The sequence below is a fragment of the Mobula birostris genome, chromosome 5 (assembly GCF_030028105.1).
Source record: "Mobula birostris isolate sMobBir1 chromosome 5, sMobBir1.hap1, whole genome shotgun sequence".
NCBI classification, from domain to species: Eukaryota; Metazoa; Chordata; class Chondrichthyes; order Myliobatiformes; family Myliobatidae; genus Mobula; species Mobula birostris.
In genome coordinates this window covers 191,197,022-191,258,066 of record NC_092374.1, presented here as the reverse complement: position 1 = coordinate 191,258,066, position 61,045 = coordinate 191,197,022, and the positions used below count along the sequence as shown (strand labels likewise).

At 47.6% G+C, this 61,045-nt stretch overlaps 2 protein-coding genes across 2 annotated transcripts in view; one reads left to right on the top strand and one right to left on the bottom strand.

Moving 5' to 3' along the window:
• Nucleotides 1-10,782: 10,782 nt before the first annotated feature.
• rps5 (ribosomal protein S5) lies at nt 10,783-24,604 on the top strand. The gene is made up of 6 exons (XM_072259145.1): nt 10,783-10,881; nt 12,781-12,886; nt 16,708-16,917; nt 19,746-19,874; nt 23,000-23,098; nt 24,487-24,604. Exons 2-6 carry the CDS (start codon nt 12,782-12,784, stop codon nt 24,553-24,555), a joined length of 612 nt encoding a protein of 203 aa, XP_072115246.1. The 5' UTR covers nt 10,783-10,881; nt 12,781; the 3' UTR covers nt 24,556-24,604.
• A 34,027-nt stretch (nt 24,605-58,631) lies between these two features.
• The window catches only part of LOC140198447 (RING finger protein 225-like), a 7,639-nt gene continuing 5,225 nt past the window's right edge, over nt 58,632-61,045 (bottom strand). The window contains exon 2 of the mRNA XM_072259533.1: nt 58,632-59,821. Coding sequence (XP_072115634.1) covers nt 59,172-59,821 — 650 coding nt within the window. The 3' untranslated portion in view covers nt 58,632-59,171. The remainder of the gene's footprint in view (nt 59,822-61,045) is intronic.

The following is a 61,045-nucleotide window of genomic DNA, read 5'->3' as shown; positions in this document are numbered from 1 at the left end:
GCGAGGAAGGACTGCTTGACCCCACGGATAACCAAGGAGCTCTCTGAGGTCAGGGATGTCAACGTGATGCCCCCTCCGACACCGGCAGGCCCCTACACGTATGGTAAGGAGAGGTGGGGATGTCGGGAGAGTGGGGGGGGGACTTGAGTCACAAAGGTGGCGGGGGGGTCAGGCCAATTGAATCATAGATTGGGGGTCAGTCCGTCATGACACCTCAATCATATACAATAACCCAGGGGTAGGTCTGTGGGATTAGAGTCATAGAGCACTAGCACAGAAAGAGGCCTTTCGGTCCATCTAGTACATGCTGAGCTGTGATGCAGGCCTGTGAGATGAGGCACACGTGGACTGTCGGCAAGGGTCAGCTGAGTCAGGGGTCAGGGGTCAGGGGTCAGTCAGTGGGGAGGCCTGAGTCATTGGTAAGGAGACTTGGAACTGGTTTATTGTTCTCTCAGGTGCCTCTGTCTTGCAAACCATCCACACAGATCATTTTGAACAACATCAGTGCAAGGGGAAAAGCAGTAAGAGGATGCAGGATATGGTGTCAGATTTACTGAGTGTGCAGAGCTGCAGGCAGGCAACAGGTGCCATAATAAGGTACATTGTGACGACAGGAGTTCATCTTTAACGTGCAAGAGCCTGAAAGCAGTGTGGTAGAAGCTGCCCTTCAGCCCGGCAGCACCCGCTTTAGGACTTCCGTGTCTTCCGCCCAACAGAAGGAGGGAGAGGAGAGAATGTCTGGGGTGGGAGGCCTTGTTGATTCTGCTGACTGCCTGCCTTGCCAGGGCAGTGGAAAGTGCAGACAGAGAGGAGGTTGGCTTCCACAATGGACTGAGCTGTGCCCACGACTCTCTCTGTTATCCATCATGACGCCTGAATCGCACTTCAGGGAAGAGAGAGACCTGGTGCATTCAGAGTTGTCTCAAAAGCCCACTTCAGTCCCCATGTAACAAGCAGAACACAGAACACAGATCGGTACTGGGCAGTACAGACCCTTCACCCCACTATGTCGTGCCGAGCTTTTAACCTGCTCCAAGATCAATCTAATGCTTCCCTCCCGCATAGCCCTCCATTTTTCTATCATCTACGTGCCTATCTGTATATCCCTAATGTATCCGTCTCCACCACCACCCCTGGCATCGCATCCACACACACACAGACACACACACACACACACACTCACTCACACTCACACACACACTCTCTCACACACACACACTCACACTCACACACACACTCTCTCACACACACACACACACACACACACACAGACACACACAGACACTCACACAGACACACACACACTCACACACACACACACACACACACACACACACACACACACACACACACACACACACACACACACACACACGGATCTCTGTGTGTGGAAGAACCCCTACCTCTGACCGAGACGTTCCTCTAGTCACTTTAAAATTATGCTCCCCTCCCTTGCATTAGGCATTTCTGCCCTGGGACATAGGTGCTGGATTTCCGCCCTATCAAAGCCTCTTATCACCTTGTACATTGCTATCAAGTCACCTCTCATCCTCCTTCGCTCCGTGAGCTCACTCATGCTCTCTAATCCGGACAGCACCTTGATAAGTCTCCTCTGCACCCTCTCTAAAGCTCCCACATCCTTCCTGTGATGAGGTGGCCAGAAGTGAACATGATACTCTAAGTGTGGTCTAACCAGAGTCCTACAGAGCTGCAACGTACTTTGGCAAGGAGATCACGGGTGTACCCCATGGAGCGTTTGCGGTCTCACCAAGGCTCTGTATAGAGACAAGCTGGCGTTATAACCAGTCAGTTCACTGAGGTAGTTGGACGAATGGTGACCCATACAATTTGAGGCTGCTTGGTTGCATATTGGGAAGACTGTACAGTGGGCAGCGTTCATCGCAAACCCCACTGACCACATTGGGGTTGCAGCCACAGACACATTGTGTAAAGGGATATAGGGGCTTGTTTATTACAATCCTCACTCACAGTCAAACTCCCACTTCCCCCACCCTCCTGTCTCGCGGCTGGCTCGCTCTCTCTCCCGCACCGCTGGGGACCTCTGCCAAATCTTGCCTTGTTCTCAGCCTGCGAAGCGGCCATTGACGATGCAAGTACTGTCATCAGGAACTCCAGGGCACTGCGGGTGCAGAGCGACAAGATGATCGAGGACGCGGTGGCTCTGACCAAAGCGGCCCAGAAATCGGTCAACGATGGACTGACTCAGAAAATGGCCGAGTGCGTGTCTATGATGGTAAGGGCCAGGGTGACGAAGTCTGGGTGACGTCTCTCTCTGCCCTTTTCCCTGCGGATACTTTCTCTCCTCCCTGCTCTCTGTAAAGGGCTGTGTGTCCTTAGCGGATTTATTCCCTCCTGGTAGCCGTGAGCAAACACCCCCCTGCACAGATACGCACACCCTCCCCTGCACACACCTCTTGTACGTACACACACGCACACCTTCCCTCATCCTCATTAAAATTAAAGAGAGGGTACTTCTAGGAAATGGGAGTTGTGGCTGCTCCTTGTACGGTGGATGGGTGGGGGGGGCGGGGAGGGGAGGGGGGGGTCCCGACTGATCAAACTCCTTCTGTCTGTAACCTTCCTTCCCCAGCAACACATGGAGGTTAGTTCTGGGCAGACGCGAACCAGCATCAACCGCGCAAAGCGTTGGTACAACGAGATGGAACTGGCCAAAGGGATGATTCTGGTAGGTAGATGGTTGGTGGGGGCGAGGGGAATATAGTTTTCCTTTGAAGGATTGTCATTCTATCCTCTTCTGCCATTTACCGTTCATGTGGAAAAGTTGCCCCTCTAATCCCTTGTAAATCTTCCACACTCACCTTAAACCTTTACCCCCCAGTTTAAGCTGTCCTACTCTGGGAAAAGGTCTACGACTAGTCAATTTATCTATGGCTCCCATGATTTTGTGAACTTTTAAAGGGTCACCTCTCAGCCTCCTTTGCACCAGGGACACAGTCCTAGCCGATTCAGTCTCTCCGTATAACTCAACCCCGTGGACCCAGCAGCATCCCGGCCAATCTTTCCGGCAGCAAGAAGTGCAGACCGAGTCCGGTGGAGGGGAGGCTGGTTTCCGTGACGTGCTGAGCTGTGTCCACGACTCCTTGCGGTTTCCTGCGGTCACGTGTCGAGCAGTTGCCACCCCAAGCTGTGAGGCATCCAGGCAGAAAGCTTTGTAAGCTTGAATCAAGTAAAGTTCGCAAGAAGATCCAAAGGCTTCAATACCTCAGTGTTTGAAGTGTCCCAGACTGATAGAACATAGAAACAGGCCCTTCGGCCCATCACACACACACCTACCATTCTATTCCCATTCCTATTACACAGCAAGTAGGCCCGAAGCCCTCCATACCTTGGTGTATTAAGTGTCATGGAACAATAAAACTGTACTGCACAAGAGGGCATTCAGCCCATCACAACCATGCAGACTAGTCTATTCCTTCCACCAGCACTGTGTCTGAGCTTTCTATGTCTTGGTCATTCAAGTGTTCTGGAAGTGGAGCACAGAGCACAGGACAGATCAGTTCTGCACAATGTCTGCAAGACGTCTTCAGCCCACGACGTCTGCTCTGAGTTAAAGTAAATCTCTTCCGCCTGCACCTGATCCATATCCCTCCATCCCCTGTTCGTTCACGGGCCTGTCTGACAAACTTTTAAACACTCGTATTGTTTCCACGTCTCTACCAAAGGAGATGTAAGGCACTAGCCTGCAGGTCACCCTTGGGTAAGTTGTAGCACCTGCTTAGCCCCCCCCCTCCCAATCAGGGTCACGTGAAGACACGGGTGGTGGATGGTCTTAGGAGCGGCTGGTGCATATCAAGTCCTGGCTATGCGACCACTGACGCCAGGCAGACAATCTCTGAAGAGTATTGATAAGGGCTGGGGTCACCCGTCTTGTAAAGGCACTGAACGGAAGAGGGCAATGGCAAACTGCTTCTGTAGAAAAATTTGCCAATGACCAGGTTCGCCCACATCACATCATATATAAAAAAATTGTTTCCACTCCTACCCTGGGGGGTGGGGGGCAGCCCGTTCCATGCACCCAGTGTCCAACAAAATAAAATTCCCCACTTTGACTCTTTTAAACGTGCTGGGAGTATCTGCCTGCACTGCACCCAGGAACCTGCGCCCCTGTGGTTGCTGGGGCGGGGACTGGCTGCAGGAACGTTACTGACCGTAACCCCACCGCAAGGACGGGCTCTACAGGGTATAAATCCTTATCGCCCACCTGCAGTTAATCCAGGCGCCTCTCGTTTTGACGTCAGGGCCCAGAGACTACGCTGCACCTAACGACGCGGGAACGCCTAGACAGGCCGCTGGTGAAGGTTTACCAGCGCCATCCGGGAACCCAGCTCACGGAAGCAGCCACTCTGGTCAAGGTACATGGCCGAGTGGGAGACAGAAACACTCTCTGTTGGGGGGGGTGGGAGGGGGCAGGCGAAGGAGGGAGAGAGGGAGGGGGAAAAAGAGGGCGAGGGAACAGCAAATTTGTTTGAGTTGGTATTGGGTCAAGCTAGGTGGACCTCGTGGACTGAATTTGGCCACAAATAAGGACTTCCTGAAGCTAAAGAAGCCAAATGGGGTAGGGCGATGGGTTTGCGGCCTACCTGCGTTTAGATCATAGATTGCTCCCCCAAGCTTCCTGCCCTTTCAGTCCCTGTCACACACCACATTCTGAGCAATTGTAGGGCAGACTTGATGGGCCCAATGGCCTAATTCTGTTCCTACGCCTTACAGTCAAATGATCTGTGGGTTCCTGTTCATTTACAGTGAGGCCCGACGCAGGCTTAGTGATCAGCACCTCCTCTTCTGCCTGGGCACGTCACAGCGTTCTTTCTGGACTCCACAGAATTCCACAACTTCAGATAACTGATTTCCTCTGGCACTCACCAGTGAAATTAGCTCAGCTTCTTTGCTTTCCTTCCCCTTGAGGAGGGGGTGATGTGCTGGCAGACATCCCACCCTGCAAAAACTCATTTCAGGGAGGTACTGTAGCACCATCAATTTGCAGGAGACTCCCGGAACTTCCGGGAGAGGTGGGATATCTGTGCTGGGCATGTCTTCATGCTCTGCGTTTTGCATCTCCCGTATTCCTTTGCCCACGTTCTATGCTCTGCCCCTCCACACTCTCCCATGCACTCGTTGACCAGGTAACCTGGTTCACAGTTTGTGTTGACATTCTGTCGTACAGAACTAAAAACAGGTCTTTCGGCCCACTGTGTTCGTGCAGACTATCTCACCTATCTATTTTTGGCGCACTACCTTGCATTCATGCAAAATTCAAAATATATTTATTATCAAAGTACACATATGCCACCATGTACAACCCTGAGATACATTTTATTGCAGGAGGTAATCACATTAAGTACAAGAAACACAACAGAATCAATGAAGGACTGTACCAACGGGGCAGACAACCACCAATGTGCAAAATAAAAACAATAAACTGTGCAAATACAAAAATAAATAATAGTAATAATAAAAAATAAATAAGCAATAAATATCGAGAACATGAGATGAAGGGTCCTTGAAAGTTCAATGATGGGGTGAGTGGGCTGTTTTGTTTACGCTCTGTCTGCCAGAGAAAGCAGGATCTCCCAGTGGCCACACATTTTAATTCCACATCCCATTCCCATTCTGACATATCTATCCACGGCCTCCTCTACTGTAAAGGTGAAGCCACACTCAGGTTGGAGGAACTTCCAACTTCCGTTTGGGTAGCCTCCAGCCTGATGGCATGAACATTGACCTCTCTAACTTCCGTTAATGCCCCACCATCCCCTTCACACCCAACCCTTATTTAATTATTATTTTTTTTAATATATTTTTTATTTCCCCCCCTTTTTTTTCTCTCTCTCTTTTTTCTCCCTCTGTCTCTCTCACTATAACTCCTTGCCTGCTCTCCACCCTCCGGGCTCCACTCCCCCCTTCTCTTTCTCCCCAGGCTTCCTGTCCCATGATCTTCTCCCTTCTCCAGCCTGGTAACCCCTTTGCCAATCACCTGTCCAGCTCTTGGCTCCATCCCTCCCCCTCCTGTCTTCTCCTATCATTTTGGATCTCCCCCTCCCCTTCCCACTTTCAAATCTCTTACTAGCTCTTCTTTCAGTTAGTCCTGATGAAGGGTCCCGGCCCGAAACGTCGACTGTACCTCTTGCTAGAGATGCTGCCTGGCCTGCTGCGTTCACCAGTAACTTTGATGTGTGTTGCTTGAATTTCCAGCATCTGCAGATTTCCTCGTGTCTGGGCTAACCAACATTTGTTGCTTTGTCAGACTGGTATTACCCTGTCAGAGGTATCATCCCTCCTCAATGTTCTCTGCAGCTCTTGGTTCCATTGCTGATGAAAGGACTCCGGCCTGAAATGGTTTCTTTTCCCACAGATGCAACCTGACCTGCTGTGTGGAACAGGACAGCACAGCGACAGCCTCCTCAGCCTGTCACGTCAGGGCCCAGCCGAACTGATCTGCCTGCTCACCGTCCATTCCCCGCATATTCAGGTGTCTGCCCGACTGCTTCCTAAGGTCAACACTCACCCACCAGGTTCAGGGACAGTTATGACCCATCAGCCATCCAGCTCTTGAACCAGAGGAGATAACGTCACTTAACTTCACTTGCCCCAATACCAAGCACTTCCCACAACCTACGGACACACTTTCAAGGGCTCTTCATCTGACGTTCTTGATGTTTATTGCTGATTTATTTATTATTATTACTATTTCTCTCTTTTTTGTATTTGGACAGTTTGTCATTTTTTGCACACTAGTTAAACACCCAAGTTGGTGCGGTCTTTCATTGATTCTATTATAGCTACTATTCTATAGATTTAATGAGTAGGCCCGGAACGGTTGTATGTAGTGCTATACATGTACTTTGATAATACATTTACTTTGAACTTTGAAATATATTTGCTTCCACCACCACCGTTTTGTTTTTAAATTTTAGAACAGCCGGCGATGTTGTGCTGACATATTAACCTACTCCAAGGTCAATCTAATCCTTCCGCCTACGTAGCGCTCTGTTTTTCCACCACCGACGTGCCTGTCTAACAGACGGTTAAATACAGGACCCAGAATTCTAGATTTCTGGCAATGGCTGTTTTTAAGGAGTTGATTTCTGGGATAAGCTGGGGAGGTCACCGCTCCTGGTGGGAGGGGTTTGCTGCGGCTCACTGCGCCCCTTCTTTGAGCAGGGTGTCGGGGAGCTGGACGATGCAATGGCGGGGACCAAACGCAACATCAACATGCTGCAGTACGCGAAGAAGCAACTGGACGACAACATCCAGGACAAGAAGGCCGGCTTCCGGGTGGACTCGGAGATAGTCCGGTTCCGGAAACTGAAGGCGCCGTCTCGGATACACATAGACGAGTCAAATGTGCTGCGTGGCCACTGAAAAGAAGCCGTGTCCCGCATGATTTCTGGTGTTTATCGGCATCAATTAAAACAGTTTAATTCCTCAGTCTGTCTTCCTGGGAATGCATTTCACAATATACGGGGTGGGGTGCTCCAGTCAAGCTCTGGGTAACACACGAAGTGCTGGAGGTACTCAGCTCTTTCGGCAACATCTAGTTTGTTGTTGTTTAGTGGAGTCCGACTCTTCGTGACCTCACGGACCTCAGGGCCCACAGGGTTTTCACGGCAAGATACGGAAGTAGAACGCCCGGCCTTTCTCCCGCACAGATAATGCTGCTGCCCGGTTCGGGACCTGGCTGGGTTTGAACTCAGGATCATCTGCCTTGATGTCCAGGGCTGATGCCATTACACCACCAGCCAGTACATAGATCAAAGAACAGTACAGGCCATTCAGCCCATCTAGTACACAGAACACTGAACACTACAGCACACTACAGGCCACTCAGCCCATCTAGTATATAGATCAAGGAGCAGTACAGCACAGGCCCTTTGACCCACTGTCCATCAGGTTGCATTGTGGGCAGCCCTCCACCACCTCCACCTGTTAACTCCCTCTCCCTAAATTTTGCAGACACCACCCTGAAAGTCAGGCTGGCAAGTGATGGAGGGCCGCTGGGGGAGGAGTGTGCTGGGAGAGGGAAGTGGAGCACTGGGGGAGGTGGGAACACTCAGGGAGGGGATGGCCCACGTTGTGCCAATCTGTTAAACCTTCTCCAAGTTCAATCTGACCCTTCCCTCCCTTGTAGCCCTCCATTTTCCATCATTCATGTGCCTATCCAAGAGTCTCTTAAATGTCCCTTTTGTATCTGCCCCCAACAGCACCCCTGGTCAGGGCATTACCACTCTCTGTATAAAAAAAAAACTTGCCCCTTAACATCTCCCCTATTCTTCCTTCTTAACATCTCCCCGATTCTTCCCTCTAATCACCTTAATATTACATCCCAATGCCACTCTGGGAAGAAGGAGCTGTCTCTCCACTCTCCCCCTGGAGCAGGGGCTCCTGACCGGTTTATTGGCCATGCACCATTAAGCAAGGGGTCCTTGGACCCAGGTTGTCAACTCCTGACCTCAGCACAGCTGTGGAGGCAAATGGAGAGTCAGTGTTTCAGGTCAAGAACCTTCACCTGTCTTGCAGTCTCTTCTGTTTCCAAATGAGCCTGAATGCCAGGTAAACACAAGTTAAATCGGTTTATTATTGCCACATGTGTCGCTATTCAGGAGAAAAACTTTGTTTTGCAGGCATCCATACAGATCATGTTGTGACATCTGCGTACTGAGGTAGTAGCAGGGAAGACAATTACAGAATACAGGATAACATGTTACAGAGAGTGTGTTGTAGGCTGTGGACAAGGACGAGAGGCCTGGAGGTAGCCGCTCCTTGGATCCCGTGAATTGAAGGGTTAACATATCGGCAACACACACAAAATGCTGGAGGAACTCAGCAGGCCAGGCAGCAGCTATGGACAACAGTACAGTCGACGTTTTGGACCAAGACTTGAAATGTCGACTACTTTTTTCCATAGATGCTGCCTGGCCTGCTGGGCTTCTCCAGCATTTTGTGGTGTTGCTTGGATTTTATCTTGTTTGTGATTGGTTAACGTATAAGGAGCATTTGATGGCTCTGGGCCTGTACTCACTGATGTTTAAAAGAATAGGGGCAGGGGGAATCTCATTGAAACCTGTTGAATAATGGAAGGTCCAGATAGAGTGACGTGGAGAAGATGTTTCCAATAGTGGGAGAATCTATAACCCAAGGGAATAGAAGGATGTCCCTTTAGAACAGAGAGCCAGAGGGTGAACAATCTGTGGAATTCATTGCTGCAGACTCTGTGGGGACCAAGTCAATGGGTAAATTTAAAGTGGAAGTTGGTTGCTTCTTGATTAGTCTGGGTGTCAAAGGTTACAGAGAGAAGGCAGGAGAATGTGATTGAATGTGGTATGTCACTTTACAGACATACAATCAACGTGCTATCTTATGTGTTTATACTTATTGTGCTGCATAGGACCCACTGTAACAATTATCTCGTTCTCCTTTACATGGGCGTGCTGGAAATTACACTACACAATCTTGAGCCTTGAAAGCGAAAATAAATCAGCCACGATGGAAGGGCGGGGCGGACTCAATGGGCCGAGTGGCTGAATTCTGCTCCTGATTCTTATGGAAACAGGCCCTTTGACCCAGCTCGTCCGTGCCATGCCATGCCAACCAGGCTGCTTACCCGTGCTTTACCCATATTCCCCCACAGTGTTCCAATGCAATGTTTTAAACGTTACTGCACAAGCATCTACCACTGCACTGTCAGCTCATTCTACAAACTTCGCTGTTAAAAAATTCACCCCTCAGGCTTCCTTTAAATCTTTCCCCTCTCACCTTAAGCCTATGTCCTGAGGCTTTAAATTTAGACCCATCCACTCTGGAAAAAGACCGATCAGTCCCCTTATCTATGTTCTCCCATAATCTCTGTAAGGTCCTTTGTTCAATGGAAAGAAGCCCTAGACTAACCAGTCTCTCCTTGTAACCCAGCCCTGCAGTCTTTGTAACACTCCTGTGACTATTTTCTGCATCTTTCTCGGTTTAATGATATCTTTTCAATAGCTGGATGACCAAAATGCACACAATATCAGTTGGTGGGAATTAATTGGACAATTGGAATTGTACCGAGAGACAGTATTGACTTGATGGGTCTCCTATGGTTTATGAAAATAGGAATAAAATATGAAACCAAATCTCAAATTGAAATGTTCCCGCTGTAAAGTGGTATGGGAGACTGTTGAAAGCAACATTAAACTCACTAAATAAATGCAAATCTTTTTTGCCTCACAGGTAGACATGAAAGGTTCAAAGAGAGGAAGGGAAGGGTATTCCTCACAACTAAGAAATCAGATTCCCTGGTCCCCATCCTCACATTTCTCTATTGAACGGGTCTTGCACCTGAAACATAAACTGTGTTTCTCCATAGATGCTGACTGACCTGCTGAGTGTTACAACATTTTTTTCGCATTCACTTATTCCAAATCAGATCTTGTGCCCATTCCAGCTGCTACACTTGTTACATGAAACGTGTCTGTACCCATTCTGCAAACCATTTTAAAAGTCTGCTGAAGGGTGAAGTAAATTTCCATCTTTGCATCTTCCTGACTACACCCACGTGGCCGGTGTCTGGACCAAAGATGGCTCCGAGACGCATGCGCAGCATTCACAACGCCCCCTAAGAAAGATGGCCAACACCCGCGCACAATGCTCTCCACGACTCCTCGTGTCTACCGCTTCTGGCTGCCTGTAGTAAAGATGGTGATGCGGAGAGTCTTCCTCAGCACTGCGCATGCTCTGTGACCGTACCCTGGCCTGTGGCCCGGATGTGAACGTGCTCCGCGGAGCGGCAACGGGAGCCCCTGCTTTTTGATCGCGGTGCAACCCGGAGGAGGTCTTTTCGCCGGCGGATCCCGAGCGGAGCAGGTGGGTGAAGTGGCGGCTCCAGGGCCCAGGAGCCTGGGAATCGGCGCTCTTTAAGGGCCTGGCGGGAGAAGGCTGGCTGGGTGAAGTGGGGGCTGGGTCCGGCAGCAGCGGATGAGGTTCAGCTGAAGGAGGGAGAGCGAGGACCCACGCCTAGAGGAGGCTAGGCCGCTATGAGGTCCTCAGGCGAGCCCCAGGCTTCTGCGGCCTGCTCACCGTCAGGCAGCATTTTGCTCCGTCTCCCTCGCCCCGGATTCCAGCTCATCCACTGAAGCCATTCCCAGGTTGTGAAACAGATCAATCGGTTTAATTATTGTCACGTACCGAAGTAGAGTGGAAAAACTTGTAAGGCATCCTACAGATCGTTTTGTCCCACGTGATTTAATCTGTACGAACAGTATAGTAAAACAAACTTTTTGTACGAATGACAAGCCAATATCAGTACTAATCACATCAATATGCCGAGGTAGTACAAAGGAAATAAACAATAATCGCAGAATATAGTGTTACATTTACAGAGAGAGTGCAAGCAGGCAGTAAAATGCAGGGTCCATGATGAGGTATATTGTCAAGAGTTCATCTATATCTTACCAGAAATTTGTACGACAGTTTGTCTTGGGGGTAAAAACTGTCCCTGAGCCCGGAGGTACATCTGCCCATGGAAGGGGGGAGAGGAGAGAGTGGGGGTGGGAGGGGTCTGACCCATATTGTTGCCTTAACCAGTGTGAGTGTCTTCTGTCTGCACAGTTTACCCAATGATGGGGGCCTAGCCCTGGTGAGCAGCATTTAGCAAGGAGGAATTAACACCATTTATTTTTGATGTCCACATTTTTCCCTTCTCCACGCCCGTCTCTGGTCCCTTAACTCTTATCGCATCTCCAAGTCCTCCCATTTCTTCTAGTGCCCACTCTCCTGTCCTATCAGATGCCTCCCTTTTCAGCCCTTTACCTTTCCTACCCACCTGACTTCACCTATCACCTTCCATCTTGTCCTCCTTCCCCTTCTCCACCTTTTTATTCTGTTGTCTCCCCCTCCCTTTCCAAGCCTGATGAAGGGACTTGGCCCAAAACATCGACAGTTTATTCATTTCCAGGTGCTTCCTAACCTGCTGACTTCCTCCAGCATTTTGTGTGTTTTGCTGTGGATTTCCAGCAGTTGCAGACTTCCTAGCCTTTGTGATTTGCAAATTCTGCTTTTGGGTTAATAGTTAAGTGAAGGGGGTGGTGGAAGGATTTCCATCCTTCCCTTCTCTAGTGGTGGTGCTGTCCATGCCAGGATTCGACTGCTGGGTAAGGCAAGGTGAGGTTTTCTGTCAGCCCCCTTGATGGTGACATCTCCTGTTCTGCTTGGGTAGCAAACACCTGAGGGAATAATCAATGAATTTCATATTTCAGACAACCTCTGTCCTTTTCTGTCTCCTCCTGATCTGCTCTGTTCCCCATACTTACATCCATCCCAAAAAAGATCCTGTCAACTCCTCCATTTGCCCATCGCCCACACGCTCCTGAGGACCCTCACCCCACCCCATCCCAATCAGTTGAAACGAAGAATCTCAGTCAGAAATGTCCACTATCCCATTTTGCTCCATAAACCGCCATTTGACGGGAGACGTCTTGGCCAAGACAGTAAGATTGAAAAACGGCTTCTTCCGGAGGGTTGTTGTGCCGCTGAATAATGCTACACCCCGGCCTTTGAGTGTTAGGGATTATCAGACACTTATTGCATGTCAGCACGGAAATTCTTTTCCTTCGGCCGTGGCCCATGCATTGTAAATATCTGTTTTGCGCAGTCTGCAGTAGCACTACAATCTCATTGTCTTGAGCAATGACAATAAAGTTGTCTTCTGTTGGGTTGGACAGAGAGAGGTTCAGACCAGGTTTTGATGTCTGACTTTTTTCACAGAATGACTGAGTGGGAGAGTGTGCCCGCGGTCGCCGAGACCCCAGAGATCAAGCTGTTTGGCAAATGGAGCACTGACGATGTTCAAATCAATGACATTTCCTTGCAGGTCTGTATTCTGTCTTTTCCTCTGAACGTTTGGGTCTCCCTTCATGGAAGGCAGTACGCTGAAAGATCCTGCTCCATGTGAGGGCATCGATTGGATCTGGGGTTACCTCGGGTCTCCTGGATAACTTCTCTCAGAAGCACCCTGGGCTCTCTTCCTGACTCCAGTTGAAAAAGGGTTGTTTTCTGTTTTGTGGAGTGCTGGAAGAACTCAGCAGATTGGGCAGCATCTGCAGGGAAAATGAACAGCCAACTTTTCAATCAAGACCCCTCTTTTGGAATGCAGAGAAAGGGTCTCAACCAAAAACGGCGGCTATCCATTTTCCTCCACGGATGCTACCCGACCTGTTGAGTTCCTCCATTGCTTTGTGCATTGCTTCAGATTCCTGCATCTGCAGTCTTTTGTGTCTCTAGTTTTCTTTTTGACGGTTGTGAATGTTAACAGGGAGAAAATTCAAAAAGCTAAGGTCAATTTACAGGTTTGAGTGGGTGGTGTGGAAGGTAAATGTGTGTTAGCATTCATTTCGAGAGGGCTAACACATAGAAGCAAGGATGTAACGCTGAGACTTTATAAAGCACTGGTAAGACTTCATTTGAACTATTGTGAATGGTTTTGGGCACTTTGTTTAAGTAAGGATGCGTTGATGTTGGAGAGGGTTCAGAGGAAGTTTACAAAAATGATGTCAGGAATGAAAGGCTTATTGTATGAGGAGCAATTGGCCCTGGGCCTTGACTTGCTGGAATTTAGTATGGGGGGGGGGTCTTACTGAAACCCATCAGGCCAGTGGATGTGGAGAGGATGTTTCCTATGGTGGGGAATCTAGGACCAGAGGGCACAGACTCAGAATGGAGGGAGGTTCATTTAGAATGGATGAGGAGGAAATTAGCCAGAGAATGGTGAATCTGGAATTTGTTGCCACAGGTGGCTGTGGAGGCCAGGTAATTGGGTATATGTAAGACAGAGGTTGACATGTTCTTGATTAGTCAGGCATGGAGGGTTAAGGGGAGAATGCAGGAGAATGGATTGAGAGGGAAATAGTCATAGTCATACTTTATTGATCCCGAGGGAAATTGGTTTTCATTACAGTTGCACCATAAATAATTAAATAGTAATAAAACCATAAATAGTTAAATAGTAATATGTAAATTATGCCAGGAAATAATTCCAGGACCAGCCTATCAGCTCAGGGTGTCTGACCCTCCAAGGGAGGAGTTGTAAAGTTTGATGGCCACAGGCAGGAATGACTTCCTATGACACTCTGTGCTGCATCTCAGGTGGGATGAGTCTCTGGCTGAATGTACTCCTGTGCCCAACCAGTACATTATGTAGTGGATGGGAGACATTGACCAAGATGGCATGCAACTTGGACAGCATCCTCTTCTCAGACAACACCGTCAGAGAGTCCAGTTCCATCCCCACAACATCACTGGCCTTACGAATGAGTTTGTTGATTCTTTTGGTGTCTGCTACCCTCAGCCTGTTTCCCCAGCACACAACAGCAAACATGATTGCACTGGCCACCACAGACTCGTAGAACATCCTCAGCATCGTCCAACAGATGTTAAAGGACCTCAGTCTCCTCAGGAAATAGAGACGGCTCTGACCCTTCTTGTAGACAGCCTCAGTGTTCTTTGACCAGTCCAGTTTATTGTCAATTTGTATCCCCAGGTATTTGTAATCCTCCACCATGTCCACACTGATCCCCTGGATGGAAACAGGGGTCACCGGTACCTTAGGTCTACCACCAGCTCCTTAGTCTTTTTCACATTAAGCTGCAGATAATTCTGCTCACACCATGTGACAAGGTTTCCTACCGTAGCCCTGTACTCAGCCTCATCTCCCTTGCTGATGCATCCAACTATGGCAGAGTCATCAGAAAACTTTTGAAGATGACAGGACTCTGTGCAGTAGTTGAAGTCTGAGCCATGACAAAATATTGGAGTAGACTTGATGGGCCGAATGGCTGCATTCTGCTCCTATGTCTTGTGGTCTTTACCTTTTGTCATTGAACTTGCCAGCTGAACAGCATCTAAGAGGAGAGAAGCGGATATTTCATGTCGATGACCTTTTACGCGAATCTGCACTTTGACTGCCGACTCTGTAATTGCTATTTTCCTGTAGTGGTGCACTGAGCTGATCCTTGTGAAGGGTTGTTACGTGAGGAAGTCTGGGATTTAGGACTAAAGGAACCCATTGTCCTATACCTAGTGGAAATCTTCATCTCTTTTCCCCAATATCTGGCACTTGCTCCTGGTGCTTATTTTAAATGTGGTCCTTGCCTCTTCAATGTGGCTGCATTGTATCCAGAGTTAACCTGCTTCCTAATGTCCTGGAGCCGCCTTGCAACCTACAGGGCATGTCTGGGTCATCTAGTGAATCCTGGTGTGACCTCCTGTAGCTCGGTGAGACCCAATGCTGATTGGGGAGTCACTTTGTTTAGTACCTTTGCTCTGTCTGGATCATCCCAGGGTTACCCAGTCTAATTGGACATCCCATTCCCATTCTGATGTGTCTGTCCATGGCCTCTTCTACTGACATAATTTTTCCCAATTCTGGTTACACCCTCACCCCTTCTCTCCTGACCCTCACCTGGTTGGTTCCCTGCTCCTTCCCTTTCTTCCATGGTCCACTGTCCTCTACAATTACGTAGATTCCTTGTCTGGCCCTTTACCTCTTCCACTGATGCCCTCCCTGTTCCTCAACTCAGAATCAGGCTTAATTTTCCCAGCATATGCCATGAAATGTTTTTCTGTGGCAACAATGAAAAGTAACAAAAAGTAACAGTTACAATGAGAAGTATATATTAAAAAAGTAAGTAGTGCAAAAAGAGAGGGAAAAGAATACAGTCGGCCCTCCGTATCCGCGGGTTCTGCGTCCACGGATTCATCCAACTGCAGATCGGGATTGGAAAAAAACCGGAAGTTCTCTCTCCAACACTCACCGTTTCAGCATGTACGCTTTTTGTTTTCTTGTCATTATTCCCTAAGCAGTACAGTATAGCAACTATTTACATAGGATTTACATTGTATTAGGTATTAGAAGTAAACTAGAGAGGATTTAAAGTCCTGGACACCCCCCCCCCCCCCCGCAGATAAGGAGGGCCGACTGTACTGAGGAAGTAGTCATGGGTTCATTGCCCATTCCGATGGCAAAGGGTAAGAAGCTGTTCTGACACATTGAGTGTGTGTCTTCAGGCTAGTCTACCTCCTTGGTGGTAGCAATGAGGAGAGGGCATGTCCTGGGTGATGGGGTCCTTAATGATGGATGCCACCTTTTTGAGTCATTGCCTTTTAAAGATGTCTTGTATGCAAGGGAGGTTGTGCTCATGATTCAGCTGGATGACTTTACATCTGTTCGCAGCTTTTTTTGATTCTGTTTGTGCCATCCAGCCAGATCACTGTACGTCGAGATCAAGTAAAAAAAAAAGCAGAGCACAGAATATAGTACAGTGACAGAGAATGTGAATGGTTGCTGGGTCCCAGAGTATTATTTCCTAAAAGTCTGGTATCTCAGTAACCGTAGGATGTAGGTACAGAATTAGGCAACTTGGCTCGTCAAGTCTGTTTCGCCATTCAATCATGTCTGATTTATTTTCTCTTTTATTCTCCTGCCTTCTCCCTGTAACTTTAAACGCCTTAACTAATCAAGAACCTATCAACCTCCGCTTTAAATATACCCAATGATTTGACCTCCACAGCCATCTGGCAATAAATTCCACAGATTCCCTCTGGCTGAAGAAGTTCTTCCTCGTCTCTGTATGACAAGTAATCTGGGAAGGTAATGGTTCTACTGGTGTTTGATAACTGTCTGTAACTCTGCCTCAGGACTACATCGCCGTCAAGGAGAAGTATGCCAAGTACCTGCCCCACAGCTCGGGCCGCTACGCAGCCAAGCGCTTTCGCAAGGCACAGTGCCCCATCGTGGAGCGCCTCACCAACTCTATGATGATGCACGGCCGCAACAACGGCAAGAAGCTAATGACCGTGCGCATTGTGAAGCATGCTTTCGAGATCATCCACCTGCTAACCGGTGAGGTGAGTGACACCCCCGGCTCTGTGTGCAGGGGTCAGCCGCCTGCCCGGCTCTGTGTGCAGGGGTCAGCCGCCTGCCCGGCTCTGTGTGCAGGGGTCAGCCGCCTGCCCGGCTCTGTGTGCAGGGGTCAGCCTCGGGTTGCTGTACTCCTGATTCCCGTACCACTGTCACACAGGTGTGCAGCTATTCCCACAGTGAATCACTGTCGTAGTGGGACCCGTGTCACTTTAGCAGTTAGTGCAGTCACCTTATATCGCAAATGATCATTGATCAGGTTTGATTTCTGCTGATCTGTAAACGTGTGGGTTTCCTCCGAGCGCTATGTTTTCTCTCCACATTCCAAAGATGTAAAAGTTAGGGTTAGTAAGTTGTAAGCACGAGGAAATCTGCAGATGATGGAATTTCAAGCAACACACATAGAAGTTGCTGCAGCATCTCTAGGAAGAGGTACAGTCGACATTTCGGGCCAAGACCCTTCATCCTGCAGATACTTTCACTATCCGCAGTGTTTGCATGTTCTTCCTGTGACGTCCCTAGTTTGTTGGTGCGAGATTTAATCCGTGGTGACGTTGGGAGTAGCTTGGATATCTGTAAAACAATATGGGATTGGGAGTGCTGCTGTCAGCATGCACTCGGGGGGTCAAGTAGCATCTCTCTTCAGTGTGACTGGTTTTCTTGTGTTTGTGGAAACTTGTTTGTGCAGTGTGCTTCCCACAGTTCAATAGTGGCTCACTTCAAAAGTTCATCATTGGTCATTAAGTGTCTTGAGCTGCCCTGAGATTGGAATTGTGCTGTGCAGACACAAAATTCCCTCCTCTGGCTGGAGAAGGCAAACCTCCCAAGTAAAATAGTGGTGATTTATCAAGGTTAATTAGCCGGTATTCTATTGATTGCCTCTTGATGCACTTTGGAATCAAAGCATTGGGAATTTACCCTTTAGTTCCAATTCCTTTCAGCGTAGCTGCACATCTAACTTTGTGTTCACTGCCTTAGCAGTGTGCACTGACACTCATCAGAGCAAGCAATCTCAGACAGAGTGTTCTGACTGTTATGGCCAGCAGGTGGCAGCAAGTCCAACAGGATGAATCTACTTGAACCACATAGATCTGGCTAGGTTGCCTAGGAGTTTTGCAGAGTGAGACTGAGGCCTCTGTTGGTCAGAGTTCACCATGGATATTGCATCCTAGCTGTCTAGGTACGCAAGCCTGGGCAGTACGATATGGAGAGCAAGCTCCCCCTCTCCACGAATCTGATGAACCCAAAGGAATGGCAGAGCCTGATATAGTTTCATACCAGCAGCGTCGCAGGAGTTGTCAGTCAACATTGAACTTGATGTAGGACTGCCTTAGGGACTTCAGCTCCGGATTTTTCCCTCGGGGGGTGTACTCCCGAAGCCTTTCCTATGAGTGGGTATAGCTGTAAGGCAGTGGAGGTTTGAGATCAGTTTTTTCTTCTCCAACCACTGCTGACGAGCCCCAACTGATTGAAGTGACTAGTTTTATGGTACCAGTAACCCATCTTTGCCCCTTCTCCTGTCAGTAGAAAAGATCCATTTGGGCTTAGTAACTAAGCCATACATGAAAGCCAGGAGCTAGACTTGGTTGTCAGAGGCTATTTGAGAGACACCATTGGGAGCATTTAATATGTAGTGGGAGCTTGTCCCCATTGCCATCCCCGCTTATAACAACCTTCAGGAATCTGCTTGATACATGTCAGCGCTGAGTCTGATATGGGACCCTATTGTGGACAGAGTGGAATGGGGTAGGGAGAGGGGGACCATGATTGAGAAAAGGGGGGGGGAGCAGTGAGCACCGAGGAGACATTGTAATGATCACCTTGCCTGGTATCTCAGGACTGGGTGTGTCTGCAGCCACATCACCCCCTGCCCTGGCACTCATTTTCTGCCACCTGTCCGACAGCCCTTGCGCAGTGCTCCACCCTCGCCATTCCCAGCATCTTTAGCTATACAAGACTCTTGCACAGAACTGCACCCGGGGTATAAATGTCGTGAAAGGGAACTTTTTGCGGCAGCAGCATTGTGTACGGTGACGACAATGATAAGTTTAACATAAAATTAAATCAACATAAATGACACCCAACTTGTGGATGTACTAAATAAGTAACAAAATAAGCATGGTTTTGCATTGATGTCATTGAGAAGGGCCGTGAAATTGTAATCATTATAGTGGTCAGATTTTCAGGTCAGTTCAAGAACCTGTTCAGCTGTTGCTGAACCTCGAGGTGTGGGTCTTCAGTACTCCGTGTCTTACCTGAGGCACTCAAAGGCTTGTCAGGTTGGGCTGTGATATGGATGGAAGGGATGGATAGACCTGTTGCTGTATGACACTCTTCCTCATTCACTGTGATTGGTGCTGCTACTGTCTGCCTTCATTGCGCTGAGAAATCAGGGTGGCCAATTGGCCTTGAACACAGAACGGTACTGTACAGCGCAGGAGCAGGCCTGTGAGCCCACACTGTGTACGCCACATGACACCCGCTCCATCTGCCCACACTTGTTCCACAACCCTGCGTCGCTCGGCCTCTGGGTTAGTTCTCAACTCGATCCAACTTGAAAGCTGCTTTAAGTGGCATCCAATAACAGCCCTTCCTTGGGGCCATTGAGTTTGGGTGTTTGTGGTCAAGCAGACCACGTTTTGTTTCACAGCTCTAATCCGATCAGTTTCGGTTAAATAAGACTACCAAACCCATTAAAATTCAGCGGAGTGGGTGTGAGATGTGCTTCACACTGGCCTGCAGCTGCCTGGCTACACTGCAGGCTGAGGTGTTGGAGCCTGCGACTAACTTGAGCTGTGTCCTTGATGTTTTTCAGAACCCCCTGCAGGTACTGGTGAATGCCATCATCAATAGCGGACCCCGGGAAGACTCCACACGAATTGGGCGAGCTGGCACTGTGAGGAGGCAGGCTGTCGACGTGTCCCCTCTGCGGCGTGTCAACCAGGTACAGTGGGGGTGGGGGGGTGCGGGGAGCCAGTCACTGCTTGTGATGGAATCTCTGTGGTGGGAGGTTGGTACTGAGTGGGCTGACGTCTCCCAAGTGCAGGAAGCAATCATCAAATCAAGCAACTGTGGGAAGAGAAACAGTTCATGTTTCAGATCTGGGATCTTTTCTCAGAGAAAACAGGGTTGTGATGAAGTATTGAGAGATCTTGAGCAACACAATCAATCACTCTGGTGGAGTTCAACAGCATCCATGGAGAGGAATAACTGGTTGATGTTTTGGACTGGGGGGCCTTCATCGGGACTGGAAAGGGAGGGGCAGAAGCCAGAATAAGGTAGGGGGAGGGAGGGGAATGAGTGCAAGGTGGCAGGTGAGTCCGGTTGAAGGGGGGGGGGTGGGAATGAAATGAAGCTGGATGCTGATTGGTGGAAGAGGTAAAGGGCTGGAGAAGGAATCTATTTAATAGAGGACGGTGGGCCATGGAAGGAAGGGGGTTGTAATGGGTAGGTAAGAGGAGAAGATGTAAGAGGGTAACCAGAATGGGGAACGGATCAGGAGGAGATGTGTTTGTTCTAAGTTTGGATCCTGCCAGGTATTGCTTTATCCTCCTTTGGTGGCTCTCCACATTACTGCAGGTGTCCTGTTTGGCAGAGAGAGTTCATTGTTCACTTGAGAGCGCCATTGACACATATTTGGGTTCCTAATAAGCAAAATTGATCACTTAATCTGCACATCGTTCCCAGTTATGGTATTAATTACCCACAGAACATTTTCCTGTGCAGAACAGTGTCTGTCTGTTTTGGCTGGTGGATATCTCAACATTTACCAATTTTCAATCTGTATTGTCCTGCATTCTTGCCTGGTGAAAGCATTGGGCCCAGTGCTTCATGCTGAGAGTTTCAGCTGGTTGTACGGGTTGGAAGTTTAAGATCATTTGGGCAAAAATGTTACAGCTATTCCCAGGGCAGTTGAAAATTAAAAACTGCCAATATTGATAATCAGAAATAAAATCAAAAAATGACAGGTGCATTGAGCAGCAGGTCAGACAGGATCAACAGTGAGTGATAGAATTAATAATTCTGGTCAAATGGATTGTCAGAACTAAGAAAGAGGGGGAAACAAAGTTAGTTTGAAGTTGCAGAGGGGGTGGATTGGAGATGGATAGTACAAGAAGAATGTCTCTGGGGTGAGGCCAAAAACGCTGTAATCAACTGTACCATCTAATCAACAGGCGGTGAAAGTTCAAACACCTGCAGATTATGTTAAACTTTAATAGTCATAGTCATACTTTATTGATCCCGGGGGAAATTGGTTTTCGTCACAGTTGCATCATAAATAATTAAATAGTAATAAAACCATAAATAATTAAAAAGTAATATGTAAATTATGCCAGGAAATAAGTCCAGGGCCATCCTATTGGCTCAGGGTGTTTGACCCTCCAAGGGAGGAGTTGTAAAGTTTGATGGCCACAGGCAGGAATGACTTTCTATGACGCTCTGTGTCGTATCTCGGTGGAATGAGTCTCTGGCTGAATGTACTCCTGTGCCCAACCAGTACATTATGTAGTGGATGGGAGACATTGACCAAGATGGCATGCAACTTAGACAGCATCCTCTTTTCAGACACCACAGTCAGAGAGTCCAGTTCCACCCCCACAACATCACTGGCTTTGCGAATGAGTTTGTTGATTCTGTTGGTGTCTGCACCCTCAGCCTGCTGCCCCAGCACACAACAGCAAACATGATTGCACTGGCCACCACAGACTCGTAGAGCATCCTCAGCATCGTCCGACAGATGTTAAAGGACCTCAGTCTCCTCAGGAAATAGAGACGGCCCTGACCCTTCTTGTAGACAGCCTCAGTGTTCTTTGACCAGTCCAGTTTATTGTCAATTCGTATCCCCAGGTATTTGTAATCCTCCACCATGTCCACACTGACCCCCTGGATGGAAACAGGGGTCACCGGTACCTTAGCTCTCCTCAGGTCTACCACCAGCTCCTTAGTCTTTTTCACATTAAGCTGCAGATAATTCTGCTCACACCATGTGACAAAGTTTCCCACCGTAGCCCTGTACTCAGCCTCATCTCCCTTGCTGATGCATCCAACTATGGCAGAGTCATCAGAAAACTTCTGAAGATGACAGGACTCTGTGTAGTAGTTGAAATAAAATCAGTCTGACAATCTCCTGGCCTGCTGCGTTTACCAGCAACTTTGATGTTTGTTGACAATCTCAGCAGGTTCGATAGCATTTGTGGAATGAGAAAGTGTATCAAGTCCAGGATCCTCCTTTTAGAACTGGTTGATAGGCAGATAATGTTAAAATTAGATATTTGTTTTTGCATTTACTTTCACACCTTGCTGTCACGATCTCTCACAGAGATCTCTCTCATTTCTGACTATGACCTGAAACATTTTGCTCTGATTCTCCTATTGTTACTTGACCTGAGGAGCAGTTCCAGCACTACTTGTAATTTCTAATCTCAGATGGCTCACAAAGTTAACCAATTCTTTTGTCTTATGGTTCCGACTTAAGAAATGCATAGTAACTTCCGACACATGCAGCATAAAAGCACATCTATTTCTGTTTTGGCTTTGTCCGCCTCTGCAATATATAGCTGTTGAGGTGTGGAAATATGCCCTTGCAGAATCTGCAACTAGCAAAACAAAAAAAAAGAGATTGAGAATAAAATTCTCTGCTTTGGAATTGGTGTGGGAAAGGAGGCAGGAGTAAACAAATGCATATGTTTTGTGTGCATTGTATTTGGACTTGATGCAGGATTTCAACCTGAAACACCAACAGTTCCTTTCCTCTCACAGGTACTGCTCAGCTCTTGAGTTCCTCCAGCAGATTGTTGCTCCAGATTACTGCACCTGCAGCCTCTTGTAGCTACAAAATTATTTGGCATTTCTCCATGCAACCATTAAACCCCATAACTTGGGGTTTAGCTGCTTAGAAGACCAAGCACAACTTGTTAATAAAATGTATATTCTGGTGATATTGTGGGCTGCTGTGTTGAAATGTTGGTATTGGCTCTGATAGTAAAGGACAAGATTGCAGCAACCGTGGAATGGAACAGAAACAATGCCCTCTGTGATTAACCTGTGTTTTTCTGGCTGTGTTTGCAGGCTATCTGGCTGCTCTGCACCGGGGCCAGAGAGGCTGCGTTCAGGAACATTAAAACCATTGCAGAATGCTTGGCAGATGAACTCATCAATGCTGCTAAGGTGCGTTATTTTGGCTGGGTGGTGTTCACTAAGCTTAAAACAAATTTTTTCCTTGTGAGCCCCACAGGCCTGGGTTGGTCCAGTTTCTGTAGTTTAGGGAAGAAATGGGGAGAACTCTATTGTAAACAAGGGAGTGCCAACCACAGTGAAAGGCCTTGTTGACCCAGTAGAAGATCTTGCCTAAATCATCAGTGTTTCTTGAATGAGTTGCTGTGTCATTCTGAGTTTGTCGGGTTGAGGTTGTTTCCTGCCATAGTATTGAAAACTGCAATTCATTAGGCTTGGTGCATTTCTTCCTGTAACACAATGTGCGAAAGATACCGTAACAGTCAGTAAAAGGAGCCAGCTTGTTTGTTCAGGGAGGTAAGGAGGCTGGAAATAAATTATCCCTGGAGCCCTTCTAGCTTTTAAATCTGGACTTTTGAACTTGAAGAACTTGAAGGTTGCTAGTGTGGGTTGAGGAAGGTTGGAGCAGAGTGGGACCAGTTTGCCACTGAGTGTGTCAATGTCTAAAGCCCAATTCCTTTGTGGGCTCAAGACTTCAGAGTATGCCAGTGCAGAGCAAACTCGTTAATGTAAGATACACCAGGGTCCTTTGTATAATGCCTTCCAGGGTGGTCTGGATTCCTTCCCCTAGAAATCTGACTGGGCGGTAGCACAGATCTTTTGTTAGGTTGTCATGTGTCCGGGCCTTGAGTATTTGATCTCTGCTCAAGTCCTTTCTGCAGCCCTAGTGGTATGTTTTGCCATGGCTGTTTGAGCAGGTGAGCTCTGCAGCCCTGAGGGGTTACTGCTTTGTCACGACTGGTAGGTAAACTAAACTAACTACAGGTGTTAAAAGATCCCCTGCTGCTCTTCAAGAGGAGCAGCCAGTTTATTTGTACCCTGTATAGCACCCCTCCTGTTTTATCTTGGAAAAACAGATCACCTACGCTTGTTTGCTTGTTGCAGTTTGTAACTGATGAGCTGCTTAATTTTGCATTTATGTAAGTGGGAAGTTGAGTGAGAGAAGGCCGCTCTGAAGTCCTGCCCTGATCTTTCCTGGTGGCAGGAGCTAGAGCTGATTAAAAACAGGAAATTTAAGGCTGTTTGGTTTCGGGCAAGTGTGTTGCAATTGGAAATGGTGACATCCTCGTTTCAACTCCACGAGTACTTGGTTTCCTTGCTGCCTTTAGCCTCCCACTGCTCAATCCTCCCCTTTCCTAGTTCCTTCCCTCACCCTATAAAATGTGAGTCCTCCCTGGTCCCCAGGCAGTGCAGATGTCCTGAGAGTGCGGCCGCAGCTCCTTAAGGAAGGGATGTTAGTAGAGTTGTGCAGAGATGGCATTACCAGGGTGCGTGGGCTGGGTCCGGGCGTGTGCTGATGTCATTTCTCTCGCCTTCCACAGGGCTCTTCGAACTCGTATGCCATTAAGAAGAAGGATGAGCTGGAACGTGTGGCGAAGTCCAACCGTTAATTTCGTCATGTCAGTTTTCATTGTCTAATAAAAGCACCCGAATGATAAATTTGTCTTCATCTCTGATAACATTGTGATGCAGCTTTTGAGTAATGTGCTAAAACATGAACTTGGTTGTCTTTCAATGTGTAATGCCACCACAGCTAAACTGGTCTTTTACTGGGGGGGGGGGAATCGGCAGGTCACGATGCGCATTGGTGCTCGCGCAAGGCTTCATGGTCATTGTAGTCTTTTGGGTAAACAACGCATTTGACTGCTACTCTTGTTCGTTGGCAACCCTACCCCCCACCCCCGGTCGGCCGGTCCGCAAGAATATTGTCAATATTAAGCCGGTCCGCAGTGCAAAAAAGGTTGGGGACCCCTGCTTTAAATGTCTCAACCCTGGGTGGGTGGGGGGGGCTGCTTCTATGCACCTTATCTATTTTATAAACCTCTGATGCTCTGGACAAAGCAATCTATTCTTGTAGTTAATACTCTCTGATTCAGGCAACGTCCTGGTGATCCACTTATGCACCCTGACCACATCCTTCCTATCATGGAAAATCAGAGCTGCACAGAATACTCCCAGGTGAAATTTTATACAGCTACAATATGGCGACTCTTCAATGCCAGACTGATGAAGGTAGTGATTTAGTGTAATACTTTACGGTGCAGAGGTTGGGAGATTGAGATTCAATTTCTGCCACTGCAAGGTGTTTTACCTTCTCCTGGTGCTCTGGTTTCCACATCCCAAAGGCTATAAATTCGGGCATGCTGTGTTGGCACCTGAAGCGTGGTGACCTCAGCACATCCTCCGACTGCTCGTTGTTCTTGCAAATGATGCATTTTGTTGTATGTTTCAATGTACATGTGACAAAGCTAATCTTTACCATCCTACTTTTGTGGATACTTACAGGGAGCTCCTGGCTTGGACCCCCAGGTCCTCCTCTATATTGCTGCTGTTAACTGTATACTTGCTGTGGTTTGGTCGCCCAAAGTTCACGACCCACACTTGACCTGTAACTGATCTATATATAGGAAATGTGAAGTTAATTTTGACAACAGCAGGAGACCATAAACCATACGATGATTTTTGAATGGTTATAGAATAAATATTGGCTGGGATACAAATGGAGGTACGTCTGCCTGCGCCACTCCCTCACTGAGTTTCAGCCTGGACTTTTGACCTAACGACTACAGAGATTTGAACCTACCCCTTTGTTTCAGTAATCTTTATGTAGAACTCTGTACTCAGCCCTTCCCCACAGATCCTTTGCAGTCCTTAGACTGGAAGACCAAGTTTCAGACCAAATTTTGACTTTCACAAACTTGGAGCTTCCAGCAGTTTGTCCTTGGAGACAGCCCGTAGATCTCTCTGACCCACACCTTCCCCCTGAGCTGAAGCCTCTAAAGTCATGGCAACCTGAAAGGGGGGTGTTGTTCAATTGAATGCTGCCTTCACTGGATACAGCAGTTGTGTCCTGTGCAATGGTTTAATGAGTATCTAATACCCTTAAGTGGGAAGCTATGCAGATGGGGTCGAGCAATTGAGTGGGACTAATCTAGGTTAGTCACTGGTGAGAGTTGATGCAATGGTCTAATGATCACAGTACATTATAGTACCAGAGCACAAATTCTTCCACTTGCATATAGGCCAGTTTTTGAATCCATTCCCTCTGTTCATTCACAATTGGTCAGCAGGGATGTGAACTGGGTGTAATTCTCGAGTTGCACTCAAACCAGGGATTTATGATAAATGAAGTAACCTGTGCTTCTACCGACTGAATACTGAACAGCCTAGATAGTGCAGACATGGAGTGGATGTTTCTAATAGAATTACAATAAGAAATATAAAATATAAATAAATAGTCCAAAGAGAGCGAAATAGGGGGGTAGTATTCAAGGACCATTCAGAAATTTGATGGCAGAGGGGAAGAAGCTGTTCCTAAAATGTTGACTCTGTCTTCAGACTCCTGATGCAATCAATGACAGGGGTGCATGTCCTGGATAGGAAATGATTAGAGGGAGAGGGTAGACACATGTTTCTATGCCTATAAATGATGATAATGGGGGGATTTCAGTAGAGGTGGTGCTGCTCGGGTTCAATGTTGAATACGCTCTTAAAGGAAAGAATGTGTGGGAATAGCTGCAAAAACTCCGGTCAATTGTTTACAAATCACTGATAGTTGCTTCTAGTGCTGAGTTATTCTATAAAATGCAGTTTATCCAGTATTCAAAAAGCAAAGCATTAAGGTGCTTCCTGAAGTCTCTACAGGGCACACCCAGTTTGATCTATCAGGTTTTGTTTATAGTTTACCATGTGATCTTGAAGTTTTGGCCTCTGAGATTGACTGACCTTTCCATTGGCACACATTCCTCGATAGTGTTGCTCCATAGTGCAGTGCTGACGTCCTGCCAGATCAGTGTTGCTCATTCCAAAGTGTAGCAAAGAAGTGTGAAACAATGCGAGGAGGTTCTTGTTTTTACTGGTGAGATTTCTTTTTCCATGAGTGACCTGTGAAAGGGCAGTGGAAACGTGGTAACTTGTGGAAGACTGGATGACTGCTTGGGTCTGAACTGGGACCTGATAGAGGAGGACAAAATAATAGAGACACGGATAGAGTGGGCAGTGAGAAATCTTCCCACCAAGAGAACAGAGAAGCAAGAAGGTTAGAGGATCTCTGCCTGAGTTCCCAACCCACCGTCAAGCAACCCAATTTGTACATGCCTATTGCACCCCTGTCACTTAAGGTCCTCCAGCTGTGGCAGTGTATTGGGTCAGTAGCTCCCTCTCGGTTTTCTCTACTGTCAGTCGTGCCAGTCCCTTGTGGAGACTCAGGAATACTGCCACACTCTCAGGTAGAAGGATTCTTCATTGCTGTTTCCGTAACAATTTTGCTTTACCAATCAGGGTTGAACCCCCAAAACCTGAGGGACTGGTGGACCACTCTGGCTTCTACCTGCTGACCTGTTTGACATGGGTGACTCCACCAAGAGCCAAAGTATAAAGGCCTTACTCCAACCAACATAGTTCTCTGTGTCATCGAGGCACACAAGCCTCCCAACCCCATGACAAGGTTGTGGTCTTGGAGGACATGCTAAGCTTGACCCATTGGCAGGTCGGCCCATCCTGCGTGAGGAAAGAGCACGTGGAATATAGAATAGTTCAGGACATGGACAGGTCCTTCAGTCCATATCACTCCATCTGTTGTATCTGCCCCCATCGCCACACCTGTCACCCACCACTCTGCAAAAAAAAGACGTCCTCACACATCTTTGAACTCACTCTTTCTTATCTTAAATGCTTGCCTCCAGGGAAGAAGATGTCGACGGTCTACTCCCCCTATACCTCTCATTATCAGGTCCCCCCTCAGCCTCCTCTGAGTATGGGACAAGGGGCTCTTACTGTCTGATTCCAACGTCAAACAGGAACTGTGACATTGAGATCAGGCACAGTGAAGAAAATTGCCTCAAGGACTGTGTCTTGGGGACAAGTTCCACAGAAAGAATTGCACTTCCTCTTAAAAAATTAGTGATCATCTGACCGAGACAATTAAGGTGGAGTGGAAAACAAAAAACAATTTCATAAAGTAGATTTTTGAACTACTTCCTCTGTGGTGAAGTTGGGAAATATCCAGGAAAAAAAGGATATACTCTTACGTCAGAGCAGGGCTGCATATGTTCCAGAGTGTTTACAAGTAGTGGAAATTTCCCTTCTCATTAGCAGAAAATTATTGCAACTGAAAATTATCTGAGTGATACACATTTTGAAACAATACAAAAGGAAGCCATTTGGCCCATCAATCTATGCTGGCTGTCAGAGCTTTCCCCATTGGTCCTATTCCCTCATTTGCTTCCCTGACACTTGTCCTCTCACATGTCCACCAATTCCTGGCTTTCCTGCCTTACCCCCCCACCCCACCTCACTCAGGGATGGCCAGGTCGCCCATCAGCCAGCACATCTTTGCAAGAGAAACCACACGGACTCTCTCCGGCACTTGAGGCCAGAATTGAACTGGGGTCTCTGGTGCTTCCACCTCATCAACTCTCAGACTCTTAGGCAGTGGCAGGGGTCCATGTTAGAATCATGGACTCACACATCGCAGTAACAGCCCCTTCGGCCCACTTGCTTTATGCTGACTACGATGCTAATCTAAACTATTCCCATTGGCCTAGGTTTTGTCCAGATCCCTCTAAAGTTCCAAGAACCCCTTGTTTACTGGTATTGGTGCATGGCATAAAAAGGTTGGGAACCCCCGCTCTAAGCTTTTTCCGTTATGTACCTGTCCAAGTGTCTTTTGAATGTTGTCCGTATGCCTGCCTCGACCACCACCTCTAGAAATTCATTCCAGATATGGGCCATCCTCATTTGCCCAAAAATTACCCCTTATTTCCTACCATTTCTATTCCTATTCTCTCTAGCTCTGGGTCTGCACTGTGCTTACTGTGCTATCTTTTCTGTTTTATATTCTAACCATGGGGGGAAAATGACTGCTTGCATTCATTCTGTCTATGCCCCTCATGATTTTATACCCCTCTGTAAGATCACCCCCTCAGTCTCCCACTCTCAAATGAATAAAGTCCCAGCCTGCCCAACCTATCTCTATAACTTATTTCCTCAAGACCTGGCAACATCCTTATAAGTCTGTTCTGCACTCTTTCCAACTTTAATGGCATCTTTCCTACAGCAAGGTTTATTTTGGTAGGTTCAATTTGAAGACAAAACATAATATAAGTGGTAAGACTCTTGGCAGTGTGGAGGATCAGAGAGATCTTGGGGTCCTTGTCCATCACCATCATCATCAGGTGCCGTGCCCAGTTTGAGCTTTGACTGCTATGGCCCACACACTCTTGTTTCGGGTCAAGTGGATCGATTCATTGGTATTCATTTCCAGTTCTCTGGCTGCTGTCTCCATCATCATTTGTCTTTGTCTTCCTCTTGCTTTCTTCCCTTCAATCTTTCCCTCAATTACCGTGCATTCTAACTCTTTCCTAATCACATGTCCAATGAAGTTACATTGCCTTTTCATGATCTCATACATTATTTCTCTTTCTGTGTTTGCTCTGTTCATGACATCCCTGTTAGATATTCGTTCCATCCATGATATTCTTTGCATCCTCCTCAAAAACCGAATCTCTGCTGCTACAATTCGTTTCCTCATGTTACTAGATATTGTCCAACATTCTGAGCCATATAACATAACTGGATAAGTGTAAAGTTTCAGTGCTCTGAGGCGGGTCGTCATGCCTAGTTTAGTATTGGTCAGTATACTCTTCATTCTTGTAAAGGTGTCTTTTGCCATCCCTATTCTTTTGATGTCCAAGTCGCACCTGCCACCTGATGTCACCCAGCTTCCTAAGTAGCAGAAGTTCTGTACTTGTTTTATGTCTTCCCCGTTTATTCTCAGCCTGCAGATAGGATTCTCCTTTTTGGATATCACCATACATTCTGTCTTTCTGCAATTGATAGGTAGACCCAGTTTTGTAGTTCTTCCTCCGTACTTGCAATTAACACGATGTCATCTGCATATCTGAAATTATTGATGTTTTCACCGCCAACTTTGATTCCATAGGACACTCAAAGCTGCTGTGCAGGTTGATAGTGTTATTAAGAATGTGTATGGTGTGTTGGCATCCATCAACTGTGGGGTTGAGTTCAAGAGCCGTGAAGTAATGTTACAGCAATATAAGACTTTAATTAGACCCCACTTGGAGCACTGTGTTCCGTTCTGGTCACCTCACTACAGGAAGGATGTAGATACAATAGAGAGAGTGCAAAGGAGATTTCCAAGGATGTTACCTGGATTGGAGGGCGTATCTTATGAGAATAAGTTGAGTGAACTTGGCCTCTTCTTGGAGTGACGGAGGATGAGAGGTGACCTGATCGAGGTGCATAAGATGAGGGGCATTGATTGTGTGGGTAGCCAGAGGCTTTTTCCTAGGCTGAAATGGCTAACACAAGGGGGCATAGTTTTAAGGTGCTTGGAAATAGGTACCGAGGGGATGCCAGAGGTAAGTTTTTCACACAGAGAGTGGTGAGTGTGTGGAATGCACTGCTGGTGGCTGTAGTGGATCCAGATACGATAGGTCTTTTAAGAGCCTCTTAGGTAGGTACGTAGAGCTTAGGAAAATAGAGGGCTATGCACTAGGGAAATTCTAGGCAGTCTCTACAGTAGGTTACACGGTCGGCACAACATTGTGGGCCGAAGGACCTGTAATGTGCTGTAAATTTCTATGTTGTATGTTCTCTGTTCAAAACTGAACATAATATTCCAAATGCAGCCTCATTAACATCTTGTACAATTGCAACATATTATCCCAGCTTGCCTTGACCGATGAAGGCCAGCATGCCAAAAGTCTTCTTCACCACCCTCTCTACCTGTGGTGCCACTTTCAAGGAACCATGTATGGTTACTCCTAGATCCCCCTCTAGATACAGTATGTGGAGATGCACTGCAGATGAGTTGTGCTGAATGCATTGCCGAATGGGATGAATGCCTTTTCAAACCTATAACAACATACAATCACCCATCAGGTCTCTCTGTAAAAGATGCTGGTCAGGCCGCATTTGGAACTCTTCCTGCAGTTCTGGTCGCTCTGATTTAATATCAGCCTCAGATTTAATATCACCGGCATAGGTTGTGAGATTTGTTAACTTTACGGAAGCAGTACAATGATAAATAGAGAGGAAAAAAACTGAGTTAGATTAAGTATATTAAGTCTATTTAATAGTTAAGTTAAAGTAAATAGTGTAAAATAACAGAAATAAAAAAGAAGTGAGGTAGTGTTCATGGGTTCAATGTCCTTGAATTATCATTAAATTGGAGAAGGTGCAAACAGATTTATGAGGATGTTACTAGGACTGGAAAACTTGGATCATAAGGAGAAACTGAGTGGGCTGGGATTCTTTTTTTCTTGGAGCATAGGAGGCTGACGGTTGACCTTATAAAGGTGCATAAAATCATGAGGGCCGTAAGTAAGGTGAATGGCCACACTTTTGCCCCCCCCCCCCCCGGGTAAGTAAGTCCCAAAACTAGAGGCATAGGTTTAAGGTGAGAAGGGAAAGAGCTGAGGGGCAACTTTTTCACACAGAGTTGAAGCTGAAGTTTAATTGTCTTTTCACAATACATGAATACGGCCAAACACAACAGTGTTACTCTGGGCCAAGGTACTAAACATAATTCCAACAGTCATACACAGCACAAGGCACATATAGCAGATATAAGATAGCAAGCTGTTGTAAGGGATCAGAAAAATACAGTTACTCAAGTCCAAGACTCTGAGTTCATGAAAGCTGCAGAGATCTGTGGTTGACCACAATACAGTTTGCCTTCTGCCAAGAGGGTGGTGGGTGCATGGAACGAGCTGCCAGAGGCAGGTACAATTATGCCAACTGAAGGGCACTTGAGCAAGGTTTTGAAAGGAAAAGTTTAGAGAGGGATGTGGGCCAAACACAGGCAAATGGGATGAGCTTAGATGGACAACCTGGCTGGCAGGGACAGTTGGGCAGAAGGGCCTGTTTAATGTGGTACGGCTCCCTGGACACTGATCCCATTAACTCCTCCCCCCCACCCACACATTTCTCTGTCTCCACACAATTTATTCTCTCTCATGCATGCCCATCAGCTTTTTAAAAACATTCCTTCTGCTAAAATTAATCTACCAACCAACATGTTTTTTTTTGGAGGGACCTGGGATCCTGGGGAAATCTCCACACCAGCAGTGGCAGAGCCCGGGATTGAACCTGGGTCTCCTGGAGCAGCAAGGCAGCAGAACCAACCTCCTGCGCCACCTGTTCCCGCGTAGCCAGGTGATCTTCCCTCTCACTGGCTGAGGTCATCGGCCCACTGGGTCTCAGACCCTCGAAGCAAAGCTCTTGCTGTGAAGGAGAAGGAATTGCATTCACATAGTGCCCTCCACATCCCTTTCAGATGCCCCAAAGTGGGCAATCACTCTGGGAAACTGTGCAATGTAATAAAGATGAGATAATCTGCTTTAGTAGTGTAGAATGGCAGGTAAAGGCTGTCTGAGGAATCATTGTGGGCTCCACAGTGTCCCTGAAGTAGTGGCCATCGGAAATTCTACATTCATCTGAGAGACCCAGTTTAATGTCACACCCAGAAACTTTTCTTCTGACCGTGCGAGTTTGCTGTGGTTCAACGCTGAGCTTTGTCTCTGCCCAAGGCTTGAAACTTGGAGGCTATTCACTCAAACTGAAAAGGTGACAGACTGATGTTCTAAACCAGAACCTCTTTGAGAGCATGTGCACAACTTTTAATTACTTATTTTATTTCATTTAGAGCTTCTGGTCCAACAAGCTGTGCCGCCCAACAACCCACCTATTTAACCCCAGCCTAACCAGGGGACAACTCACAATGACCAATTAACCTACTAAGCAGTACATCTTTGGAAACTGGAGCATTCAGAAGAAATGCACGCGGTCACTGGGAGAACATGCATACTCCTTACAGAGGACACCATAACACCATAAGACACAGGAGCAGAATTTGGCCATTTGGCCCATCGAGTCTGCTCTGCCATTTAATCATGGCTGATCCCTTTTTCCCCTCCTCAGCCCAACTCCTTGGCCTTCTCCCCATAACCTTTGATGTCGTGTCCGATGAAGAACCTATCAAGCTCTGCCTTAAATACACCCAACGACCTGGCCTCCACAGCTGCCTGTGCTAATAAATTCCACAAATTCACCGTCCTCTGGCTAAAGAAATTTCTCCGCATCTCTGTTTTAAATGGATGCCCCTCTATCTTGAGGCTGTGCCCTCTTGTCCTAGACTCTCTCACCATGGGAAACATCCTTTCCACACCTACTCTGTCTAGGCCTTTCAATATTCAATGAGATCCACACCCTCCATCCTTCTAAATTCCAGCAAGGACAGACCCAGAGCCATGCAATGTTTCTCGTTTGATTCCCAGAATCATCCTTGTGAACCTCATCTGCACCCTCTTCAATGCCAGCACATCTTTTCATGGATGAGGAGCCCCAAACTGTTCACAATACTCAAGATGAGGCCTCACCATTGCCTTATAAAGCCTCAGCATCACATCCCATCCCTGCTCTTATATTCTTGACCTTTTGAAATGAATGCTAACATTGCATTTGGCTTCCTCCACCAACTCACCCTGCAAGTTAACCATTAGGGTGTTCTGCACAAGGATTCCCAATTCCCTTTGCATCTCAGATTTTTGGATTTTCTTCCCGTTTAGAAAATAGTCCGCACATTTATTTCTACTACCAAAGTGCATGACCATACGTTTTCCAACACTGTATTCCATTTGCCACTTTCTTGCCCATTCTCCTCATCTGTCTAATTCCTTCCGCAGCCTACCTGTTTCCCCAACACTACCTGCCCCTCCACCAATCTTTGTATTATTTTCAAACTTAGCAACAAAGCCATCTATTCCATCATCAAAATTATTTGCATACAGCATACTAGTCACTGGCAGCCAAGCAGAAAAGGATCCGGAATTCCAGAATTGAACACTGAACTCCGATGCCCTGAGCTGTAATAGTGTCACGTTAATCGTGACACTACCACGGCACCCTATGTTCTAAAAAAATTCTCTGACATGCCAAGGTAATCTTGAGAAGAGATGGTCATTAATTATGAACTAGTGACAGTAAATATGCAGTTGATCAAGGAAAAAGGGTGAGTTCTGTTGCTTATTTAGATGCAACCGTTGGTTTACTACTGATGGAAGCACGACAGTGACAGATTGAAACAAATCATGGTGGGGGGGGCAGATTTTGTTCAAATAGAAAAAACTGTTTCAGATCAGTGGTACATAGAACACTAGAGCAAGTACAGACCCCTCGGCCCACAGTGTCGTGCCAACCTCTTAATCTACTCCAAGATCAATCTACTCCTTCCCTGCTACGTACCCCTCCAAGTCCTTTTCTTAAAAGCTCCTAGTGCATCTGCCTGTACCACCACCTCTGGCAGAATGTTCCATGCAGCCACCAGTCTGTGTAAAGAATGTCCCTCTGACATCCCCCCTATACTTTCCTCCTTAACTTTATATCCCCTGGTAATATTCATCTTTTAACATGGAGAAGTATCATCAATTCTGAATAGTATTGTTATTTTGCCTTAAAAATAACATATATGAATAATTTGTCAGTTAAAATAATTATGAATCTTTTTATTATGGGTTTTGTTTAAAATATTGAGGCCGGTGCTACCTACCGTGTGCCATACGTGTCATGGTCCGGTCCATGAAGTCTGCATTCCGGTTCACGGTCTGGTCCATTGACCCCTGTTCCAGGTTTTCCTGTTTGCCCCATTTCTGCTGAGCGCTCTAATTGAGCCACATGATTCTAGTTTAGGCAGACTCATAAATACCTCCAGAGACCGGGGCTTGGTTGTGGGATTGTTCCTGTCTGAATCCCTTCCCTTCCTTCTGTTGCCTCGCCCTGCCCTGCCCTGCCCTGCCCTGCCCTGCCCTGCCCTGCCCTGCCCTGCCCTGCCCTGCCCTGCCTGAAGCCTTGCCTTGCCTGTGACCCTTGCTTGCGCCCTGTCAGTCCCCCTTGGAGCAACCTGCTGATGAAAGGTTAGTGAAGCCATTTGTGATAGGCCTGGTTGGAGGACCACTGCTTCATGGAGCCTTGTTGCCAATTGTTGGAGCAATCTTTGCGGTATGGATTCGGCTGTTTCCTGGACCAGATGAGTGGCTGCCAGCCACTCCAAGCTAGGTAGGGATCCGGCTGTTTCCGTAGCCAGCTGAGGTTGTTGGCTGTAACTGTGACTCAGAGCTTCCCCGGAGCAGAGATGGAACTGTCTGTTGTTCTTTGGTGTTTGTCTCTTCTTGTCCCCGCCTCTGTGGGGTAAGTCAGGCCATTCTGCCATTGCCCTGCAGGTGGATCTGTCTTGTCTTGTCCTCGCCTCCGTGGGGTAAGTCAGGCCATTCTGCTGTTGCCCTGCGGAGGGTCCTGTCTTGTCTTGTCCTCGCCTCTGTTGGGTAAGTCCGGCCGTTCTGCCGTTACCTGACGGAAGGACCTGTCCCACCTTGGTGTGGAGATGAAGTTGAGTCCCAGCTTGTCAAGGGATAAGTCCCGACTCTATGTTGATGTTCGGTTCCCAGTCTGTCTCTGAGCTCCAAGAACCCAAGCCTCGAAGATCCTGCAGCCAAGCTCCGAGAACCCAAGCCTCGAGGATCCCAAGCCAAACTCCCAGAACCCAAACCTCGAGGATCCCAAGCCAAGCTCGAAAACCCGAAAACCCAAGACCCCAGCCTGCAGCCAGGCTCAAGACCCCAAGACCCCAGCCTGCAGCCAGGCTCAAGACCCCAAGACCCCAGCCTGCAGCCAGGCTCAAGACCCCAAGACCCCAGCCTGCAGCCAGGCTCAAGACCCCAAGACCCCAGCCTGCAGCCAGGCTCAAGACCCCAAGACCCCAGCCTGCAGCCAGGCTCAAGACCCCAAGACCCCAGCCTGCAGCCAGGCTCAAGACCCCAGCCTGCAGCCAGGCTCAAGACCCCAGCCTGCAGCCAGGCTCAAGACCCCAGCCTGCAGCCAGGCTCAAGACCCCAGCCTGCAGCCAGGCTCAAGACCCCAGCCTGCAGCCAGGCTCAAGAACCCAAGACCCCAGCCTGCAGCCAGGCTCAAGACCCAAGATCCCATCCCTCAGCCAAGCTCAAGACCCAAGACCCCAGCCTCAAGCCCCAAGAGCAAAGACCGCAGCCTGTCTCCAAGCTCAGGCCTCTAGACCCCAGCGTCCTGTCCTGAAGCCATGTCATGTCCTTGCCTGTTTCTGGGTCCTTGTCCAGTCTCGGGCTCGGAGTCCAAGCCTTGTCTCCTAGTCCTGGTCCCGCTTTCCCTAGCCCAAGTCTGCGTTCTTGTCCCCGCTACTGGTCTGAATCCTGTCACGTCCCTATTCCAGTTAAATCCTGTTCCTTGTACTTCAGTGTTGGTGTCTTGCATTTGGGTCCGTTCCCAGCACCCCTTTGTGACAATAAGTTTGCCACCTCTGGCCCTCATGCTGGGCACTTCCCGCTGCCCGTACCTGTCCAGCTAGGTGGAAGGCCTCATAACCAAAACTTGCCAAAAAACATCAAGATCTCTCTTGGCTGACAGTGAGAAGGCCCCCCCCCCCCCCCATCCTCCTCTTGCTCCCAAAGCACCCTGGCCTCTGTGGATAATGTGTATACCAAGATGGTCTGGATGAGGATGCAAAGATCCTTTGTCAAGATTAATCCCCAGCACCTGCCGACTACTCCAAGGCGTGCGCGCACACAGACACACACACTCTTAGATCACCTGGACGATACAAACTCCTATCTCAGGATGCTGTTTGTTAAATACAGCTCAGTGTTTAACACCATCTGTCCCACAATCCTGATTGATAAGTTACAGAACCTGGGCCTCTGTACCTCCCTCTGCAATTGGATCCTCAACTTCTAACCGGAAGACCACAATATGTGCGGACTGGTGACAACATCTCCTCCTCGCTGACGATCAACACTGGTGCGCCTCAGGAGTGTCTGTTAGCCCTGCTCTACTCTATACCCATGACTGTGTGGCTAGGCATAGCTCAAACACCATCCATAAATTTGCTGATGATACAACCATTGTTGGTAGAATCTCAGGTGGTGACGAGAGGGTGTACAGGAGTGAGGTATACCAACTAGTGGAGTGGTGTCACAGCAATAGCCTGGCACTCAATGTCAGTAAGACGAAAGAGCTGATTGTGGACTTCAGGAAGGGTAAGACGAAAGAACACATACCAATCCTCATAGAGGGATCAGAAATGGAGAGAGTGAGCAGTTTCAAGTTCCTGATGTCAAGATCTCTGAGGACCTAACCTGGTCCCAACATATTGATGCAGCTATAAAGAAGACAGCTATATCTTATCAGTACTTTGAAGAGATTTGGTTTGTCAAAAACTTCTGTCGATGTACTATGGAGAGCATTCTGACAGGCTACATCACTGTCTGGTATGGGGGGTGGGGGGCTACTGCATAGGACCGAAAGAAGCTACAGAAAATTGTCAGGCTCTATCTTGGGTATCAGCTTCTGCAGTACCCAAGACATCTTCAAGGAGCGGTGCCTTACGAAGGCGGCATTAATTATTGAGGACCCCCATCACCCAGGGCATACCCTCTTCTCATTGTTACCGTACAGAAGCATGAAGGCACACACTCAGTGATTCAGGAACAGCCTTTTCTCCTCTGCTATCCAATTCCTAAATGGATATTGAACCCATGAAGACTGCCTCACTATTTTTTTATATATATCTTATTTCTGTTTTTGCATATATTGATTTGAATTGCTGCTGTAAGTTAACAAATTTCATGATGCATGCTGGTGATAATGAACCTGATTCTGATGCACTGCCTCTTTCCAGACTAACGACTCACTGATATTAACTATCCTCTTCCCCGTAGCTTCTGTCGCTCTACTTGGCTGAGAAGGAATGTGGCTCGTTCGGTTTAGGGTAGAGTAGAGGTGAATGGCAATCGTGGTTTGAAACGGGTCTTGTTGCATACCAGTGCAACTGGAGCATGATTGGATCTGCCATTGTGCTGGTCCAGCCCTGCCCTACATCAGCCTGGTCTGTAGGTGTTCACAGGAAATGGAAAGCTACTGGCTCCTGAGCCAGCAGGATCCAGCCCGCATACAGAGCCCTCGCCGCAAAATGCTGGGGGAGCTCAGCAGGTCAGGCAGCGTCGATGGAAATGAATAAACAGTCACCAGGACTTCCTGATGAAGGGTCTTGGCCCGAGGCGGCAATTGTTTATTCCTTTCCACAGGTGCCCTCTGAACCCTTAAGCTCCTCCAGCATTTTGTCTGGATTTCCTGCATCTGTTTATGTGGAGGTTCAAGTCAGGAGATACTGTTCCTAGTCGCGTCTTGTAGTTGTGGGCAGAGAAGTGGCGGATGGAGTTTAAAGTGAGATGTTACATTAAATTTAAGGGGTCAGTATACAGTTAATGACAGGAAACATAGGACCTGAGTCATAGGGAAAGGTCAAGTACGTTAGGACTTCATTCTCCAGAGTGTAGAGGGGAGATTTGATGGAGGTAGACGTAATTGTGAGGGGTATAGACAGGGTAAGTGCAAGCAGGCTTTTTGCTCTGAGGTTAGATGGGACTAGAACTCGAAGTCCCAAGTGTAGGGTGAAAGGTGACATACTTAAGGGAAACCTGAGGGAGATCTTCTTCATTTGGAGTGTGCTGCAGGTGTGGAATGAGCTGCCAGCAGAAGTGGTGGTGTGGGTCTGATTGTGATAGTTTGGATAAGTGCATGGATGGGAGGGCCGTGGTTCAGGTGCGGGTCAGTGGGACTAGGCAGAACGACAGTTTGGCACAGAGAGATGGGCCGAAGGGCCTCTTTCTGTGCTGTAGTTCTCTATGAGTCTGTCACCCTTAGGAGCACTGATGTACAGAGGGGCCCTGGGGTCCAAGTCCACCCCCCCCCCCATGAAAGTGGCCATGCAGGTGGATACAGACTGTGTGGCTTGCTGGCCTTCATTACCCATGGCGTAAAGTACAAGAGTCAGCAAGCAATATTGCTGCTGTGTTGGACTTTGATTAGGTTGCACTTGGAGAATGTGTTACCCCGCTACAGGAAGGATGTTAAGACTTTGGAGAACGTGAAGGGGAGGTTCACCAACATTCTGGTGGCTTTGAGGGTACAAACTTGAAGGAGAGGTTAGACCATCCTGGATTGTTTTCTCTGGAGTGTTGGAGGTGCAGGGGAGATGTGAGGACATTTAGAAAGCTTCTTTACAAGAGAGGATAAACAGCCAGAATCTTTTCCGAGGGAAAATGTTGAAAACTGGAGGGCCCTGAAGGTGGGAGGGATGTTCAAAGGAGATGAGCGGGCCATTTTTCATACATAGAAACATAGAAAATAGGTGCAGGAGTAGGCCATTCGGCCCTTCGAGCCTGGACCGCCATTTATTATGATCATGGCTGATCATCCAACTCAGAACACCGCCCCAGCCTTCCCTCCATACCCCCTGACCCCTGTAGCCACAAGGGCCATATCTAACTCCCTCTTAAATATAGCCAATGAACTGGCCTCAACTGTTTCCTGTGGCAGAGAATTCCACAGATTCACCACTCTCTGTGTGAAGAAGTTTTTCCTAATCTCGGTTCTAAAAGGCTTCCCCTCTATCCTCAAACTGTGACCCCTCGTTCTGGACTTCCCCAACATCGGGAACAATCTTCCTGCATCTAGCCTGTCCAATCCCTTTAGGATCTTATACGTTTCAATCAGATCCCCCCTCAATCTTCTAAATTCCAACGAGTACAAGCCCAGTTCATCCAGTCTTTCTTCATATGAAAGTCCTGCCATCCCAGGAATCAATCTAGTGAACCTTCTTTGTACTCCCTCTATGGCAAGGATGTCTTTCCTCAGATTAGGGGACCAAAACTGCACACAATACTCCAGGTGTGGTCTCACCAAGGCCTTGTACAACTGCAGTAGTACCTCCCTGCTCCTGTACTCGAATCCTCTCGCTATAAATGCCAGCATACCATTCGCCTTTTTCACCGCCTGCTGTACCTGCATGCCCACTTTCAATGACTGGTGTATAATGACACCCAGGTCTCGTTGCACCTCCCCTTTTCCTAATCGGCCACCATTCAGATAATAATCTGTTTTCCTATTTTTGCCACCAAAGTGGATAACTTCACATTTATCCACATTAAGTTGCATCTGCCATGAATTTGCCCACTCACCCAACCTATCCAAGTCACCCTGCATCCTCTTAGCATCCTCCTCACAGCTAACACTGCCACCCAGCTTCGTGTCATCCGCAAACTTGGAGATGCTGCATTTAATTCCCTCATCCAAGTCATTAATATATATTGTAAACAACTGGGGTCCCAGCACTGAGCCTTGCGGTACGCCACTAGTCACCGCCTGCCATTCTGAAAAGGTCCTGTTTATTCCCACTCTTTGCTTCCTGTCTGCTAACCAACTCTCCACCCACACCAATACCTTACCCCCAATACCGTGTGCTTTAAGTTTGCACACTAATCTCCTGTGTGGGACCTTGTCAAAAGCCTTCTGAAAATCCAAATATACCACATCCACTGGTTCTCCCCTATCCACTCTACTAGTTACATCCTCAAAAAATTCTATGAGATTTGTCAGACATGATTTTCCTTTCACAAATCCATGCTGACTTTGTCCGATCATTTCACCGCTTTCCAGATGTGCTGTTATCACATCCTTGATAACTGACTCCAGCAGTTTCCCCACCACCGACGTTAGGCTAACCGGTCTATAATTCCCCAGTTTGTCTCTACCTCCTTTTTTAAAAAGTGGAGTTACATTAGCCACCCTCCAATCCTCAGGAACTAGTCCAGAATCTAACGAGTTTTGAAAAATTAACACTAATGCATCCACTATTTCTTGGGCTACTTCCTTAAGCACCCTGGGTTGCAGACCATCTGGCCCTGGAGATTTATCTGCCTTCAATCCCTTCAATTTACCTAACACCACTTCCCTACTAACATGTATTTCGCTCAGTTCCTCCATCTCACTGGACCCTCTGTCCCCTACTATTTCTGGAAGATTATTTATGTCCTCCTTAGTGAAGACAGAACCAAAGTAATTATTCAATTGGTCTGCCATGTCCTTGCTCCCCATAATCAATTCACCTGTTTCTGTCTGCAGGGGACCTACATTTGTCTTTACCAGTCTTTTCCTTTTTACATATCTATAAAAGCTTTTACAGTCCGTTTTTATGTTCCCTGCCAGTTTTCTCTCATAATCTTTTTTCCCCTTCCTAATTAAGCCCTTTGTCCTCCTCTGCTGAACTCTGAATTTCTCCCAGTCCTCAGGTGAGCCACTTTTTCTGGCTAATTTGTATGCTTCTTCTTTGGAATTGATACTATCCCTAATTTCTCTTGTCAGCCATGGGTGCACTACCTTCCTTGATTTATTCTTTTAGTGATGGGTTCTTGGCATGGGCTGCTAGGGGTGAGGGTGGAAGTAGATAACATATGGTAGTGGTGTTTATAGTAAGCTGAATTAGACAGACACAGAAACACGCAGAGAATAGAGGGATATGAATCATGTAGTTGAAGGAATTATTTTAACGTGACCTTACATTTGGCTCAGTCTCCATAAACCAAACTCTATAAACTCAGCCTGTTCCCATACTGTACTGGTCTAGGTTGCAAGAGGTCAGGAATCAGGTAACAAGTAACTTAAAGTTTATCACAAGGAGGGAGTGGGGGTGTGGAAGAAAATGAGAGAACAAAGAGAGAGAGAGATAGGAGAGAGGGAGGGAAAGAGGGAGAGAGGGCGAGGGAAAGGGGTGAGGGGGAGGGAGAGAGAGAGAGTGTGGAGGAGAAAGAGAGAGAGAGAGAGACATTGGATAACAACACTGAGGGATGTGAGATAGTTTGTTGAAGGGAGTGAATGTTACTGAGTCAGTGTTCCAGTTAGTTCCCTGAGACAGGGAAAACCTGTCTGCTCACGGATCTTCCGAATTTCCCAAGAGGTCACAGAACTCCCGACTTCCACGCTGACAGGTTTTGCAGATAAACTCCCAGCGCATCTCAATCCTGGCTTCTGGGCCCTTGATGATCGGTGAGAAAATGCTGGGAGTTGCAGCTGGGAACGCCATCGGTGTTGAGTGGGACACGGGTTTTATTGAGTGCAAAGTTGCCTTGAGTTTAGATGTAAATACGGACCTGAGGCTGACTCTGTACAGTGAGTGATAGGGAGGCAGGATAGACAGCACGGACCGGATAGGCCAAAGAGCCTCTCTCTTTCGCTCTCTCTATCTCTATCTATCTATGGCTTTGGGGGAATGTCAGAGGCGCTCACAGAGAATGGTGAGTGCATGGAACGTGCTGCCAGGAGTGGTGGTACATGAGGGACATTTAAGAGACTCTTAGAGAAGCACATGGGTAAAAGAAAAATGGATGGCTATGTGGGAGGGAAGGGTTAGATTGATATTGGAGCAGGTTAAAGGGTCAGCACAACATCTTGGACTGAAGGGCCTGTACTCTGTTGTACTGTTCTATCTCCCCTAAACTGGATGTGCACTCTGTCTACACCTCATATAATCCTATCCCCCAGCTCTTTTGCTCTCGAAGAGTCTCCACTGGACACTCCTTTCAGCAGTAGGTGTGGAGACAGAATTGCACTAAGTACTCTGGGTGTGGTTTCATGATGGATATTTATAGATCTATAAGACATTGTGACTCTTGAACACGTCCTTTTACTGAAAGACCAACATACCATTTTCCTGCAGCGTCTGATCGTTAATGTTTAATGACTGTTGTACAAGGGCACTCCTTTAAGCATCAGCATTTCCTAATCTCACTAGTAAAACGAAATCCAGCGATTTCCCCCTCATTTGCTTGGCCCCGGTAGTTGCTCCCGGTGTAAGGGTAACGGGGACGAGCTTGATGGGAGATGGGCTGGTCCCGAGATCGGTGTGTAGACTCTCAAGAGCAGTGCTGCGATTTTCCACGCGCCCATTCTGCTCTGCAGAGCCCTTCAGCCACCCAGGGGAAGAATCAAGCTGTCATTGATAGCAGCACCATGACTTGCTCCGTGACTTCAAAGGCATGAATAGAATCCAGTCGGACGACTAACTGTTCATTTTCTCCTCGTCCTGTACAACAGCTCCTGGCGTTTCCCAGCACACCGTGTTATTCCAGTCACAGCTTGCGATGACTTGACAGAACAGACCCAGGACAAGCTGTCTGAACCAGCCTAACCGAATGGTCTATTTACACCAACACAACATTCATTATCTGTAAACGCAAAAACTATTGCACGGTTATGTTGAATGCAGGTGATTGGTAAGCATTAGGAATAACCCACAGAATGCTGTCTTTAGAAAGGGAAGGAGTGGGCAAGTTATCCCCTCTTCCCTCCACCTCCTTTCAATAAGTTCACAGCCAATTATTTAGCTCACTGCACTGACCTTAGCCCCACACTCATTATTTCCCTCAACACCTCAAAAGCCTCCTGTCCTCTGTCTTCAGTGTACTCAGTCACTGATCCCCCCCCCATAGCTGTCTTCAGTGCAGACTCAGTAGAAGTGTTCCCATGCAGGTCTGGAACGGAGCTTGAAAAACCCAGCCTCCGTAAAAGAGAGGTACCGTCTAGCGGAGCGGTTATTGTCAGAGTGGTCTTAGTCAGAGCCGTAAGGCTTTGGCTCAACAGGCTTTGTCAAGAACAGGCGGTGGGGGGGGGGGGTGAGGTAAGTAGGTAGGTCTGCAGAGCCAGCGTTCTGTTCTGGGTGTCAGATGTGGGGTTTCCAGGAGACTCCCAGCTTCCTCGATGGCCACATCTGCTCCAGGTGTATCGAGATGCAGCTCTGTGTCAGGGAACTGGAGCTGCAGCTCGATGACCTTCAACTTGTTAGGGAAGGTGAGGAGGTGATAGATGGGAGCTACAGGGAGGTAGTCACCCCAAGGCTACAGGAGACAGACAAATGGGTGACTATTAGGAGAGGGAAGGGAAAATGTCAGACAGTGGAGAGCACCCCTGTGGCCATTCCACTCGACAATAAGTATTCCATTTTGAGTACTGTTGGGTGGAGGGGGGACATCCTACCTGGGGGAAGAAATAGCGACTACGCCTCTGGCACTGAATCCGGCCCCGTGGCTCAGAAGGGTAGGGAACAGAAGACGAGGGCAGTGGTAACAAGGGATTCTATAGTTAGGGAGATGGATAGACAATTCTGTGGACCTGAAAAAGAAACATGGATGCCCACGGGTTTCGTTTGTGATGTTTCTGAATGTGTCCATAATATTCTGAAAAGGGAGGGTAGCTGCCAGAAGTCGTGGTACATACTGGTACCAATGACAGAGGTACAAAAAGGGAGGAGGTCCTGAAAACAGAATACAGGGAGTTATGAAGGAAGTTAAGAAGCAGGACCTCAAGGTAGTAATCTCGGGATTGCTGCCTGTGCCATGTGACAGTGAGCATAGGAATAGGGTGAGGTGGCAGGTAAATGCGTGAAGAATTTGAGCTGGGATTCAGATTTCTGGATCATTGGGACCTCTTCTGGGGCAGGTGTAACCTGTGCAAAAGGGAGGGGTTGCACTTGAATCCAATGGGGACCAATATCCTTGTGGGCAGGTTTACTAGAGCTGTTGGGAGTGGTTTAAACTAATGTGGCAGGGGGTTGGGAACCAAGATGATAGAGCTGAGGATGAGCCAGCAGGTTTACAAGTAGATGATGGTTGTAACTTGAATGTAAGGAAGGATGATGATTGGGTACAAATGCAGACAGAGCAAAGAGTTAAATTGTACCACAGAGGCAAAATTCAAAAGGGTGAAGAATGCCGGACTGAAGGTGCTGTATTTAAATGCATGTAGTATACAGAGTAAGGTGGACAAACTCGTGGCACAATTGGAGATTGGTTGGTATGACATGGGCATCACTGGGTTGTGGCTGAAAGAAGGTCATAATTGGGAGCTTAATATCAAAGGATATACTTTATATTAAAAAGACAGGTTGGAAGGCATAGGTGGTGGTGTGGCTCTGTTGGTAAGAGATGGAATTATATCTTTAGAAAGAGGTAATATAGAGTCAGAGAATGTAAATCTTTATGGGTGGAGTTAAGAAACTGAAGGGTAAAAAAAAAACATTATGGGAATTATATATAGGCCTCCAAATAGTATCAAAGATGTGGGGTTGAGGTTGCAAAGGGAGCTGGAAAGGGTATGTGATAAGAGTAATGTCACAATTGTAATGGGAGACTTCAATACGGAAGGGCATTGGGAAAATCAGGTTGGTGTCGGATCGCAAGAGAGGGAACTTGTTGAATGCCTACAAGTTGGCTTTTTAGAGCAGCTTGTGCTTGAGCCTCTACAGAGAAAGGTTACTTTAGATTCAGTGTTCTGTATTACTCCAGAAGTTATGAGGGAGATTAAGGTAAAGGAAGCCTTAGGAGGCAGTGATTGTAATATGATTGAATTCGTACTACAATTTGGGATGGAGAAGCATAAGTCACATGTATCAGTATCGGCAATGGAATAAGGGGGATTCAAGAGGCCTGAGAGAGGAGCTTGCTTAGGTAGATTGGAGGGGGATACTGGCAGGGATGATGGCAGAGCTGAGGTGGCTGAAGTTTCTGGGAATAGTTTAGAAGGCTCAGGATAGCTATGTCCCACAGAGGAAGAAGTTCTCAAACAGCAGGTGTAGGCAGCCGTGGCTGACAAGTGAAGTTAAGAACTGCATAAAAGCCAAGGAAAGGGCATATGTTACAAAAGTGAGTGGGAAGTTGGATGATTGGAAAGCTTTTAAAATCCAACAAAAGGTGACTAAAAAGCCATAAAAAGGGAGAAGATGGAGTATGAGGGCAAACTTGCCAATAGTATAAAGCAGGATACTAAAAGTTTTTTCAGTTATATAAAGAGTAAAAGGGAGGGAGGTGAGAGTTGGTATTGGACCACTGGAAAATGATGCTGGTGAGGTATTAATGAGGGACAAAGAAATGGCAGATGAACTTAATGAGTACTTTGCATCTGTCTTCACTGTGGAAGACACTAGCAGTGTGACAGAGGTCTGTGAGTGTCAGGGAGTAGGAGTGAGTGCCATTGCTATTACAAAGGAAAAAGTGCTAGGCAAAGTGAAAGGTCTTAAGGTCACCTGGACCAGATGGACTAAATCCCAGAGCTCAGAACTAAGTTGCTGAAGAGGTAGCAGATGCATTGGTTTTGATCTTTCAAGAATCACTTGATTCTGGCATGGTTCCTGAGGACAGGAAGGTTGCAAATGTCACTCCACTCTTTAAGAAGGGAGGAAGGCAAAAGGAAGGGAATTATAGGCCAACAACAGGAATTCTGCAGATGCTGGAAATTCAAGCAACACACATCAAAGTTGCTGGTGAACGCAGCAGGCCAGGCAGCATCTCTAGGAAGAGGTGCAGTCGACGTTTCAGGCTGAGACCCTTCGTCAGGAATTATAGGCCAGTCAGCCCAACCTCGGTGGTTGGGAAAGTGTTGAAATCTATTACTAAGGCTGAGGTTTCAAGGTACTTGGAAACTAATGATAAAATAATTCAAGACAGCATGGTTTCTGTCAAGGGAAATCCTGCCTGACAAATCTGTTAAGAGTTCTTTGAGGAAGCAACAAGCAGAATGGACAAAGGAGAGACAGTGGATGTCACTTACTTGGATTTTCAGAAGGCTTTTGATAAGGTGTCACGTATGTGGCTGATAAACAAGATAAAACCCTATGGCATTACAGGAAAGATACTGGCATGGACAGAGGAATGGCTGACAGGCAGGAGGCAGTGAGTGGGAATAAAAGGGGCCTTTTCTGGTTGGCTGCTAGTGGTGATGCTCAGGGGTCAGTATTGGGACTGCTACTTCTCACATTGTTTGTTAGTGATTTAGATAATGGAATTGATGGCTTTGTGGCAAAGTTTGCGGAAGATACAAAGATAGGAGGAGGGGTAAGTTGTGCTGAGGAGGCAATGAAGAGCAGACTCAATAGGCTGAATGGCCTAATTCTGCTTCAATGTCTTATGGGTGACAGATTCACCACCTTCTGGGTGAAGACTAAGCACAAGAGATTCTGCAGATGCTGGCATTCCAGAGCAACACACGTGAAATTATGGAGGCACAGGCAGCATCTATGGAGGGAAATAAACAGTCGACATTTCTGACTGAGACAATTCGCTAGGACCTTGATGAATTGATGAAACGTGGACCATTTATTTCCCTCCATAGAAGTTGCCTGACCACAAGGCACAGGAGCAGAAGTAGGCCATTCAGCCCATCGAGTCTGTTTCATGATTTCATCATGGCTGATCACAAATCCCACTTAACCCAATGCATCTGCTTTCTCGCCACATCCTTTGCCACCCTGACTGATCAGGAAACAATCAACCTCTGCCTTAAATAACCCCCACGGACTTGGCCGCCACCGCAGTCTGTGGCTGAGCATTCCACAGGTTCACTACTCTCTGGTTAAAAAAATTCCTCCTTACCTCTGTTCTAGAAGGTCTCCCCTCAATCTTGATGCTGTGCCCCCACATAGGAAACATCCTCTCCACATCCACCCTATCTAGTCCTTTCAACATTCGGTAGGTTTCAATGAGAACCCCACACATTCTTCTAAATTTCAGTGCGTACAGGCCCAAAGCTGCCAAACACTCCTCACATGTTAACCCCTTCATTCCTGGAATCATCCTTGTGAAATCCCTCTGGACACTCTGCAATGACAAGACAGCCTTTCTGAGATATGGGGCCCAAGGCTGTTAACAATACAAAGTGCAGCCTGAGTAGTGTCTTATAAAACCTCAGCATTATCTCCTTTCTTTTGTATTTGATTCCACTTAAAATAAATGCCAACATTGCATTTGCCGCCTTTACCACTGACTCAACCTGTAAATTAACCTTCTGGGAGTCTTGAACGAGAACTCCTAAGTCCCTTTGCACCTCTGATGTTTGAACCTTCTCCACAATTTAGATAATAGTCTGCACCATTTTTCCTTTGACCAAAATGCGTTATCATACATTTCCCAACACTCCATTCCATCTGCCACATTTTTGCCTATTCTTCCAATTGTTGCAATTGCAATGCTTCCTCAGCACTACCTACCCCTCCACCTATCTTCGTATCATCCGCAAACTTTGCCACAAAGCTATCAATTCCATTATCCAAATCGCTGACAAACAGTGTGAAAAGTAGCAGTCCCGATACTGACCCCTGAGGAACACAAATCATCATCATCATGGCTTGGCTTCGTGAACGAAGATTTAGGAAGGGGGCTGCCCACGTCTTCTGCAGGCTCGCTGGTGGCTGATGAGACCAATATGGGGCAGACAGGCTGGGCTGCAACGGCTGCAAGGGAAATATCGGGGAGGATGGTCGTGGACGTAAGCATGTCCTTTGGCCTGCACAATGGTTCTTTTTTAGGTGGAGTGCAGTGTGCGCAGTACTGGCCCCACCCTTTACACCTGGGGTTCATCTACCATAGCCTAGCAAGCTGGGTTGGTGACAGCGAGGTCCTCGGGTCGTAGAAGTTACGTCGGAGTGTCCTTCTCCGAGGTGGATGGCCTGACAAGGCTGACGAGCCCCACCTGCCCGGGTTTGGATTCAGAGCTGTCCTTCTCTTAGACTGGCTGCCAACCAAGGCTAACGAGCCCAGCCTACCCATCCAGTTATACCACCCGACACTCGGTCGCACCATGACATAACAAGCTTGGTGGAAACGGGGGGCACTGATGAGAAGGTGTTGCTACAGACGCAGTAATGTAGGAGAGGCCATTTGCAGTGGCCGCCTGCCTAGCAGGCCAGACAGTGACCACGTGGCGATTACTACACTGGGAAAGGAGAGGCGATGTATTGTGCGTTCACTTTCCCTGGGTGAACGGGACGTCAGGCCCAGACCTCACCCGCGCCCCCCCCCCCAACTACTAGGAACACAGCTAGTCAACCAGAAAAGGCCCCTTTTATTCCCACTCACTGCCTCCAGCCTGTCAGCCATTCCTCTATCCATGCCAGTATCTTTCCTGTAATGCCATAGGATTTTATCTTGTTAAGCAGCTTCATGCGTGGCACTTTATCAACAGCCTTCTGAAAATCCAAGTAAATGACATGTCCACCCTGCTTATTACTTCCATGAAGAACTCTCAAAGATTTGTCAAGCAAGAAACTGGCTGACTTTGACTTATTTTATCATTACAGTATTCTCCAAGTACTGTACCCCAAAACCTCATCCTTAATAATAGACTCCAATACTTTACAGCCACCGAGTTTAGGCAAACTGGCCTATAATTTCCTTTCCTTTGCCTTCCTTCCTTCTTAAAGAGTGGCGTGACATTCGCAATCCTCCAGTCCTCCGGGACCATGCCAGAATCAAGTGATTCTTGAAAGATCATGACCAATTCATCCATTATCTCTTCAGCAACCCCTCTCAGGACTCTGGGATGTAGTTCATCTGGCCCAGGTGACTTATCCACTTTAAAGTATTTGCATTTTCCTAGCACTTTTTCCTTTCTAATAGCAATGGCACTCACTCCTGCTCACTGACACTCACAGACCTCTGGTACACTGCTAGTGTCTTCCACAGTGAAAACAGATGTAAAGTACCCATTAAGTTCATCTGCCATTTCTTTGTCCCCCATTACTACCTCACCAGCATCAGTTTCCAGTGGTTCAAAATCTGCTCTCACCTCCCTTTTACTCTCTAAATATAACTGAAAAAGAAACTTTTGAGTATCCTGCCTTATATTATTGGCTAGTTTCCCCTCATATTTTATCTTTCTCCTTTCTATAGCATTTTTAGTTGCCTTTTGTTGGTTTTTAAAAGCATCCCAATTATCCAACTTCCCACTCACTTTTGCAACCATATATGCCCTTTCCTTGGCTTTTATGCCATCCTTAACTTCCCTTGTCAGCCACAGTTGCCCACCCCTACCATTTGAGAACAACTTCTTCTGTGGGACATATCAATTCTGTGCCTTTTGAACTATTCCTGGAAACCTCCGCCATCTCTGCTCTGCCGTCCTGTATCCCCACCAGTATCCTCCTCCAATCCGCCTGGGAAAGCTCCTCTCTCATGCCTCTGGAATTCCCTTTATTTGACTGCGATACAGATGCATATGACTTCTGCTTCTGCTGTGCTCGACCAGCATTTCGTGTGCATGCGACAGGTGAAGATGTTTCTTTTTGTCTCAGTCTGAACCCTTCTTCTTGTCCATGATCCCAGGACAACAAAGCATAGGACAGTAGAGAACAAGAACAGGGCCTGCAACCCACACCACGAAAGAAGGTGGGAGCTGATAGGTGAAAGACATAAAGGGCTGAAGAAGAAAGAATCTAATTGGAGAGGACAGTGGACCTTGGAAGACAAAGAGAAATGTAGGGAACCAGATGGGAGTAAGAGGGGAGCCAGAATAGAAAAAGAGAAAAGAGGGAAGGGGAAGAAATTATTGGAAGGTAGAGAAATTCAATGTTCATCTTTTCATCTGACTGATGGCTGAGCCTTTATTTGAAACTGGTGTCCATGTCCAATACGGCCCTCTGAAGGTGCCACTGGGACTTTCTTCAGAGCGCTGTAGGTACAGTATTTGCTTTTAACGGCTCACATTTTATGCCACTGCAACCTGACTGTTTCATTGAAGCATTTCCTCAGACTGGTCTACTTGAGACTCCAGTCTATAGATGATAAGAGGTTTTGATAGAGTGGACAGCCAACACCCTTTTCTCAGAGCAACAATGGCTAATACGAGGGGGTTGATTTTTAAGGTGAGTGAAGAAAAGTATGGACGGGGTGGTGAGAGGTAGGTTTTTTTACACAGAGAGTGGTAGGTGCATGCAAAGCACAGCCAGGGGAGGGTTTAAACTAATTTGGCAGGGGATTAGGAACTGGAGTGATAGTGCAGTGTGTATTGAGGCTGTCAGGAAGGTCAGGCAGATGACAGGGCAAAATTAGAGTCAGTGGATGAGTTGCAGTGCAACACGGGGGCAAATTTGAAACTGGTGATGAATGGAGGACTGAATGTGTTTGAATGCACACGGTATACAGAACAAGGTAGATGACCTTGTAGTGCAGTTACAGATTGGCAGGTATGGCATTGTGGGCATCACTGAGTCACGGCTGAAAGAAGATCATAGATGGTAACTTAACATCCAAGGATACACATTGTATAAAAAGGACAGGCAGGTAGGCAGAGAGGGTAGAGATGTCTCTGTGGTAAAAAATGAAATCAAATCCCTAGAAAGAGGTGACAGAGGATTGGAAGATGTAAAATCATTGTGGGTAGAGGTAAAAAATTGCAAGGGTTAAGAGACACTGAGAGTTCTATACAGGCCCCTGAACAATAACCAAGATGTGGTATACAAATTACAATGGGAGATAGAAAAGGTGTGTAGAAGGGGGCAATATTACAACAGTCATGGGGGATTTCAATATTCAGGTAGATTGGGGAAGTTAGGTTGGTGCTGGATCCCAAGTGAGAGAATTGTAGAAAGACTTCAAGGTGGCTTTTTGGAGCACTAGAGAAAAGACAATTCTAAATTGGGTGTGTGTCATGAGCCAGATTTGATCAGGGAACCCTTAGGAGGCAGTGATCATAATGTGATAGAATTCACCTTTGTGAGGGAGAGGATAAAGTCAGATGTATCAGTATGACAGTGAAGTAAAGGGAATTACAGAGGCATGAGGGAGGAGCTGGCCAAAGTTGATTAGAATTGGACACTAGTAGCTATGAAGGCAGAACAGCAATGGATGAAATTTCTGGGAGCAATTTGGAAGGAGCAGAAAAGATACATTCCAAAGATGAACAAGTATTCTAAAGAGAGGTTAAGGCAAAGGTGGCTGAGAAGGGAAGTCAAAGACAGCATAAAAGTAGAAATGAGGACAAATGAGCAAAAAATAAGTGGGAAGTTAGCATAACAAGCAGAATAGGCAAAGGAGAATCATGTGATGTTCTGCACTTGGATTTTCAGAAAGTGTTTGATAAGGTGCTGTACATGAGGCTGCTTAAAAAGATAGCTCATGATATTACTGGAAGTAAACAAGCATGGATAGAGAATTGGCTGATTGGCAGGAGGCAACTCAGCAATTCGGGAACAGCTTCTTCCCCTCTGCCATCCGTTTCCTAAATGGACATTAGACCCATGAACACTACCTCACTTTTTAAATATGTATTACTTCTGTTTTTGCATGATTTTTAATCTATTCAATATACGTATACTGTAATTTATTTATTTATTATTTCTCCCATATTATGTATTGCATTGAGCTGCTGCTGCTAAATTAACAAATTTCACGACACGCTGGTGATAATAAACCTGATTTTGGTTGATTCTGAATGAAGGGGGCCTTTTCTGGTTGGCTGCCAGTGACTAGTAGTGTTCTGCAGAGGAGGTTGTTGGGACTGCTTCTTTTCACGTTGCATGTCAATGATTTGGAAGACAGAATTGATGGCTTTGAGGCCAAGTTTGTGGATGAAATAAAGATAGATGGAGGGGCAGGTAGTGCTGAGGAAGCAGAGAGGCTGCAGAAAGACTGAGACAGATTAGGAGAGTGGGCATAGAAGTGGCAGATGGAATAGAATGTCGGGAAGTGTATGGTCATGCACTTTGGTAGAAAGAATAAAGGTAGAGACTATTTTCTAAAAGGGGAGAAAATTCAAAAATCAGAGGTTCAGAGAAACTTGGGAGTCCTTGTGCAGGATACCCTGAAGGTTAACTTGTAGGTGGTAAGGTAGGCAAGTACATTAATTTCAAGAGGACTAGAATATAAGAGCAAGGAGAAAATGTTGAAATTTTATAAGGCATTGGTCAGACAGCACTTGAAGTACTTTGAGTAGTTTTAGGCCCTTTAAGAAAAGATGAGCCTGCGTTGGAGAAGGTCCAGAGGAGTTTCATGAGAATGATTCTCAGAATGAAAGGGTTAATGTATCAGGAACAATTGATGACTCTGGGCGTGTACCCAGTGGAGTTTAGAAGAATGGTGGGGGGCGGGGGGGGTCCTCACTGAAACCTGTTGAATATTGAAAGACCTAGATATAGCGGATGTGTAGAGGATTTTCCAAAAGTGGGAGAATTTATGACCACAGGGCACAGCCTCAGAATAGAGGGACGTCAATTTGGAACAGAAATGTGGAGCCAGAGGGAAGTAAATCAGTGGAATTCATTGCCACGGATGGCTGTGGAGGCCAAGTTATTAAAGATGAGGTTAATAAGGGTATCAAAGGTTAGGGGGAGAAGGCAGGAGAATGGAGTTGGGAGGGTTAATAAATTAGCCATGATGGAAGGGTGGAGCAGAATCGATGGATCAGAAGATCTATTCTGATCCTATGTCAGTATGGGTGGTGGTAGAGGCAGATACAATACATTTAGGGCATTTAAGAGACTCCCACATGGGCACATGGATGAAGTCAATGGAGGTCTATGTGAGACTGATCTTGGATCAGGTTAAATATTGTGGGCCGAAGGGCCTATACTGTGCTGAACTGTCTATGTTCCATCTTCTTGTCCCGGTCTCGTGCTGAGTAGTAATAAAATTGCAGTCAGCCATTTAGCATGGAAACAGGCCTCTGGCCCAGCCTGTTCAAGATTCCCATCTAAGCTGGTCCCAGTTGCCCATATCCCTCTCTAAAACCTTTCCCACCCATTAACATGATCAAGTGCCTTTGTAAATGTTGTATATTTAACCATCTCTTCTGACAGCTCATTCCATATATAGACCACCCTCTGGTAAAGGTGTTCTCACTCAGGTTGCTATTAAATCTTCTCCTCTCTCACCTTAATCTAGTTCTTGATCCCCCAGTCCTGGTGACTGCATTCACCCCATCTCTGCCTCTCATAATTATATACACCCCTACATAGGGGAGTATATAGGATTCCTCCTTCTCCTACTCTGCACTGAGTAAAGTCCCGGTCTGCCAGACCTCTCTCCGCTTCCCGGCAACGTCCTTGTAAATCTCTGCTGTGCTCTCTCTGCTGGCTCTCGGCCGTCTTTTGAAGTCACTCCTTTATATCAAGGACATCGAGCAGATGGAGTGTAAATGTTTGTCCTGAAACCCTAAGCCCTCACATGACTAAGCCAAGCCAGGCTGCCAAAAAATATTTCCGTAAGGACCCCCTTCCTCTCAAGGACTTCTGTCAAACTGTGGCAGACTTACGTACTGTAAGGAGAGGCTGGGCAAGCTAGGGCTGCCTTCGCTGGAGCGGCCGAGACCTGACGGAAGTTTATAAAACTATGGGAGGCAGGGACAGAGGAGAGATGTTTAAGAAGATCTTAGGAAAGGCGCATGAATATGAAGACAGTGGAGGGATCTGGATGGTGTGTAGGCAGAAGGGATTCGGTCTCAGAAGCTTAATTATTCTGACAGAAGATTGCAGATGGAAGGGCTTGTTCCTGTGCTTGGTTCAATTCCCCATGTGGGTTATGGGCCAAACGCTGGCAAATGGGACTAACTTGATGGGCTAGTACAAAGTGGGCAGAATGGCCTGTTTCCTGGCAGTACTGTTCTATGTTCTATGTGGATAATCAACAGTCCTTTACTAATCCCAAACACGAGAATTAAACCATGTTTTTTTTACCTCATATTCTTCCCCCAGGTTCTTGAAACGCCTGAAAAACCTAACGTTATCTCGGACCCCCACCACTCAGGACATGCCCTCTTCGCATCACTACCATCGGTGAGGTGGTACAGTACACTCAATGTTTTTGGGACAGCTTCGTCCCCTCCACCATCAGATTTCTGAACAGTTACAAAACATTTCATGATAATAAACCTGATTCTGATTCACCCTCACAACTCGCACTTAGGCTGTTCTGTTAATTTTGCCGCGTAGGTAATGTATAATTCATGTTCGGTTTATCTTAACCTCCACCAAGAGGGCCACCACCTTGTCGTAGGGTTTGGAGGCTTGCGTGCCTCAATGACCCGGAGATCTATGTCGGCTAGAGTCAGGGCTTTCTGCTTTGAGCCTTGGTAGGGTCACCCATGCCAAACAGGTGAAAGGGTAGAGGCCAGACTAAGAATGGTCCACCGATCCTCTGGGTTCAGGGGTTCATCCCAGGGCTAGCAACCCCGCCTGGTCAAACAAAATTGTTACAGACACAGCAATGAAGAATCCTTCTACACCTGAGTGCGACGGTATTCCTGAGTCTCCACAAGGGGCAGCAGTGAAAACCGAGAGGAAGCTACTATCACAATGAAGGAAGCCCTGAACACTGCCAGAGACAGAGGTCTATCGTTTCTGCCCTAAACACCAGCGGTGTGATAGGCAGTAAGTAAGTTACTTTAACTTATGATTAACACATGAGTGATGTACTGCGCAAAAAAGTAAGTTTTCATGACGTTTGTACCCAGGGTATGTATGCCATGCGTGTGACAATAACCTTGAACTTGAACGCTTCCCTCAAACTGAATGGGCTAGCTAGCCCAACTTTAGGAATGTTTTCACACTCACCCTAATTGACTGGGGTTTGTAGGCTCCCATAGGACAGACTGGAGGAGGAGGACGGATTCTCTCTGGACAGGATATGATTGGTTTCAATGGTGATGCAGTGTCTTCACAATCAGCTTTGAGTTTAATCCCACGTCAATAATTAACGGGTTTTGAATTCCCAATCTACCATGATGCAAGTGAACCTCACATTTCCAGAGCATTACTACAGTTCAGTGGAGGACACAGGCACAGGAGATTCGGCAGATCCCGGATTTCTGGAGCAACACGCACAAAGTGCTGGAGGAAGTCAGCAGGTCAGAGAGTGGAGAGGGATAAACAGCCAACGTTTCAGGTCAAGACCTAGCCTGAAGCATCGACTGTTTACTTTCCTCCATGAGTTGCCGAGTTCCTCCAGCATTCTGTGTGTTTTGCTCAGTAAAAGAGGTGTCTGTTAACGCATCTTTGTCCATCCCTGAAGATACGCCCTTTAAAACAACTTCCATAAATTCAGAATAGATGTTCTGGGAACTTCACTGAACAAAGCAGGAACATATGCAGTTTTTTTTTCAGGGAAAGGGAATCAGGAACCGGAGGGTACGAGCTTCAACTGAGAGGGGAAAGATTTAATGGGGGCTTGAGGGGGCTGGCTCTTCACACAGAGGATGCTGAGTATATTCAATGAGCTGCCAGAAGAAATGTTCGAACCAACAATGTTTAAAAGGCACTTGGATGAGTACATGGATAACAAACAAGAGAAAATCTGCAGATGCTGGAAATCTGAGCAACACACACACAATGCCAGAGGAACTGGGCAGACCAGGCAGCATCTATGGAAAAGAGTACAGTCGACGTTTCGCGCCGCAACCCTTCAGCAGGACTGAGGAGTAAAAGGTGGGGGGGGGGGAAGGGAGAGAGATCACCAGGTGACAGGTGAAACTTGGAGTGGGAGGGATGAAGTAAAGAGCTGGGAAGTAGATTGGCTGAAGAGACGGAAGGCCATGGAAGAACGAAAAGGGGGAAGGAGGTCTCCTGTGTGTCAGTGAGACGTGACATAGATTGGGAGACCACTCCGCCGAGCATCTGTGCTCTGTCCGCCAGAACAAGTGGGATCTCCCAGTGGCCACCCATTTTAATTCCACTTCCCATTCCCATATGTCCATCAGTGGCCTCCTCCACTGTTGTGATGAGGCCACACACAGGTTGGAGGAACACCACCTTATATCCCACTTGGGTAGCCTCCGACCTGATGGCATGAACATCGATTTCTCAAACTCCTGGTAATCCCCCCAGCCCCCTCTCCTTCTCCTTTTCCCTCTCTCACCTCATCTCCTTGCCTGCCCATCACCTCCCTCTGGTGCTCCTTCCCCCTTTGGAATTCGTTGCCACAGGTGGCTGTGGAGGATAAACCATTGGGTCTATTTAATGCAGAGGTTGATCGGTTCTTGATTAATGAGGACATCAAAGGTTACAGGGAGAAGGCTGGGGACTGGGGTTGAGGGGGATAATAAATCAGCTATGATGGGATGGTGGAGCAGACTCAATGGGCCAAATGGCCTAATTCTGCTCACGTGTCTTATGGTCTTATTGTTATATTTCACTATGGGTATATCCCATATTGCAAGCACCTTCCAGCTCATACTCCTTCCCCTCCCTCCATCTCCTTATTCTGCCTTCTCTCCCCCTTCCTTTCCAGCCCAAAACATTAGCTCTTTATTCCTTTCTATAGATGCTGCCTGTCCTGCTGAGTTCCTCCAGCACTTCGGACGTTTAACAAAGAAAAAGCAGCTCACGGTGGAGGACGAGCACTGGGCACCGGCATTTCAAACTTCATTTAATAGTTAAAACATCAATGACTCATGTTAGAGAGAACCTCAGTCCTGCCTGAAGGCTAATAGCAGAAAGTTTACAAATAACTCTGAGTTAACAGCAACCAAGAAATAATCATCGGGAAGTTATGTGTCATATGTAAATGAGTGCGTAACGACTAAATAATAACAAGTAAGGTGCTTGGTATGTGGTTGGAAGTGTTACATCTAAATTGTTGGTGAACTTGTTCTGGGGTAGGTTGAATGCTGCGATTGGATTGGTTGCTTTGAGTAAAGGGCTGGATCAACCTTGTTAAGGTGTTGGGTGAACATTTTGTTTCTTATGTACAATCCATGAGACCAAACGTCATGAACATGCTCTGGGTGAGACAAGTATGTGCACTGTGTAAGACGTTGCTTGTTGCTTGAGCTCAGACTTGTGCATCTGCCCAATCCCAAATGACTGATGCACAAGGCCCCAATGGAAATCAGTGTCTGGATGCAGTCCAGGAGTGAACTCGAGCTGGGTCCACCCCAATCCAGATCCTATCACCTAGACCCCAATCAACAGGAAGTCATCTGGTCCAGAACCCATTGACAGATGGAGCGTTGGTACAGAGAGTCTCCTGAGAATTGGCTGTGTCTGTTGGTAAAGGTTGAGAAGGCTCAGACGTCAACTCCCATGAGTGACAAGGAAGGGACGATACATCCAGAACGAGAAGGAATTCATGGTCTATGTCTTTCAACCAGTCCCTGTGTGGCAGGGTCTCAACTTTGTCCTTACTTTTGGCAGTTTTTTTTATTAAGAGTCCTGGTAGTCAGCAGAGTCACCAGAGTTCCTCAAGAGTTTGTTGATGTGAGTTGTTCTTCCCAAAAGTAAACGGTCCTCCATAAACAGTTGGAATCCATGCCCTTCTTTCGCCAAGATGGGCTGTTTCCATCGCTGTAACATGGGTTGTTTCCACCACACCATGTTCAGAGCCTGGCAAGCTCTCCAACTGTTCTTATACTGGCTTCTGACTGGCATGTTTCACCATGTTCCCCTGTGATCTAAGCTGCCCTCATGCTCTCTGGACCAGGAGACCTCTTGGTCAGAAACATTGATTCCAAAATTTTGCTTCTAATGCTTGGGCTTCTCCCACTCTGGGTCATCAGCCCTATGATCTTCTTCCCTGTTCTACTCAGACACCCCCTGCCTCATCCAGTCTCACACCTTACCCCATCAGATTCAGAGATCCCTGTCTCATCCAGTCTACGTCCTATCAGACATGGAGGCCCCTGTCTGATCAGGCCTAGTGACCCTTGTGTTAACCAGTCTCACCCCTGTCTATCAAACCCAGAGACCCCTGTCTCTATGTTTATACCCTCTCACCAGATGCAGAGCCCCCTCCCCCCTTCACCCAGTCTCGTTCCATCTACACCCCCCATTCACTCGTCCCTGCATCTGCCACCCCATTGGGACCTCTGAGTAGCACCAGTTCTGCTTCTTCTAGCCTGGATTCACTCCACCACAGGTGCCCGTGCCTTCAGCTCCCCATACCCCGGGTCCAAAGCTCTGGAACTTCCTCCCCAGAACCTCTCTGTCGCCACCTGCTCTGTCGAAACCCTTCCAAGGGTAAGCAGTCCTTTGCCCGCCAGGGGCCTGGCACCTCCTTCCATGCCACCGCTCCCCTCTGACAGTTCATGGCACTGGCCCCGGGGTCCACACACACTCGGCAGTCCATGGATCCCTCTGCTTCAATAGCGGTCGATTCTCTCGGAGAGGTCCCAGTCGGGTGGAAGGGGTGTGGGGCTGCAGATTGGACTGAGGGCATGGCTGGCACTCAGAAGATCGGTAACTTGGCCGAGGTGGGCAGGAGGAGGAGGAGAAGGGGGAAGGTGCGGTTGAGCTGGGGTTGAAGTCCTTGCCCCTGGTGGGGAATCGGGAGGTGGGGGCTGCCTCGCATTAGGGTTGATGGGGGAAGGGTTAGGGGTCCGAGGAGCTGGTTGGGAGGCCAGTATCGTTCCGTAGCACGGTCGAGCCTCCGCTGGTGAGGGAGGGAACGATGACGAAGATGAAGATGCCCGAGAAGACGAGGGCGATGGTGAGCAGCACAACGCAGACGATGGCCACGTAGTAGCACCAGCTGGAGCGGAAGGACAGGCTGTGGCCCCCCCGGCCCCGCAGCATAGGCTGGCCCACGTCCAGGCTCAGACTGACGCTGCTGATGGGCTTGAGGAAGGAGCCGGGCTCCGGCGCCTTGGTGTACAGCCGGCCCTTGTCCCGGCTGAAGCGGATGGAGGGCACGGTCTGCATGCTCGAGGGCATGTGGGACAGGATGGAGCGGTCGTTGTCGAGGGCGGGCAGCCCCTTGCCGGGAGGAAGCGGAGTGGGGTGCCGGCAGAAGGGGCAGGCCACTGAGCTGACGTTCTCCGAGGACACGTTGATGCGGGCCAGGCATTCCAGGCAGAAGGTGTGGCCGCAGGCCAGCAACTTGGGCAGCTTGAAGACATTGTCGAAGGACGAGAAGCAGATGGCACACTCCAGGTCGGTGGGTCCCGAGGCCGAGGCAGCGTTGCTGGGGTCGGGGTCGGGGTCGGGGCCGGGGCTGGCGCTGGCCGGCGGGGCGCCGTCACCTGCAGGGGGGGAGAGCGAGAGCTTTAGGTAAACCCTGGAGAGTCACGTTCTGCACCCCACACCCCCTCCCTCCTTGAACAAATCCCGGCCACTGCTTCACTCTCGGCCCCTCGGCTCACCTACAGACAGAATAGGAGATGGAGGAGGCCGCTCAGCCCCGCGAGCCTCCCCCGCCGTTCGATACTATCCGCTGTCGGACACGTTTCTTCGCTGTCTGTTCCCCAGCAGCCCCAAGTCCCCAGGCTCCATCTACCTCGTCTTCCTCACTCCAACCTCTACGGGTGCACTCAGGACATCGAACAGTACAGCACAGCTCAGGCCCTTCTGCCCACAACGCTGTGCCAGCCCTTTAACTACTCCAGACCCAATCTAACACTTCCCTCCCTCATCACCCTTCAGGTTTCTATCATCCATGTACCCATCTAAAAGTCACTTAAATGCCTCTAGTATACAGTATCTTTCTCTTCCACCACCCCTGCCAGTGCATTCCATGCACCACCCACTCTGTGTGTAAAAAGAAACCTGTCTTTGACAATCCCATAGATTTACCTCCCAACTCCTTAAGATTATGCCCCCTCATATCAGTTGTTTCCACCCTGAGCAAATGTCTCTGGCTGTCCAGTCGATCTGTGCCTTTTATCATCTTGTGCACCTCTAGCAAGTCATCTCTCATCTTCCTTCGCTCCAAAGAGAAAAGCCCCAGCTCACTCAACCTTTCCTCATAAGTCATTCTCTCTAATCCAGGATGTGTCCTGGGGAATCTCCTCTGCATTCTCTCTAAAGCTTCCTCATCCTTCCTGTAATGAGGCGACCAGGATACAGTACTCCTGTGCACTAACACAAGACTCGCAGAAGATTGAATTCTGTTGGAAGAATCCTGGCTGGCTGCGTCATGGTCTGGTGCAGAAATGATCAGGAACGGGAGAAGCTGCTGAGAATAGTGGATGCAGCCCAGCACATCACGGGGACATCCCTCCCCCACCATCTGTACTATGGACAAGGGATGAGGCACCCGGAAGGCAGCAGCCATCATCAAAGTTCCCCACCACCCCGGACCGCACCATCTTCTCGTAGATACCATCAGGCAGGAGGTGGTACAGAAACCTGAGGTCCCACGAGATCAGCTACTTCCTTTCAACTGTTCGGTCCTTGGACCAACCTGCACAACCGTAACCACCACCTCGGTACAGTGGATTCTCTCAGTTCTTAACTTGTAAAAAGTT

Excerpts from the sequence above, each read along its gene's own strand:
- rps5 (XM_072259145.1), top strand. The coding sequence starts at position 12,782 with ATGACTGAGTGGGAGAGTGTGCCCGCGGTCGCCGAGACCCCAGAGATC. Across the intron at positions 16,918-19,745 it reads TCCACCTGCTAACCGGTGAG|AACCCCCTGCAGGTACTGGT; the intron begins GTGAGTGACACC and ends GATGTTTTTCAG. Across the intron at positions 19,875-22,999 it reads CTCTGCGGCGTGTCAACCAG|GCTATCTGGCTGCTCTGCAC; the intron begins GTACAGTGGGGG and ends CTGTGTTTGCAG.